This window comes from Brassica napus, chromosome C2 (assembly GCF_020379485.1).
Source record: "Brassica napus cultivar Da-Ae chromosome C2, Da-Ae, whole genome shotgun sequence".
Taxonomy (NCBI): Eukaryota; Viridiplantae; Streptophyta; class Magnoliopsida; order Brassicales; family Brassicaceae; genus Brassica; species Brassica napus.
In genome coordinates this window covers 17,548,128-17,608,789 of record NC_063445.1, presented here as the reverse complement: position 1 = coordinate 17,608,789, position 60,662 = coordinate 17,548,128, and the positions used below count along the sequence as shown (strand labels likewise).

Here is a 60,662-nt window from a genome sequence, read left to right as displayed (position 1 = left end):
CTACTGTTCGTCAACCTAATCTGACCAACATCTGGTTAATAATTTCGACACAATAATCATCTTACCATCACGATTATCCATGAAGGATACCCCGCGACAGGGGCCAGTGTTCTCATCGCATAACTAGTTTTGTTTCCTAAATCTATTTCGCAACAAATTCATGATAAATATTACACTTAATGCACATTAATACTATAAACTTTAAAATGAAAGGTAGAAAACCTCTTTCCATAAATTCGTGGGTATTATCCTCTATTAAATAATGTTTATTACATTTTTTAAAATTTTATTGTTAATGAAATCAATTAACAATATTTAAAAAATTTAAAATATATGTTGTATTTGGGAATAAAACTTAATAATGAGAACATATTTAAAAAAAATCCATTTTACTTAATAATCTAAATTTCTACCTAATTAAAATTTTTAAATAACCAATTTGACTAATCTATTTAATTGACGATATTGTTTTAGATATATATATATATATATATATATAACTAAAATGCTATTAGAAAATTATTTTTAAATTATGTATGATATTACATATGTTCAATTGAATTTTATCTTAAGTTATTTTTCTTTAGTAATGATTTGAAATATTAGATTTGGTAATAACATGTACATTTAAGTATTAGTATTAAAAAAAATTAAAAACACCTAAGATTTTTCATATGAGAAAATTGTAATAGGGAAAGTTTCAAAAGAATATTCTTCAAGTTTTGTATGTAAAGAAAAATATTTAGACAAGATAACAATGTTCTAAAAAAAGAAAAAAAAACATATAAAATAAAAATACTACATATAATCAAATGTTAAAGTAAATGAGTTAAAATAAAATTAATTTGATAATAATAGATATACAAGAAATGCAATTACTCATTCTAACAAATTACTCATTTTAATAAGTATAATATAAATATTTTACTAAAAATGCATGACAAATATTTATATATCGGGTTGAGAAATTAAAAATTAAAACTACGTATATAACGGGTTGGAAATTTAAATATAGTTATTATTTATGACCAAAAACCTATCAAAACATCTCAAATATTATTTTCGCATATATATTTTAGTTTATGTAAAACACACACAAAAACCAAAAATAAACTAAAAAAATATATTTTAATTATTAGGCATAATGTCATAATAAAAAATACATAATACGTGAAAAAATAAATAAATATTATATTATATATAGAAAACAAAAGTATATATCTGAAAAAATGAAAAGTGGTTTATCTTTTTTACTAAGAAACCAAATGTTATAAATAATTCTTTCCAACGCGTATCAAACTTGCCACAGGCCAACTCAATATCGGTTAAATAAAAATGATATCGGTTAAATAAAAACAAATATTCGCTTGATATTTACATTTACAGTTATATAAATCATTTTACTTTTACTATTAGTGGAATTATGTAACAGCAATATATGTATTATGTGATGTATTTTTGTCACCATTTTATTATAATTTATATAGATTATATAATGGTGTAAAAAATATTTAGTTACATTACGTAATCAGAAAAACACTCGCCCGGTCGGGCGGGTCCAGCTCTAGTTTTGTAATTAAGCTATCAGAAAATCTCAAAAAAAAAACCATCTTAGATAATATGTTAGAATAAGCTTGAAGATTACTTGAAAAGGAAATTATCCTTATCCTACCGATGGTAGTTATGGTTATGTAAAAGATTAGGAAACAGAAAATAGAAATATATTAAGTCTATAGAATCTATATAAGAAGATGTCAACATATGGCATAGCTTATGAATTGTGTGAGAGATTAAAAAAGATTAAGTTTTTGATTTAGTTATACTTGATCTTGTTCGGTTTTTTTAATTCTAGATTTGATATCAGAGCCAGATTGACGAAGATCCGCAAAAATACCAAAATACCCTTCGAAATATTAATGGTACCCATCAAGTTTACTTTACAACCATCTCGTATAACAACAACATCGCCTCTTTAATGATAAACAGAGAAAAAACATCGCTCAAATTAAGAAGATCTTGTTTTCATCGGCTTGTATTGAGAATCTATGCTTAGAAATTATGATATCTCTCTTTCATTCCTTAATATGTTCTCATCACCTTCCTCATAATTTTATGATTGTCTAGAATAACGTGGATTGTCTTGTGTATTTGTAAGAGCATCCTTATTGGTAAGACCAAAATTTGTGTCCTTAGATTATTTAATTAATTTTGTTATGTTAAGAGACAAAGTTAAGGACATTGGGAAAAATGTAGATTATTGGTAAGACTTTTAATTGTCTCTTAGTGAATTAATTATTTAATTTAATAGGAAATGAGATATATTAAACATATAACATTAAAATAGAAACATATTTTATTACACAAATTTGAAAACAAAAATTACAATAACAAAAAATTACAAAAAAAAAAACAACCCATTAAAAAAACATTCAAACATTAAAAATAAAAGCAAACTTCAATTCATAGAAACTTAGAAATTATACGTTAATTTTAATCCTCAAATTTATCTCATATATTTTCAATCAAATCTGTGTTTTAGTTGTCGATGAACTGGTTTTTCCCGAACTCTTGCGCGACGATCAATTGTATTGAAAAGACCAGTAGGCATCTGGACGGAAAATGTAAGTTCCACACCTTCTTCATGTTGAAACGAGTCAAGGTCATACTGAGTGTATGAATCTCGTTCATCTTCGACTATCATATTATGGAGTATGATACGTGCTCTCATAATATTTCCTATTTTGGATTTATCCCATAAATTAGATGGATTTCTAATAACGGCAAATCTAGCTTGCAGGACTCCAAAAGCACGCTCAACATCTTTTCGATGTCTTTCTTGAGTTTTTGCAAATAATTGATGTTTTGGACTCTGTGGTAGTCGGATAGATTGAATAAAAGTCGCCCATTCCGGATAATCCGTGAGATAGTATGCGAAATTGTACTCCATTCCGTTGACATAGAAGTTGACTTGCGGAGAAATTCCGTTATAATATCATCAAAAACAGGTGATCAACCATAGTCAAATCAGTAGTTATTGCACACTACACAACTAGTTTCACATTCAACTGGAACTAACAAGTTCATTAAATTAAAATGGGGATTTCGTTTCAAACAAACTACATGGCAACCAAATTCAGTTTACGGAAACTCTATCACATAGTAAGCTACTCTCATGGTTATCAAACAAACGTCTCACTATTCAGTTTTGGTTGAGAAGTAACTCCTATCATAGTTATCAATTTCATTTCAGCAATTAGGTGAAATACTTAATGCATTCTTTTCTATGTCCATGTAATCAATTTATGAGTTCCGAATAAGACATCCATGTCGATGTAATCAAGTTAACTTTATTTCTCAGAATTATTTATAATTACTTAATGTTAGGAGTTTCAAATCCATTAGTGAACGAGTCAATGATCATCTACTTATCAGATTAATGCTAAGAACACACAAACATCAACGTCTGTATCAATAAGAACTCATCATTTTAAATTCACCAAGAAATTACCAATCCTTTAAAATCACCACAGACTACGAGTTAAAATCACCTAGTTACAAAAAAATATCATTCAATCACATAAGACCAAGCATACAATCAATTGCCCACATGACAGGCAAGGAACGAAACGAAGATACAGTCGAGTTAGATCAGCAAATAAAAACTCTAATATCTCAGACTGACGGACATGCAATGAGGCAAACCCAGATACAGACGAGCTAAATCGACGAACTAAAGCTCTAAAATCTCAAAACGACAAACATGCAAGGAGCGAAACCCAGTTGCAGACGAGCTAGATCGACATATAAATACTCTAAACCTCAAAACGACGGACAGAGGATTGAGCAATACCTGGTTTTAGTTTCCAATCGGCGGAGAGATCGGTGGAGTGAGGGAGAACAGATCGGTGCGGAGTGAGCGATCGGCGGAGATCTCGGTCTGGGTGAAATCGGCGGAGAGATAGGCGGAGAGAAAGGCGGAGAGAAACGCGGAGAGATCGTCTTTTGGTTCGGCGGAGTTCGGCGGAGCCTAGAGGCGTTGAACCGTCGAGAGAGAGAAGAGAGAAGAGAGAAGAGATAATGATGTCGAGACGGTAAACTCGACGGTCTCTCCCCATTTCCTCTTTCCCCTACACGATGACACGTGCCCTTAACATACGTTGCCTTAAACCTCTTAGCTAACATACGTTTGCTTCCATTTAATTTAGTTTCGATTTAATTTTGATGATTAATTAGCTAAGGACGCGGCTTAGGACCACGATAATGATGCTCTAAGAAATCTAGAATAACGTGGATTGTCTTGTGTATTTGTAAGAAACGCTCAAAGACAATACATATATATAGAAAATCTTCCTCATATTTTTCTGATTTTTATATCAGATTATCTCTTGTCGATCCTAAATGATTGAAAGCTTCTATCACTTTTACTTCAAATATGTAATCGGGAGAGTGTCTATTACTAAATGGTTCAGGTGAATGTATACATGATCCATTTGTCTCAGAGTTTGTGTTTACGTTCTGTGGGTCCATTTTATTGTGGAGTGTGAAGACATGTAACAAGTGGTTGAATTCCCTTTTCTTGTAAGTGTTTCAAGATCTGAGAACTGAGAAACTCTACACCACCATCACAGTGAAATATGCGAGTCTTGCACTGAAAGTAATTTCCGACCAATCTTTAAGCAACAAAGTTTGAACACAAGTTGGAGTTTAATTTTAACTAGTAAAACAAAAAGTAGCAAGACATATTGTAAACCCACAAAAAAATAACATGAATCCTTGTAAATTCACTATAGGAGAAGGACCCAAAAATCACAGTGTCCTTTCCTAAAGACCAGATGCAGTAAAAAAAAAATCTTGAGCTATTCCTGAGCTGACACGCTTCACATACCAATTTAGTTAACTGGCTTATTTGAATAGGCTTGGTTCTACATAGCGGTGAAGAATCTGCATGTGAGGGTGTCCTAATCTTGTTTGTCATACTATCTCACTTTCATCATGCCGTCGGATGGAATAAAAGGCTTGAAGATTGTTGGGAAAGATAGCGGATAGTATTTTCTTTGAGAGGTTGAGATGGGATGTACACGGTTTATGTTTGAGATAGCGTTCGTATTTTAGGAAAGGGATTTGCTACTAAGGCTTTGTGTTGAGAGTGTTTTATGACTCTCTTAGAAAGAACTCTTTCTTAAAAACTACTCTCTCTTTATGATTGCTTTTGTTTGTTGTGGGATGATTACAAATGGTGCTAAGCACCCCTATTTATACAAGTGAAGGAGCACACTCCAACAAGTTCTAGATTTCTCTAAATTATTATTTATTTCAAAATATCTAACTCCATAACTTTCTCTCATTCTTCTACTCAATTCTTCTTCTATACTTCTCCATTTTTCTCTAGATGTTTCTTCTTTTTGGACTAAGGCTTGATTATGATTTGATAAGTTTTGGGTTTAAGGAGGGAAATCCAACAAAGATGAGTCTCCTCCAAACAGTACAAACATTTATTGATGTTTCCCAGTAATAGGAACACCATCACAATGACTTAGTAATTGATGGACAAACCAAACCATCAGTATGTGGTAAATTACCTAATGATGATGTGATACTTGTTGATTCAGTATGAAAAGATTATACACAGATAACAATGACTTAGCAATTGATGGACAAACCAAACCATCAGTATGTGGTAAATTACCTAATGATGATGTGATACTTGTTGATTCAGTATGAGTAATATGTAAGAAATTACCATCAGGCATCAGCCATCGTTACCATGTCGGATCCTTATATGGATGGGACTGTTGAAGAGTTTGGAAGTTCTTCATATTGGTAACTGTTATTGAACCTATACCAAAATCGTAAGGTAGGATATCATGTTTTCCCACAAATCTGAAAAACTACTGCATCATCGAACGGATAGAAGTTTATTTAGCTGGATGAGGAAGTGGTTTGTTGCGATCTTGGTTGTTGTTATGATAGGGACCTGAGGATCTTTCATTGTGGGTAGCGTTGAAAGTTAGACGCCGAGAAACACAAGAATCTATTTCCCTAACCAAATTTGGGAATCTGATAATATCTGAGGTGATTGTAAATCCCATTGGGTTACTTTTTCAGTTAATTCGAGTTAAAAAGCTAAATAAATCGGGTTTTCAGAATAAATATCAGATTTTTAGTTTTCTGATAAAAATTTGGCCAATTCTAATAATTTTAAATATTTCAGATAAAAAGTATTCTGGTAATTTTGGTTTTTCGTATTTCGGCTTATAAATAAAATCTTAAATTATTTGATATTTTACAACAAAATATCTCTATAATATTATTTGATAAGTCAGTTTCATATGTGTCGCGCTCACGTTAACTCTCACGATGGTTGATTACACGGATACCCTTAATGAATTAAAAATATTACATTTAAAATACTATTATTTATTTAGTTAGCTTCTTTTTAAAAAAATTCCCAAAAACATAAACATATAATAAAAAAAGAATTTTTTTATAAAGTTAAAAACAAACAAATTGAAAAACGAAAATATATGTATATATAATATGATTTCAGAAAAACAGAAAATTCACAAAAAAGTAATATTGCATTTAATAATATTTTAAAATAACATAAAATATACTTTTGAAGTAATAAAATACTTTCTTTATATACATATATATTTTCTTGGATGAAAAATATAAATTTGTATATAATGTGATTTCCTTAAAAATAATTTACACAGATAATCTTGATATTAAAAAAAATATTATTTATTTTAAAATATAATTTTAAACAATACAAAAAAAATCAAAGCAATAGAGATATTTTTATATATCTATCTATTTTCTTAAATAATTACACAAAATAATTAAGTAACATAAACTGAAATATGTTTAATTGACTAAAAATAGTTTATAATTAGTATTACTGAAATGTATATTTTTATTTTCATATATTTAGTTGACTATAATAACTTTCAATTACAGCAGAAAAATATCGATAAATTATATTTTATTTATACAATATTATTTTCAAATATAATCACAATTTTGTTTACATATTATTTTTAAGAGATATTAAAAACTAAAAATAAATTTTAAAAATAAAAATTGTTTGATCAAATAGTTACAAAATAGTTTAATTAATGAGGTAGATATATTATATTTTATCATTTTTAAAGTTATTTGTTTTCTTGATATTAAATTTGATTTTAAATTTATGTTTTTTATGTTTGTGAAACTTTAATAGAACCATAATAAAAATATCAAAGCAAATCTGAATTCTCATTTTAAGATTATTTAAAATAAATTTTAGTTTTCATTCAATAAATAAGAGGCATAAAGTTATTTAAAATTTATAAAATATTTTAATTATTGTAAATATTGATATGTGTTCATGAGCTTCCAAAAATGTATCAGCTACATATGCATGTAACTTCCTATTGATCATCGCTTTATTTTCTAATATTTTTTAAAAAAAAACATCAACACATAATTTGATAAATATTATGCACATTTAAACGATAAATAAAATTGATTTGATTTGACTTAATTATAATAAAGAACTCTTTCTTAAAAACTACTCTCTCTTTATGATTGCTTTTGTTTGTTGTGGGATGATTACAAATGGTGCTAAGCACCCCTATTTATACAAGTGAAGGAGCACACTCCAACAAGTTCTAGATTTCTCTAAATTATTATTTCAAAATATCTAACTCCATAACTTTCTCTCTTCTTCTACTTAATTCTTCTTCTATACTTCTCCACTTTTCTCTAGATGTTTCTTCTTCTTGGACTAAGTTTTGATTATGATTTGATTAGTTTTGGGCTTAAGGAGGGAAATCCAACAAATCTCCCCCTTCCCGATTTAGCCCGAAACAGTCGCCATGCCTGTGCCTTTGCAGCAATCTTCAAACTTCTTGATCGGTAATACTTTGGTCATAAAGTCTGACCAGTTTTAGTCGGTGTGTACCTTTGTGAGATGTATGAGTTTCTCTTCAAGAACTTCTCGGATCCAATGATGCCGAATGTCAATGTGCTTCGAGCGAGAGTGAAACGTTGGGTTCTTTGCTAAGTGAATAGCACTTTGGTTGTCACATAGCATGTTGCACTTTTCTTGCTTTACTCCCAACTCCAGCAAGAAATTCTTCATCCATAGCATCTCCTTGCACGCTTCCGTTGCTGCGATGTACTCCGCTTCCGTGGTGGATAAGGCTACACACTTTTGTAGCTTCGATTGCCAAGAAACAGCTCCCCCTGCAAAGGTAGTAACAAAGCCTGATGTTGATTTTCTTGAATCTTTATCACAAGCCCAGTCTGCATCGGTGTAGACGTTCAACTCAAGTTTTCCATTGCCAAAACATAGATACTTCTTCGTTGTGCCTCGTAGATAGCGTAGGATCCACTTAACTGCTTTCCAATGTTCTTTTCCTGGATTGGCGAGAAAGCGACTCACAACTCCTACGGCATAGGCAATATCGGGTCTGGTGCACACCATAGCATACATGAGACTGCCCACTGCTGATGCATATGGGGTAGTCTTCATTTCCTCTTTTTTCTTCTCACTTGTTGGCCTTTTCTTTGAACTTAGCTTGAAATGTCCACCAAGTGGAGTGCTCACAGGCTTTGCTTTGTGCATGTTGAATCTCTCCAACACCCTTTCAACATATCGTTCTTGGGACAACCATAGGAGCTTCTTTGGTCTATCCCGAGTGATCTTCATTCCAAGAATCTGTCTTGCTTGCCCCTGATCTTTCATCGCAAAACACCTTCCCAAATCTTTCTTCAATGCGGCTATCTTGTTGCGATCTTGGCCCACAATTAACATATCATCAACATAGAGCAATAATATGAGAAAGTCGCCGCTTTCATACCTCTTTATGAAAACGCAATGATCATTCTTGGTTTTCTTAAAGTTGTGATCCACCATGAAGGAGTCAAACTTCTTGTACCATTGTCTTGGGGCTTGCTTGAGGCCGTAAAGACTCTTCTTTAATCGGCACACCAAGTCTTCTTTTCCTGGAACCTTGAATCCTTCAGGTTGCTCCATATAGATCTCCTCCTCGAGTTCACCATGTAGAAAGGCCGTCTTGACATTGAGTTGTTCAATCTCCAAGTCTAGAACCGCTGCTAGACCAAGAACCACTCGGATAGAGGACATCTTCACCACTGGAGAGAATATTTCTTCAAAATCTATGCCTTTCTTCTGGTTGAATCCTTTCACAACCAATCGAGCTTTGTATCTTGGATTTGAGCTTCTCTCTTCATACTTCAACATGTACACCCACTTGTTCTTCAAAGCTCTCTTTCCTTTTGGTAGCTTCATCAGCTCATAAGCGTGATTATCATGCAAGGATTGCATTTCATCTTGCATAGCTTCAACCCACTCATCTCTATGAGTGTCTCCTATGGCCTCCTCATAGCTTTGAGGCTCCCCCTCATCTGTAAGATTAACGTACTCATCTCGATAATATCTTACAGATGGTCTTGTCTCTCTTTCAGACCTTCTTGGCTCATGTTCTTCCTCTGGCTCCACTTGAACTTCTTCTTCACCTTCATCACCATTCGGATCCATGATAGGATCCCCTTTGCCATCACCTCCAATCACTTGTTCATGATCTTAAGGCTTATGAGAATCTTCATTCCTTACAACCCTTAGATTTGGTTTCTTTGATTTTTTGATGTCTTCGATTGTTTGATCTTCGAAGAAAACAACATCTCTGCTCCGGATAATTTTTCTGTTAACGGGATCCCAAAGCCGATAGCCGAAATCATCTCTTGGTGACCCAAGATAGATGCACCCTTTAGTCTTGGAATCTAGCTTGGCTCGTTCATCCTTAGGTATATGAACAAACGCTCTGCAACCGAACACCTTCAAATGGTTGTAAGAGACCTTCTTACCCGACCAAACTTCCTCCGGGACATCGCCTTCCAAAGGAACTGATGGTGTAAGATTTATGACATCCACTGCAGTCTTTATGGCTTCTCCCCAAAATGGCTTGGGTAGTTTAGCATGAGAGAGCATGCACCGAACTCTTTCTGTGATCGTTCGATTCATTCTTTCTGCTAGCCCGTTCAGTTGTGGCGTCTTTGGTGGTGTCTTCTCCATCCTGATTCCATGAGCTTTGCAAAACGCTTCAAAGGGACCTCGGTACTCTCCACCATTTTCAGATCGAACACACTTGAGTTTTTGACCCGTACTTCACTCTGCTTGGGCTACAAATTCCTTGAAAGCATCAAGAACTTGATCTTTTGACTTCAAAAGGTATACCCATACCTTCCGTGAATGGTCATCAATAAAGGTGACGAAATATGATGCCCTTCCATTGGATTTCTCGGACATGGAGCATACGTCAGTATGCACAAGATCAAGAATATGCTTTCTTCTCATAGGCGTAGATGATCTTCGGAAAGTGACCCTATGTTGTTTTCCGGCTAAGCAATCATGACATGGTGAGAGAGAAATACCTTTCATATCAGGAAGTAGTTTCTTGCGAGAAAGTATATTTAAACCTTTCTCACTCATATGCCCGAGTCTTCGGTGCCATATATCGATGTCATCACTTGCGATATTTACTTCTTCCTTGCAAAGCTTGGCTTGTGTTACATATAAAGAGCCTTCTTTTCTTCCTCGAGCCATGATCAAACTCCCCTTGGTTAGCTTCCATTTGCCACTGCCAAAGTGGCTATCCAAACCGGTATCATCAAGCTTCCCGGTTGATATGAGATTGAGTCGCATGTCGGGAACATGTCTCACATCCTTGAGAACTATCTTACATCCAGTGTTTGATGTAAGAATAACATCTCCCTTTCCAACAATCTTGCTTCTTCGTTGATTTCCCATTTGAACATTACCAAAGTCACCACTTTGGTAGGTTGTGAAAAAACTTCCATGAGGGGTGACGTGAAAAAAAACACCATAATCAACGATCCATGAGCTATCATCAGAGCTAAGATTACATTCTCCAACGAGATATAATTCTTTGCTCTGGTCTTCCATAATGGTGGTAGTCTTGTCTTCATGCTTATTTGTAGGATTGAGCCGGTCTGGTTTGATATTACCGGCTTGTTTGTCTTTCTTGAAAAACCGACATTCCGACTTCATGTGACCCAGCTTGCCACAGTAATAGTAGGTGACTCTCGGACGTGACTTTGATCTTCCTCGAGATTGGTCTCGTCCTCTGCTTTTGTTGTGACCACAAGTCTCTTCTCTACCCTGTCTATCAACAATGTTAGCTTCTGAATAAGAACTCAAACCTCGCTCCTTCATGCGAACTTCTTCGTTTAGAAGGCTATCAGTGACGGTGTCCATGGTAATCTTTCCCTCCGGTGCTGAATTGCTTAGAGTAACAAGTAGTGTGTCCCAACTCTCCGGCAGTGAACTAAGGAGTAAAAGGGCTTGCATTTCGTCTTCAACCTTCATATCAACTTTGTTAAGCTGATTTACAATCCCGTTGAAATTGTTCAAGTGCTCCATCATGCTCTGGCCATCCTTGTACTCCAACTTTACCAACCGTCGAACAAGAAGAGCTTTGTTTCGAGGTGTTTTGTTTTGAATCATGGATTCAAGTTTTGTCCATAATTCAAAAGCATTTGTGTAGGTGGAGACATGTTCAAAGAGAGATCGGTCGATATACTTACGTATTACGGCAACCGCCTTTCTATTAAGAGTCTCCCATGCTTTATCATCCTTTCCTTCCGGCTTATCCTTCATGATGATGGGCTCATGCAAATCCTTACAATAAAGGTGATCTTCCATCATCGGTTTTCAATAAGAGAAGTTGTCCGTCGTGAGCTTGAACATGTCACCTTCAAAGGTAACGGTGGCCTCCATCTTCACTTTTTCAAAGATAACGGTAACCTTGCTCTGATACCAGCTGTTGGGAAAGATAGCGGATAGTATTTTCTTTGAGAGGTTGAGATGGAATGTAGACGGTTTATGTTTGAGATAGCCTTCGTATTTTAGAAAAGGGATTTGCTACTAAGGCTTTGTGTTGAGAGTGTTTTATGACTCTCTTAGAAAGAACTCTTTCTTAAAAACTACTATCTCTTTATGATTGCTTTTGTTTGTTGTGGGATGATTACAAATGGTGCTAAGCACCCCTATTTATACAAGTGAAGGAACACACTCCAAAAAGTTCTAGATTTCTCTAAATTATTATTTATTTCAAAATATCTAACTCCATAACTTTCTCTTTTCTTCTACTCAATTCTTCTTCTATACTTCTCCACTTTTCTCTAGTTGTTTCTTCTTTTTGGACTAAGGCTTGATTATGATTTGATTAGTTTTGAGCTTAAGGAGGGAAATTCAACAAAGATGAGTCTCCTCTAAACAGTACAAACATTTATTGATGTTTCCCAGTAATAGGAACACCATCACAATGACTTAGTAATTGATGGACAAACCAAACCATCAGTATGTGGTAAATTACCTAATGATGATGTGATACTTGTTGATTCAGTATGAAAAGATTATACACAGATAACAATGACTTAGCAATTGATGGACAAACCAAACCATCAGTATGTGGTAAATTACCTGATGATGATGTGATACTTGTTAATTCAGTATGAGTAATATGTAAGAAATTACCATCAGGCATCAGCCATCGTTACCATGTCGGATCCTTATTTGGATGGGACTGTTGAAGAGTTTGGAAGTTATTCATATTGGTAACTGTTATTGAACCTATACCAAAATCGTAAGGTAGGATATCATGTTTTCCCACAAATCTGAAAATTTACTGCATCATCGAACAGATAGAAGTTTATTTAGCTGGATGAGGAAGTGGTTTGTTGCGATCTTGGTTGTTGTTATGATAGGGACCTGAGGATCTTTCATTGTGGGTAGCGTTGAAAGTTAGACACCGAGAAACACAAGAATCTATTTCCCTATCCAAATTTGGGAATCTGATAATATCTGAGGTGATTGTAAATCCCATTGGGTTACTTTTTCAGTTAATTCGAGTTAAAAAGCTAAATAAATCGGGTTTTCAGAATAAATATCAGATTTTTAGTTTTCTGATAAAAATTTGGCCAATTCTGATAATTTTAAATATTTCGGATAAAAAGTATTCTGGTAATTTTGGTTTTTCGTATTTCGGCTTATAAATAAAATCTTAAATTATTTGATATTTTAAAACAAAATATCTCTATAATATTATTTGATAAGTCAGTTTCATATGTGTCGTGCTCACGTTAACTCTCATGATGGTTGATTACACTGATACCCTTAATGAATTAAAATATTACATTTAAAATACTATTATTTATTTAGTTACCAAAAACATAAACATATAATAAAAAAGAATTTTTTTATAATGTTAAAAACAAACAAATTGAAAAACGAAAATATATGTATATATAATATGATTTCAGAAAAACAGAAAATTCACAAAATAGTAATATTGAATTTAATAATATTTTAAAATAACATAAAATATACTTTTGAAGTAATAAAATACTTTCTTTATATACATATATATTTTCTTAGATGAAAAATATAAATTTGTATATAATGTGATTTCCTTAAAAATAATTTACACAGATAATCTTGATATTAGAAAAAAATATTATTTATTTTAAAATATAATTTTAAACAATACAAAAAAATTCAAAGCAATAGAAATATTTTTATATATCTATCTATTTTCTTAAATAATTACACAAAATAATTAAGTAACATAAACTGAAATGTGTTTAATTGACTAAAAATAGTTTATAATTAGTATTACTGAAATGTATATTTTTATTTTCATATATTTAGTTCACTATAATAACTTTCAATTACAGCAGAAAAATATCGATAAATTATATTTTATTTATACAATATTATTTTCAAATATAATCACAATTTTGTTTACATATTATTTTTAAGAGATATTAAAAACTAAAAATAAATTTTAAAAATAAAAATTGTTTGATCAAATAGTTACAAAATAGTTTAATTAATGAGGTAGATATATTATATTTTATCATTTTTAAAGTTATTTGTTTTCTTGATATTAAATTTGATTTTAAATTTATGTTTTTATGTTTGTGAAACTTTAATAGAACCATAATAAAAATACCAAAGCAAATCTGAATTCTCATTTTAAGATTATTTAAAATAAATTTTAGTTTTCATTCAATAAATAAGAGGCATAAAGTTATTTAAAATTTATAAAATATTTTAATTATTGTAAATATTGATATGTGTTCATAAGCTTCCAAAAATGTATTAGCTACATATGCATGTAACTTCCTATTGATCATCGCTTTATTTTCTAATATTTTTTTTAAAAAAACATCAACATATAATTTGATAAATATCATGCACATTTAAACGATATATAAAATTGATTTGATTTGACTTAATTATAATAAAAATAATTTACTTTATTTTGGATTTGAAGAAAATATATATAACTCAATATAATCACAACATGAGTGACTCAATCCAATTTATATCTAAAATCATAGATTTAACTACGAAAAGAATATATACTTTTATAAGGATAGTAATTTATTTTATAAATATAAATCATAGGACAACTAAAACCATATTAAAATTAAAATAAAATATTAACTGACTGTTATAATTTAGTTCTTTTGTAAAATTTATATATATGCATGAGACTTCATAATATTATCGTTTTATTAATTTATGTAATTTGGAATCATACACCTTAGTTTATTTTTTTTATTTCATTCTAAGCACAATATATCTTAAGTTATACATAATCTTCATAAAATATATTTACATATCTAAGACAACAACCACCTAAATGCAAATAAGAAATTAATAAAATTTTTGATATATTTAGAATAAAAAATATTACAGTTGAATTCAGAGATGAAATCCAATTTACCCAAATGATAACTAAATCGACTGTAAAATAACAATACTGATTAGATATAACATATATAAAATCATATGTATATATGTAATATTATTAATATAAATGATGCATAAAAATTATAAATTAATTTAATATTAAAAGTAAATAGAAATCAATTATTATAATATATTTATTTTAGAAATATTTATATTCGTTCATAAGCACGGAAAAATCACATAGTAGTTAATATTTATAAGTATACAAAGTATATTATGGAAAAGATTCCGGTTTAATTTCGTGTTTTTGGTTCTATAGATACATGCTCCACAAAAGTAATTGAAATGATCTAAATCCAAACAAAACCTCGTTTTCTGTTTGGTTCGGTTCTTCTCTTTCGGATAAATATACACATGCTTAATCTATTTTATCGTATGATCTACCAACTAAAATATTTTCACCACAATTCTTAATTTTATTTACACGAGTTACGTACAACTTCCAAAGGAATCGATGATAATAATTTGATGATATTTACATAAAATATAGTCAGAGTTTTGTTTCACGAAAAATCTATAAACGCCTCTTTTCGCCTTTAATCCTCGTTGCCTCTTAATTTTATTTTCTTCTTGACGTATATATTTACTCCAGTCTCTCATAATTAACCTAATTTTAGTCTATATATAATTACTATTTTCATACAATATTCTTGTTCGCAATATCTTTGATGTTTTTCAAGTGTTTGTTATTCTTACATCTGCAATATTTCTTTAATTACGTGTTAAACTTTATAATTAAAAACATTAAAGCATAATACGATAGCCATGAAAATTAAATCAGGAGGAGGTATCTTACCGAGGAGATTATGTACCCAATCAAACATCATTCGGAGAGGCCACAAAGAACAAACCCTAGTTCGAATGCGATTTGATCGACCATTGCCGAGGTTGTTAGACCCTTCTCCATCAACGTGACTATGGGAAACGCCTAAGTTAACCGCAAAGCGACAAATGGGACAAGTATTATGAATATTCAACCAAGACACAATGCAGCTTGGATGGTACAAATGCAAACATTTCAACTCTTTTCCTTCCTCTCCAACTTCAAACTCCTCCTTGCATATCGCACAAACCTTCTCTTTTGCCAAATTTTCTTCCGAGATCGTCACCGTATTTACAGCCTCAATGGCGGATGGAGAGGCCGGTGGTGGACCGACACGTTCGTTAGGCAAGACGTCAGCGAACTCATCATCGGTATTAACTAGTTCATGATTGTGCCGGTTGCTTCTTGTTGAGTTGACAAGATGGAGAGTGATCCAATCGGTATCGGTATCCCAATAAGGCCGGTTTAGCCTCATAATGTCAAGCTCATCGTGGAGATTGATCTCTCTAGAACAGAGAGGACATATAGGACCATATAGACCATAGTTTCGGAGCCTAATGGTGCGGCTGCAATGACGGCAATAGAAGTAATGGAACGTTCTTGTTCTTCTTGTTCCATTCACAATAATTCTTGGACGATACTCAGATGTCATGTTTTAACGTGAAATTTAGTCTTTTCAGGATTAGAGTTTAAACATATTCATTTATACTTACATACGTGCACAAGTTTTCAAAACGAGGTAAGAAGAAGCCTCGACGAGTGAGTTATTCTTTTTCTGTCGAGAGGAAGAATGGTATCGTGTGGCATCTGCTTATGTTAACTCAAGAATCTTTGGTGATTTGTCTTGTAGGAATCAAACATTAAAAAAAGATGCTTGGAGAATCAATTATATAAAGGGTTAAGGTTGAGCAAAGAGGGAGTTATTGGAACGGCTCATTATCGGTCAAGTTCAACTTAGTCCAAATATTACAACATACTCATTGCAAATTGAAAGTATCTCCTATGAATTTAAAATATATTAAACTAAAAATGAATATGATCATTAAAATATTAAAATTATAATAAATTGGTATCTGAGTTTCATCACAATATTAATATTCTTAGTTTTAATATTTTTTGAAAATTCATATGAGCTTTTGGAATATTTGGCTCGGAGATGCTCTTAAATTAAAACTGAACACAACTATGCATTTTTAATGGTTTTATTCATGGGGTTTTTGCTAAAACTAACCCACAACTTGATTTTAATCCCAAACCTATACCCAAACTTGAATCAAATGCAAAACTAACCTAAAAGCCTAGTGAAATTACAGCTCAAACCCTTGTGACCAAACAAAAAAACAGAAGCCATTTTTACGAATATAGCCCCAGTAAATCGTCTGAGTCGTCTGAGATGTTGGAAGTCGTCTGGACGACTGAAGTGTAAGTCGTCTGGTACCAGTTTATTTTAAAAATAATTTATAAATCTTGTAAAAAAATATTTTGATGCGTGAAAAATAAAAATCAAGTAATATAAACAGTTTTAAGTGATATAAATTAAGATATGATAAAATTGATTTGTTTTGAAGATAGATGAGTGGAAGTAGTGAATCATGAAATACTTTGGTTTAGGAGTTTGGCAAACATATGTTGTAGTATTGTATGTATTGTTAGGGTTAGATTTTGGAAAACTAAAATGTTTTTTTCAAAATTAGTTTTCACCTATATGTGTTTATTTCTGTGTATAGTAAACACTTTTCAAGTTTGATTTGGTTTTATGAAGTGCTTAATTAGATAAATAAGTTTAGGGGTTATGTTTAGGGTGTGGACGACTTATATTTCAGTCGTCTGTTGAATAATTTACCCGGACGACGTATATTTCAGTCGTCCACATCGTACCGAACCTTTAATTTTACCAATGTACGTTTTAACCTAACCGGATCATTTTACTCGGACGACTTACATTTCAGTCGTCTGGTGAAGAAATTAAAACAGACGACTTACATGTAAGTCGTTCAAATATTCCCGCCTAAATTTTTTTAAAAAAAATATTTTCCCGCTTAAATAATTTAAACCAGACGACTTACTTGTAAGTCGTCTGGAAAGTCTTCTATTTTAGTTTCCCGCTAAAAATATTTAATTTCCCACTAAAAATATTAAACTCTTCTAGACGACTTACATGTAAGTCGTCTGTTTTAATTTCTTCAACAGACGACTGAAATGTAAGTCGTCTAGGAAGTCGTCTGAGTCAAAAATATTTAACCTAATTGGATTTTTTGTCTCCCTATATAAAGAAAAATTTACACATTCTCTCTCCTCCTCTCAAATGGCTGCAACAAAAATGTAATGTTCATCATTCTAAAACTCTCCAACCTCTCTCTAATCTCTTTGAATTGAAAACACCAAAGTTTATATGAATTTTTCAGTTTTGTCTCATGTATTTCTTACTAATCTATCTCTTTTGCAGGTTTTTAATCAAATGGTACTCATCTTCCACTAATTTAAAGGTAGATCTATTAATTTTAGATATGTATTTTTGTGTGTTCTATAAATGTAGATTTATCTAATTTTCCACTCATTTTCTCTATTTTTAAGTCATTTGAACGTTTTTGGATATGCAGGTTTTTCAGATCTGGATTTGATATGTAGGTTTTTCAGATCTGGAAGACTTTTGAGACGACTTACTTGTTAGTCGTCTGGAAGTCGTCTGGACTTCTTGGAAGTCTTCTGACAAAGTCGTCTAGACTTCCAGGAAGTCGTCTGGACTTCCAGGAAGTCGTCTGGATTTTTTTGAGCGTTTTGGTAAGTTCTTATGTCTGATTTTTCTTCATTTGGTAACTTCTTGTTGTATAAAGTTCTTACTTTTTTCCCAAACTAAAACTCTCCAAATCCACTCTTATCTCTTTGACTTGAAAACACCAAACTTTATGTGAATTTTTCAGTTTTGTCTCTTGTATTTCTTACTAATCTATCTTTTTTGCAGGTTTTTAATTAGATGGTACTCATCTTTCACTAATTTAAAGGTAGATCTATTATTTTTAGATATGTATTTTTGTGTGTTCTGTAAAGGTAGATTTATCTAATCTTCCACTCATTTTTCTGTTTTTAAGCCATTTGAACGTTTTTGAATATGCAGGTTTTTCAGATCTGGATTTAATATGCAGGTTTTTCAGATCTGGAAGACTTCTGGGACGACTTACTTGTTAGTCGTCTGGAAGTCGTCTGGAAGTCGTCTGAAAGTCGTCTGGAAGTCGTCTGGAAGTCGTCTGGAAGTCGTCTGTAAGTCGTCCGGAAGTCGTCTGAAAGTCGTCTGGACTTCCTAAAAGTCGTCTGGACTTCCTGTAAAGTCGTCTGGAAGTCGTCTGAACTTCCTAAAAGTCTTCTGACAAAGTCGTCTGAACTTCCTGGAAGTCGTCTGGACTTCTTAGAAGTCGTCTGGACTTCTTAAAAGTCGTCTGGTCTTGTCTACTCAAGTGGAATCCAAGCTTGTCTTTGTAGAGGAATGATCTATAATAGTTTTGTTTGTGGTCTGTTTTGTGAATTGCATGTCTACTCTTTTAGTTGTGAATTTTTTGTAAAATCAGTAATAATGTTTTCCAAGATGTATTAAATGTGCTAACAATGTGTTTACACATTTACAAATCAATGAAATAATAGACTTCAGTAGCCTTTTTCTTATCTTTGGATCTCTCATATGCAATAATAAACTCCAATGGCCTTTTCTCATCTTAATAAACAAGAATGTTGGTAGCTTCATATTGATACAACATTTTAAGAAGCATTTAACCCTTCTTCCAACTCATAACAATAGTCATCATTATTGTCTATAACAATAATACTTAAGAGATAGAAACAAACAATAGTAACTAGTCAAAGCATATCATATTTTTTTATAAGTTTGCGTTGAAAAACTTAGTCAAATTTAGTAAAACTAAGGGAGAGAACATATTTTGTAAATATGAGTTTTACATATCTTGAAGTTACTTATCATTCTTAAAAATACAAGTTATTCAAAAACTAACGTAGAAGACTTAAAAACTAGCGGAGAAGACGCGGACGACTTCAATCTAATTTGTCCAGACGACTAAACTATACGTCGTCTGGTCAACGCAGAGGTTATTTTTGCAATTGACTTTGAAATCTGTTATTTCGGACGACTGAAAAATAAGTCGTCTACTATTGTTTGGTTAAAAAAAAACTCCAAAAAAGCTAGACGACTTACATTTCAGTCGTCATAGGTTAGTTTTGCATTTGACTGGATTATTTCAGAAGTTTGACTTTTCTGGACGACTTACATTTCAGTCGTCTAGTGAAAATTAAAATAATAATATTTTTTTTAAAGTAGACGACTTACAGTTAAGTCGTCATAGGTTAGTTTTGCAATTGAAAAAAAAACTTCAAGATTTAATTATATACAGACGACTTATAATTCAGTCGTCCACGAGACGACTGAAATGTAAGTCGTCCAGGATTTACGAGGTTTGACCAGAATCTCGGAAAAAAATCCTCGACGACTTACAAGTAAGTCGTCTGGTGGATGACTGAATTATAAGTCGTCTGTGTATAATTAAATCTTGAAGTTTTTTTTTTCAATTGCAAAACTAACCTATGACTACTTAATTGTAAGTCGTTTACTTTGAAAAAAATATTATTATTTTAATTTTCGACAGACGACTGAAATGTAAGTCGTCTGGGGAAGTCAAACTTCTGTAATTATCCAGTCAAAAGCAAAACTAACCTATGACGACTGAAATGTAAGTCGTCTAGGTTCTTTGGAAATTTTTTTGAAACCAAACAATAGTAAACGACTTAACTTTCAGTCATCTCAGGTTACAGATTTCAAAGTCAATTGCAAAAATAACCTTTGCGTTGACCAGACGACTTCCAGGTAAGTCGTCTACAGCCAGACGACTTCCAGTTAAGTCGTCTACAGCCAGACGACTTCCCAAGTAAGTCGTCTGACGAACAGATCTGGAAAAAAACTCGATGTCATACCTTAAATTGGTGAGATAAGTTCCTTAGCATACATAAGGCTTCTCCAAGCACACAGAATCAAAAACGAAAGTCACCCACCCAGAATCGTTAGCTTCTATGACTCTATGAACCATAAAAATTTTAGAATCAAAATCTTGGGTTTTTTAGCTCATTGTGGAGAGAAAGTGAGAGATATGTTGTGTTTAGTTCACAAGAATGGAAAAAGAAGAAGGGTAAATCGATTTTGGGAGCATTAAGAGCTTCAAATTGGTTGTTCATGGTGGTTGTGGTATTAATGACAATGGCAATCTTGTAATTACTTGAAGATGATGAGGGTGAGAGAGTAAAGATGTCATTTTCGGAAAAAAAAAGAAAAAAAAAATTGATGGCATTTTCGTAAATTATATGAACTTGTGGGGTGAATAGGGCAAAACCAATTTTCAAAAAAAAAGGAGGTTAGTTTTGTGTTTGACTTTAAGTTGTAGGTCAATTTTGCAAACCTAGTGTTTTAAACCTGGACAGAATAGACAGCTGGACATATGGTTAAACTGTGAACCAAAAATATATAAGGATTGGGTGGATAAAAATCGGGGTTGTTTGTATAACTCACTGTGATTAATTTAGTAAGTCAAAATTTTGATTTTATATATACTTTTTCATTTGGTTTGTACTTAACTTTTATTTTATAATTATTTATATTGAAAATTTTAATACTTACTTAAAATTTATCAAACATAATTAAAAAAAATTTAGATTTAGTTCTATTTTATTTATGACTGAACTCAACTGAATATGGTTGAACTCGATTAAACCCGATCAAACAATATCATCAGCCCATGATCCTAAAACTTTTTCGGTTCAGTTAGTGGTCCAGTATTAGAAACATTGCTCAAATATGGTTTATATACAAATGAGGTCTCTTGTCTTCTAAATTATACACATGCCTCAGAGCTCAAAATAATTAAAAACAATAAATATTTTACAATTTTATATTAGTCTCAAAACTATAATCCGAGATAGTTTTGATGTACTCTCATATCATAACTTACAACATTAAAGAAATCTTCATCACATATAACATACATAGAGAAATTAATACTCCATAATAGCTAGAAGCATAGAACAGATATAAAAAAGCAATTGTTGGTTTGTATTCGTATTCAAGGGACATTTGTACTTAATGTTGGGAGATTCTTGAGGGAGATGTCTTTGCTAGTAGTCTTATTTGTTTCAATATAATCCGAGGTCGGAGTGATACTCTTCATTTCTTTGTTTTTACCCCATAGCACAAGGTATAAGCCTCCCACGATAATCACTGTACCAATTATGCTGTAACGTCAACATGTAAAGATAAACCATTATATACATACATAAAAAATCCATCTCCACAAAGCAATAAAAATATACATGAGTTTTTGTACCTCCCCACGTGAAGTGTTTCGTTTAGAATAAATGATCCAACAAGAGCTACGACGACAAGTGCTACAGGGCTAAATACCGATACAAATAAGGGTCCTCTAGATTCGACGCACCATGCGTTGACTGCTATCACCATTCCGGACATCATAATTGACTGCACCAGACCACATGAAAGATATGCTTTAAGGCCAACTTAAAATCTTCTCTCATTGACTCGTATGAATGTGTTACGTCTACTAACATGGCCGTCTTCTTTAGAAAATTTTATGATGCTATGTTAAATAAAAGAAATAGTTTGCATATGACCTTCAATTAGTTTAACTGAACAAGACATATATATTCTATATTTATATTTACCGCATACGCAATCGTAAAGAGCCTGATATTCCATCCTAATTTCCATTCCTTCAAATCGCAATTCCAGCAAAGAGCAATAATAACAGCCACAACGCTCCCCGTCAGGTTCATTAGCGTTGCGTTCCAGTAAGCCCCTCCAAATTGTTTGCTTACTTTTACCTGTAAACCAAAAAACGTTATCATAAATTCAGACATTTGATATCATTTATAATGTGCATATCTAAATTTAGATGATAATAAGCCACGTCACCTCAAAATTGTCTAGTACTATCAAAAAGTATTATGCATGATAATATATTCCAAACTATATTCCGTAATATATTTATACCTTAATATTACACCACATGCATAGCGATATGGAGAAGAGAAATGAGAAATCTTGCCTGCAATAATAGCCAAAATGCATAGGACATGTTGCCACCAAAAACAAAAAGAGCCCCGAGGATAGAAATATGGTGGGAGGTAGCATCACGTGAGAAGTCATGTGATTTGTTCATTAGGTCAATGTGCGTTGACCACATATGAATATCTTTTCCTCTGTAGAATATAAAGATAAGAGCTCCACCAACACCAAAGAGTGTCCCAAAAACTTTAGCCTTCCCTTCTCTTGTTCCAAACCTTACACTCTCCATCCTATAGGACCCACCAAAAATTGAATAACGATCCATATATCAACAGACTTTTTTGTTTTTGTTTTGAGAATATTAACATGCAAAAATGGATTAAAATTGTTATTAATTATGTAGACTTGCCTAAGAAATGCAGCCAATACGAAAGTGATCAAGGGAGTGAGAACGGCAGCAGCAGAAGCGAATGTTGCTGACGTTAGAGCCAGACCCGTAATAGTGAAGATACTCGGTAACACCGCACTGTTCAATCATCATAAAATTATGATAAGTCTAATATATATATCAAAAAAAAACTTGGAACAATCTCTAAGACATGTAAAAAGTTAAGTATTCTTGTCATTTAAGACATCTACAGTGCCCAAGAAGGAACCACATCGAATTGAATTGATGAGAGAACTCGATCCCTAGACTTAATTCATATGATGAGTTTTCAATCCACTCGAAGAAACAATTGGACCACACGCTCTTGATTAGATCTAATATAGTTGTTTGTACATACTAATCTATATAACTATTTTAGGAACAAGTACTTATGTCACCATAAACTTAATTGCCCTTCTATGTTAATTCTTGGTATATGTTGGTTTTTAGTGCAAAACCACTGGTTGGTGATATTGATTTAATTGGTTGATCATACTGATTACGTCGAAACGTAATCGTCTAGAGTTTTTACGTCCTGGTACGTACGTGCATGTTGAATTCAAATGTAAAACCACCGGTTGGTAATATTGATAATATATGGTTTTTACTAAATGTAAACGTTTGCTTGAATAAGTAGTCTTCCCTATTATCCTACCTAGCTAATGGCTAGTTTTTTTTTCTTTTAAATAGTTGATTGCATATACATAGAATTGAGCATATGATTATATGAGTTATATAACAGTCAGACCCTATATGTTTGATAATTTATTTTGAAGAAAAAATGGTTGGGACTTGAGGAAACAAAAACAAAAACTGAAATTGTTGCAGTTTTGAGCACATGTAGAGCTTCGAAAACTTTTGTGTGTGTGTGAAAACTGACGTACCCCAGTAGCCCCGAGAGAAGTGCTAGTAAGAGAAGATTCCATGTAAACTCTGGCCTCTTCTCCCTAGCCGATCACATGGAGTTAAACAATGAGAATAATTGGTCAAAGTAATTGATATCAAAGCAGAATGAGAAAAACAACCTTTGAAAGATAAAAGAAAGGGGAAGCATGAAAAGTGTAGCGAAGAAGAGACGATAAGCCACGAGAACTCTTGGCTCCATACCATCTACTACCGCAAGCTTGAACAAAATATTCAGCACTGCTGTTGCTATTTGAACCACCACCATTGCCGTTATAGCCTTCATTTCTCTCCACATTTCACATATTTTCCTAACCATTTTTTGCTTTGTTTCTTCTACTTTCCCACCCAACAAGTGAGAGAGAGACAAGGGAAGAATAGAGAGAACACGTAGCAGAGTGAGATAGACACTCCTGAGCCCGTCAGTTTATTTATTACACCCAGATATTTATTTCTTTCTTTCTTTTCTTCCCCAATATTTATTGTCGCTATGGTCCACTAAATTTTAGTACCATAAATGAGTTGTGATATGAGTAGATGCTGATTTCAGGTAAAATATGTTTCCGGAATATTAATGTGGATTTATCATATCCCACCATATAACAGAGTTAGTGCCGGCCCTGGGCCAAGTCCACTAAAACATTCGCTTTGAGCTCCCAAAAGTTTTGAAAATTTTTACATGTAAATAGGTTTCCAATTTATAAAAATAATTTTTTTTAAGCCCCCAAATTTTTGAAGTCTTTACTAAATGGTCTTGGGCCTCCAAACTCTCAGGGCAGACCCTGAATAGAGTCTAACTTAAAATTCTTCTAAAGTATAATGTAGTCCAAAAGACACTATCAGTTAGCCATACATTACTGAAATATCTTCTCTGATCAGGAACGGCAGTGGATTTAGAAAACCAAAAGTTTCGAATAGTGAAAGCCATGTTTTGCATTTGATTCAAGTTTGAGACTATATTCATAAAAAAATGACTATAATGAGTTCTGTTTTTTTGTTTGGTCCCAAGGAGCTGGCTGACTGTAATTTCACAAAGCTTTTAGATTAGTTTTGCATTTGATTCAAGTTTGGGTATAGTTTTGTATTTAAAATCAAATTTTGAAATCTTCCATTCATTTTCTATGTTTTTAAACCATTTGAACATTTTTTGATATGCAGGTTTTTAAGATCTGGAATAGACTTTGAAAGATTTATGGGAAGTCTTCTAAAATATAATGCGTTAGAAGAAGTCTTCTGGAAGTCTTCTGGAAGTCTTCTAGCGCATTATATATTAGAAGACTTCCGAGAAGATTTCCCATAAGTTTTCCAAAATCTTCAAAAATATAATGTGCTAGAATTCTGACGAAGTCTTCTTCCATATCAAGTGAAATCCAAATTTGTCTTTGTACATGAATGATCTATAATAGTTTTGTTTGTGGTCTGTTTTGTGATTTGCATGTGTACTCCTCCTTTAGTTGTGATTTGTTTGTAAATTTGAAGAGATATTAATAAAAAAATTGGTAAATATAAAAATAATGATACTTAAGTCATTGATACAACATATTAAGAATCATTTTAACCATTCTACTCACTCATAGCAAAACACATCATTGATGTATATAACAATAATGATACTTAAGTCATTGATACAACATTTTAAGAAACAAGTATTTTACCCACTCATAGCAATAATCATCATTGGTGCATATTTAAGAGATGGAAACAAACAATAGTAACTAGTCAAAACATATCACAATTTTTACAAGTTTGTGTTGAAAAACTTAATCAAATTTAGCAAAACTAAGGCAGAAAATATATTTTAAAAATGAGTTTTACATATCTTAAAGTTACTTAATACTCTTAAAAATACAAGTTATTCAAAAACTAGCGTAAAAGACTTCCACAGAAGTTTTCTCGGATCAACTAGAAACTTTAATAAACATAAATGTTGGTAACCTCATAAATATCACAGATTAAGTTATAAATTTCATTTAGTAACTAAAATATTGATTAATAGACATGAATTAACAAGAAAATGTTAAAAATTCTTTATAGTTTTAGAGAAAATGAAAGTTTATTAAACATTGACGCAGACGACTTCCACGGAGGTCGTCTGGCAGACTTCTAGAAAATCGTCCATTTACGTTAGTTTTGCAATTGATTTTTAACCTAGATGACTTACATGGAATTCGTCCATCTATGTTTGTTAAAAAATACTCGAGACGACTTACATGTAAGTCGTATAGGAAAAACGAGTTAGTTTTGCATTTGACCGGATTGTGTCAGAAATTTGTTTTTTCCTGGACGACTTACGTGTAGAAAATTAAAAAATCAATATTTTGTTATATCTAGACGACTTCCATGTAAGTCGTCTCAGGTTAGTTTTGCAATTGAAAAATAATACAAAAAAATTATTTTTTTAGACGATTTACACGGAATCCGTCCGTTCGATGACTTACATAGAAGTCGTCCAAGATAATCAAGGTTTGACCAGAATCTCGTAATAAAATCATGGACAACTTCAATGTAAGTCGTCGGACGGACAACTTTCGTGTAAGTCGTCTAGAAAAAAATAATTTTTTTTGTTTTATTTTTTAATTGCAAAACTAACCTAAGATGACTTCCATGTAAGTCGTCTAGGTATAACAAAATATTGATTTTTTAATTTTTTACTGGACGACTTAAACGTAAGTCGTCCAGGAAAAGTCAAATTTCTGACACAATCCGGTCAAATGCAAAACTAACCCGTTTACCCTAGACGACTTACATGGAAATCGTCTCAAATTTTTTTTTTTAACAAACAAAGATGGACGATTTCCATGTAAGTTGTCTATAAAAACACATTTAAAAGTCAATTGCAAAACTAATGTAAGTAGTCTTGACGAACATATCTGAAAAAAAAAAACTGATTTCATAGTTTCAACCAGTGAAATAACTTGTTTGCACACATAAGTCTTCTCCAAGCACCAAGAATCTCAAACAAAAGTGACCCACCAAGAATCGTAAGCTTCAATGGCTCTATGAACCATAAAAATTTTAGAATCAAAATCTTGGATTCTTTGGATGAATATGGGGAGAAAGTGAAAGAGATGTTATTTTTAATTCATAAGAATTGAGAAAGAAATAGTGTAAATCAATTTTTAGGTGCATTAAGAGTTTCAAATTGGTTGTTTATGGTGGTTGGTGTATTGATGGTGTTGCAGTCCCCACAACTGAGGTTCCCATCATCCGCAAAGGTCCTACCACAAGGTCCGGTTCAAGGGTTTTAAGAGCTGGATTTGCCAAAGTTGTCCATGAGTTGCTTGCACAGGAACAAACCGGATTCAAGCAACTATTGATCCAGGAGTTGGCCGACTTAAAGCTTGAAGACACCAGCGAACCATTAGAGGTTCCAGACTCCATTCATTCAAGTCAGTTCTCTTCCATTGACCAGAATGAAGCCGGCTTGACCATTTCCACCTTCATCCTCAATCCATCCAACCAACTTGCTCCCGGTTCAGAGATATAGCCGCCATCAGAAGGAGTAGTATGCTGTTGTACTCTTTTTCCTTATCGGGTTTTGTCCCACTGGGTTTTAACGAGGCAACATGCGAGCATACTATGAATTCTGATCCGGACTTTCTCAAACCGACAACCAGATGTCTGGTTTATTTTAATTTATTTTAATTTATTTGGTTAAGACTTTGGGCTATTGTTTCAGCCTTAATTTTCGGCCAGCATGTTTAAGGCCTTTTTATCTTTGAGTCTCATAAGGGATAAACCCTATATAACTCCTTGTAGTTGGCGATTTTTGCCTCAAGTCTTTGATAAATAATTTTGCCTTTGCAAACCGAAAACCCTAAGTCTTTTTCTGTGAGAAACAAGAGAGAGCAGCCGAGTCTTATCAAGCTTCAACCACCAAGCTTCTGGCGATTCTTCACCTCCATTCCATCCATCAATTTGCCTTGAGAGAGATACACATCTAGTAAGCCAAATCCCATAGCTATCCACCGCCCTCCACTGTTCTTGTTGAGAGAGATACACATCCAGCAACAAGGATCCATCCTCCATATTTCTATCCTTCTCTAGTTTTGTTTTAGTTGCATCATATAGTTCTAGATTTTCCATTTAATATTAAAAAAAACCCATAAAAAGTCATATTTGCTTCTGTTCTTCATTCATCATTTAGTTTTTTCTTCTGCTATCATTTTGATTCATAAAAACTCATAAAAATAACTCTCTTTCGTTTCAGGAACCAGATCGGCCATCTCCCTCTCCATCGCGTCCGTCTAGCCGCTCCCGAGGCCATTCGTTCGTCATGTCCAGTCCGAGCTCTTGAACCTCAGTCAAGCCATCCGTGTAGTCTGAATCCCAGCCTGCAACAGATGGCAATGGCAATATTGTGAATACTCGAGGAAGATGAGGGTGATAGAGTAAAATATGCATTTTCGAAAAGTAAAAAAAAAAGTGATGGCATTTTCGTGAATAATCCGAACTTTGGGAGTGAAAGAGGCAAGTCAAAGTTCCAAAAAAACATGGATTCGTTTTGTGTTTGACTTCAAGTTTTGAGTCATATTTGCAAAAAAACCTTTAAACTTAAAGGATAATTATGTAAAAATGTATTTCTATTTTACATTAAAAAATTTTATTTGTATAAAAATATTTATTTTAATTAGAAAAGTTCAATGATTATTTTAAATTAGAAAATATGATTTTATAATACGATATGATTTTTTCGATAAATACCAAAGCAATATCTATTTTACCGAAAAATAGATGGACTGAAATATTTTTTTGCTATTATAGAGGCAAAATAGTAATAAATTATAAATGTTCTTAGAACTATGGATGGAGAAATACAGAGATTAGAAAACTAGGTGGGTCTGTATTTTCGTGTTTATATTATTATACTCTCTATGTTCCTAAATACATGATGTTTAGGTTTTTTTTTTTTTGATCAAACCACACTTTCATTAAAAAAAACTTAACAGAGTTTAACTCCACCAAGGGAGGATACATCAAAGCTACTAAGAGCCAAAAAAAACTGAAACGTTGATTAAACAGATGATAGAATGACGATACACCTCATTACAAAAGAGCATAAGAAATCGAACTACGATCCCATAACCTTCTTGAATAAAAGCATACCGTGTAACTTGAGAAGTTACAAACACTGCAACATATTGATATTTTGCATATTTGCATTGTTTTAAGTCCTCATTTTGCACATAATGATCATATAGATTAGGAATTTAGCATCTTTAGAATCCATATTGCATTCATATGTCCTAATCAGGTAGTGGAGTGTCATATGGAGTAATTGGAAGTGTTTAGAAGCATTATGGCTCAAGAAGAGATGGAAAATGATGTTAGTTCGAGTTCAAGCGAGCACAACTCGGGTTGAGCCAATGCGGGTTCTCTTACCCGCATCGAGGCATCGAGAGGAACCAACGAAGAGCTCCAACGCGGCTTGGATCACGCGGACACCGCTACCCGCATGCACCGGGAGAAACGAAGCATCGACGATCTCACGCGGGTTCGGTGACGCGGGGTCACATACCCGCGTAGGAAGAGGAGAAGCTGACGTTCTGACGCGGGATGAAGCCACGCGGAGACGCCTACCCGCTCGTATGAAGAAAGAAGCTCGACGACCATCCGACGCGGGTGGTGTGCCGCGGGGTATGGCCAGTCGCTTCAACCCGAGTCGATATTTATCCTTAGTCGAATTTTAATGTTTTTAAGGGCTTTTTAGACTTTTTAATGGAAACCATTAGGTTTACCGAAGACATATAAATACTTTTGTAATCCCAAGAGAGGATCTTATCTTGTTTTTTTCTATCTAATAACAAAGAACTTTTAGGTGAAAGATCTTACCTTGATCATTTCTTCTTGTGATTTTGCTTGATTAATCTGATCATTAATCATGATTAGCACCAAATCATCATTGATTCTTGGGCTCATCATGAAGAGTAGTGAGTAGTCATTTTTGGATTCATGGGTGGGGGAGACTAAGGGTGATTAAGCTAGATCTAAGGTGTTTTAGTATATATCCATCTTGTTCATTGCTAATAGAGTACTTTTTATGCAATTTTAGAGTTGGCATCTCTAAAGTTGAGCTCTAGGCATTTCACACCTGAAAGGTGTTTGATGAAATGTCTGAATGAAATGTCTGAACCAACTCTCCTAAGCTTTTAACATTATTTACCAAAGAGATTTGTTGTTAAAGGTGTTAAGATGGCTAATAGACTTGAGATTAATGATTACTCAGATAACATTCAACCAAAGAGATTTGATGCTTGAGTTATCTTAGAAAATGAGCATTCATCTAGAGATAGAATTTGTTTAGGATGGTGTCTAGGTCTAAGGTAGAGAGATTGGTTGAAAGTTAACATCTTTAGATTGAAACTTGATCACCCAAGGTCAATTCCTTTAGCCCATGAATTCTCTTATCTCATAAGAAAGAAAGCTTTTGTCCTTTATTGTATTTTAGTAGCATTCTGGTTCAAAAATCATCTCATCAATTAATAGCACTTAGATTAAGCATGGTCTTGCATTCCCTTTGATTTAGAATCACTTAGAACTGGTTTGACATCCTTTATTCTACATTGATTTGATCTTGGACCCTTGAAAAGTCATGCATCAAATTGGCGCCGTTGCCAAATTCTAAGTTGATTGTGACATTGGGATTTAGTCATTTGCTTGAGATTAAGTCAATTTTTGTTTAATTGTGTTATTGCTTTTCTTTCTTTTTCTCCCTTTGCATTTCAGGTGTATGAACACAAGGAGCAGAGGTCCAACAAACTTAGTTCCAAGGGTTGAAGACATTAGAACACTTGAGAGGGAGATTGCAAGACAGAGAAGAGAAGTAGAGCAACAAGCTCACTTGCAAAGGTTGGAATTTGATATGGAGAATCTGCCTCAAGATGGTGATGCCCAAGGAGGCATTGATCCAAGAGTTGATCACCTTCGACCACAGCGCCAGCCACAACATCCACCACGCCAAGCTCGCGCCATTGGAGCCTATGATCAACCTCACATTAATGGTCATAGGTTGGGAATCAGAGCACCACCAGTGGAGAACAACAACTTCGAGATCAAGTCAGGACTGCTCAACACCATAGAGAACAACAAGTATCATGGTCTTGCTGCTGAAGACCCTTTTGATCACTTGTACAAGTTTGATAAGTATTGTGGCTTATCCAAGATAAATGGTGTTTCTGAAGATGCTTTCAAGTTGAAGTTGTTCCCTTTCTCTTTGGGAGACAAGGCACACCAATGTGAGAAGACTCTTCCAAGTGACATTGTCACCACTTGGGAAGAGTGTAAGAGAGCTTTCCTAGACAAGTTTTTCTCTACTTCAAGGACAGCTAAGATCAGGAACGAAATCTCTGGGTTTCAACAGAAAGGTCTAGAGAGCTTCAGTGAAGCATGGGAGAGGTTCAAGGGCTATTGGTCTCAATGCCCTCATCATGGTTTCAGCAAGGAGAGTTTGCTTAGCACCTTCTACAGAGGAGCTCTACCACAGTGCAGAAACAGGCTTGACACTGCCAGCAATGGTTTCTTTTTGGGGAGAACCGAGGAAGAGGCAGAGGAACTGGTAGGGAACATGGCTAAGAGTGACTCGGTCTACAGTGAGGAGCATGATAGAGTCAACAGAAGTGATGATCAGCAAACAAAGAAAGAGATCAAATCCTTGCAAGAGAAGATGGACTTGCTTCTTTCCAACCAAGCTAAGAAAGAGCAGATGAACTTTGTGGGTGGTCCTATTCAAGAGGTTCCTCCCAAGATCAAAGAGGTTGATGGTTTGGAAGGCCAAGAAGAACTGTGCTTCATCAACAACAATAGTTCTTGGTACAGGAAAGAGCCTAACTTTCAGTACAACAACTACCAGCAAAGGTCTTACTCTAACAACCAGCAAGGAGGATACCAGCAGAAGAAAAACACTCAGTAAGGGAGCTATCAACCTAGACAAAACACCCCTCCTGGTTTCAACAATAACAACAATCAATCTACTCAGGCTCAAGGAAGTTCTTCCCAAGCTCCAACTTCAGATACAAGTGTGGATGCAATGTTCAAGAAACTTTTGGATTTTCAGGCAAAGAATGAGAAGACAATGGTTTATGAGTTCAAGAACATTGACTCTAAGATTGATGGAAGCTACAATGAGCTCAACAACAAGATCCGACATTTGGAGAACCAGTTTGCTTCAATGAATTCTCAACCAAGTCGCCAACAAGGGGCATTACCTGGAAAGCCAGAGCAAAATCCTAAGGAAACAATGAAAACAATCACCCTACGGAGTGGTAAACAGTTACCTCCAAGAATTCTCACCAAGGATGGTGAAAAGCAAGGTGGGGAGGTGGCTATCAACATTGATGATGAAGTGGTGATTGTAGATTAGAAGGTTGATAAAGAAATTCTAAAAAAGATTGTTGAAGCTAAGGGTTAAGGAAAGGTTGGAGAAGAGAAGAGGACAGTGAAATATGGTGAAACTGCTACTCCAACAAAGGAATCTTTTTTTGTTCCTCCTCCCTATGAGCCAAAGCTACCTTTCCCTGGGAGATTCAAAAGACAACTATTGGAGAAGTACAAGGCACTCTTTGAGAAGCAAATGAGTGAAGTTCAGGTCACAATGCCCATCATTGATGCTTTTATGTTGGTTCCTCAATACAGCAAATTCTTGAAAGATGTTGTGGCTGCAAAGAAGAGAGAGATGGAGGGCATGATGATCCTTACCCACGAGTGCAGTGCCATTATCCAGAGGTTAGATGTTCCAAGGAAGCTAGTGGATCCAGGATGTTTCACCTTACCTTGTGCTCTAGGACCCATGGTGTTTGAGCGGTATCTGTGTGATCTTGGGGCTAGTGTCAGCTTGATGCCTTTGTCTATTGCAAAGAAGCTTGGATTTACTCAATACAAGAAGTGTAAACTCTCTTTGGTGTTGGCTGATAGATCAGTGAAGATTCCTGTTGGTATTTTAGAAGACCTTCCCCTGATGGTTGGTAACTTTGAGATCCCTACTGATTTTGTTGTGTTGGAGATGTGGGAGGAAGCCCAAGACCCTTTGATCCTTGGAAGACCATTCTTAGCCACAGCATGAGCTATCGTGAATGTTAGACAAGGAAAGATTGATCTTCATCTTGGACAAGGGAACATCCTCCACTTTGACATCAATGAAGTGATGAAGAAGCCAACCATCCAGAACCAAGATATCTACATTGATGAAATGGATGCTCTAGCTGATGAGCTTCTAGAAGAGTTAGCACTTGGAAACTCTCTACAACATGCTTTAACAATTGAGAGAGAAGTCCAAGTGATTGAGAACAAGGAAAGTGATGCATATGTGAAGATGCTGGACTCTCACAAGGGGATTAGTGGTGAAGAACAGAATGAGGAGCTTTCATGTGAGATTCACCATATTTCCTCAGCTACTCAACAAGAGAACCTCCAAGAGGATGATTGGAGTGAACTAAAGGCACCAAAAGTGGAGCTTAAACCTCTTCCCCATGGTGTAAGGTATGCTTTCCTTGGCCCTAATGAAACTTACCCTGTCATAGTGAGTAGTGAGCTTAGTGAAGATGAATTGTCTAAACTTTTGAATGAACTTAAAAAGTATAGAAAGGCAATAGGCTACTCACTAAATGATATTAAAGGGATATCACCTTCTTTATGCATGCATAGGATACATCTAGAGGATGAGTCTATGACTTCTATAGAGCATCAAAGAAGGTTGAATCCCAACTTGAAAGATGTTGTTAAGAAAGAGATTCTAAAACTCCTAGATGCAGGAGTAATTTATCCTATTTCGGATAGCAAATGAGTGTGTCCTGTGCATGTTATCCCAAAAAAAGGGAGGAATTATTGTGGTCAAAAATGATAAGGATGAACTAATACCAACAAGAACAATAACATGACATAGGATGTGCATAGATTATCGAAAACTTAACTCAGCATCTAGAAAAGATCATTTTCCATTACCATTCATTGATCAAATACTAGAGAGACTTGCAAATCATCCCTATTATTGTTTTCTTGATTCAGGGTTCTTCCAAATCCCCATACATCCAAATGATCAAGAGAAAACGACTTTCACATGCCCCTATGGTACCTTTGCTTATCGAAAGATGTCATTTGGGCTATGTAATGCTCCAACCACTTTCCAAAGATGCATGATGTCTATTTTCTCTGATCTTATAGAGGATGTTGTGGAGGTATTTATGGATGACTTCTCTGTCTATGGATCTTCGTTTTCTGCTTGTTTGTCCAATCTTAGCAGGGTCCTCAAGAGATGTGAAGAGACCAACCTTGTGCTGAACTGGGAGAAGTGTCACTTCATGGTTAAAGAAGGGATTGTGCTTGGACACAAGATTTCAGAAAGGGGAATTGAGGTAGACAAGACCAAGATCGAAGTGATGGTTGGATTAGCTCCACCAAAGATGGTTAAAGACATTAGAAGCTTCCTTGGTCATGCAAGATTCATCCAACACTTCTCAATGACAGCAAGACCAATGACTAAGCTTTTATGCAAGGAAGTTGCATTCAACTTTGATTGGGAATGTCTAGAAGCATTCAAGAAGTTGAAAGACAAGCTGGTTAGTGCCCCCATTGTGTAGCCACCAGATTGGGATCTACCCTTTGAGATCATGTGTGACGCTGGTGACTATGCTGTGGGAGCTGTTCTTGGTCAAAAGAAGGACAAGAAGACTCATGTGATCTACTATGCGAGTAAAACTCTTGATGAAGCCCAAATGAAGTATGCTACAACTGAGAAGGAGCTGCTAGCCATTGTCTACGCCTTTGAGAAGTTCAGAAGCTACTTGGTTGGGTCAAAAGTCATAGTCTACACTGATCATGCTGCATTGAGACATCTCATGGCCAAGAAGGATGCTAAGCCAAGACTGTTGAGGTGGATCTTGCTGCTACAAGAGTTTGACCTTGAGATCAGAGACAAGCCAGGAGTTGAGAATGGTGTAGCGGATCACTTGTCTAGACTGAAGATTGATAGTGGGATCCCTATTGATGAAGGGCTTCCAGAAGAACAGATCATGGCAATTGGAGTAGTCGTAGCAGTTTGTGAAACTGGAAGGAAGCTTGAAAAGGTGAAGGCAACTGAAGAGAAAGGTCCTTGGTATCATGATTTGGTGAACTATTTAGCTTGTGGAAGAGAGCCAATGAGTCTTGACGGATATGCCAAGAAGAAGTTCTACAAAGATGTGAAGAGATACTATTGGGATGAGCCTTACCTCTACATCCTTTGTAGAGATCAACTCTATAAAAGAGCAGTAGCTGAAGAAGAAGTCGAAGGGACTCTCACACACTGTCATGGATCATCCTATGGAGGTCATTTCGCTACTTTCAAGACTGTCTCAAAGGTGTTACAAGCTGGGTTTTGGTGGCCTCATATGTTCAAGGACACTCAAGACTTTGTCTCTAGGTGTGATTCATGCCAAAGAAGAGGGAACATCACCAAAAGGAATGAGATGCCTCAAAACCCAATTCTTGAAGTGGAGGTGTTTGATGTGTGGGGTATTGATTTCATGGGACCATTCCCATCATCTTTTGGTAACAAATACATCCTTGTAGCTGTTGACTATCTCTCCAAGTGGGTAGAAGCTGTAGCAAGTCCCACCAATGATTCTAGAGTGGTGATCAAGATGTTCAAAAGCACCATCTTTCCAAGGTTTGGAGTTCCAAGAGTTGTCATCAGTGATGGAGGCTCCCACTTCATCAACAAACTGTTTGAAAGTCTTCTCAAGAAGAATGGTGTGAAGCATAAGGTTGCAACTCCCTACCATCCTCAGACAAGTGGTCAAGTTGAGATCTCCAACAGAGAAATCAAGTCTATTTTAGAGAAAACTGTGGGGACTACAAGGAAAGACTGGTCTATCAAGCTAGATGATGCACTTTGGGCTTATAGGACAGCTTACAAGACCCTTTTAGGAACCACACCTTTTAACCTTGTGTATGGAAAGGCTTGTCACCTACCAGTTGAGCTTGAATACAAGGCATTATGGGCTGTAAAGTTACTGAACTTTGACATCAAGAGTGCCAAGGAGAAGAGACTTCTCCAACTAAATGAGCTTGATGAAATTAGACTTGAGGCTTTTGAGAATTCAAAGATTTACAAGGAGAAAACCAAAGCTTTTCATGACAAGAAGATCTTGAAGAGAGAATTCAGTGCTGGAGATCAAGTGCTTCTCTACAACTCTAGACTGAAGTTGTTTCCCGGGAAGCTCAAGTCAAGATGGTCCGGTCCTTTCAAGATAAAGGAAGTTAGGCCATATGGGGCAATTGTGTTATGGGATAGGAATGGTGGAGACTTTACAGTCAATGGACAAAGAGTTAAGCTCTACATGGAAACCACAATGGAGGAGAAAAGAATCTCGGTTTCACTCTCCGACCTCATCACTGCCTAGCCAAAGGGAAGCAAAATCAAGCTAGAGACTTTGAACAAGCTCACTTGGGAGAAAGTCCCATGTCTATTCTTGTATATACTTTCTTTAAAAAAAAAAAAAAAAAAAAAAAAAAAAATTGAAACGCGGGATAGGTGGCGCGGGTTCCTTCTCCCGCTCGTACGAATTTGGTCGGAGATGACGTTCTGACGCGGGTTAGTCCACGCGGGTTGCCTTACCCGCGTCGCTTCGTCGATGTCTTGACGCGGGGTGGAGTCACGCGGGTTGCTCTACCCGCTCGCACGACGAACACGATCGATGGCTTGACGCGGGGTGGAGTCACGCGGGTTGCTCTACCCGCTCGCACGATGAACACGATCGATGACATTGTCACACGGGGAGCGCAATGCGGGTTTCGGTGTTTCCTTCTACCCGCGTCACTCGGGTCTAACCCGCTCAGGTATGGTTTCTAACCCTAAACCCGACCCGTTTCACCCCTAAATTACCCTACCCCGCGTCTCTCTCTTCCGTTTCCCTCATCTCACTTTCACAAAACATCAAAACCTCCCTCACCAAATCACCCATATCTCACTCAATTCTTCACCAAATCAATCCATTCTTCTTCCTAAATCAAAGCTTTCGCCCCTGTAGTCTATTTTTCTTGTTTCACATCTACATTTCCTTTCATCCAAAACAAGGTATTGTATCCTAAAGTTCAATTTCATAGGTCTCATGAACCTTAGAAATTTGAACTTGAAATTTGAACTTGAAATTTGATCCTTCTCTTGCTTGATACTTGTGAAATAGACTAGGAAAAGCTTATATTTTTTTTTGAAATTGCTTTATTCACATATGATTTTGGTTTGGTTTGGTTAGTTAGAGTGGTTGAGAACTTAATTAGAGAACTTACTAATTAAAGAACTCATTTGATGCTTAAAATTTTGCTTAAAAGCCTTATTCTTTGCTTATGATCATACCTTGTGTGCAATGTGATAGTTTTGTTAGAACTTAATCATTATGAATTGAATTCCAATTTGCATTGCCAAGTTTCCTTCTCCCATTTGCTTATCATTTTCCAAAGTTTGCAATTTTTAGATACAAATTGGGAGAAAGGACCAACATAAGATGGAAGCTGAGAAGCAAGAGCTTACAAGGCAAGAGACTGCTAGACATGGGAAGTCTCTATCCTCAGTATCCACGCCGGGAGAAACTTCTAGGCAGAAAGTATTGGCAGCAAAGAAGAGAGAAGGCAAGCAAGTCGCCACTGATGAGAGTGTGGATGCTGGTGGTAGAAGGTCAGCCCATTCCAAAAAGTCAAAGGAACCGAAGGGCAAGGGGGTAGCTCTTCCCCAAGAGGAGGAGAATGAATACATCACTGAAGAAGACCAAGCTCCGCACAAGAGAACCAAAGTGTCTAAAGGGAAGAAGATCGACACTGAGAGGGATAGAACCAAGACACCAACTGAAGATGAGCTAGATGGGCATTTGAAGAATGGTGTATTGTGGCCTCCAACTCGATTTGCAGATATCAAGATCATGGAAGAGTTGGAGATAGGTGACGACATCAAGCAAATGTTGGAGCACATGAACATGCAAAGCTTCTTCACTATGGCATATCCTACCTATGAAGATGAGTCTTGTCAGTTCTTGTCATCATTGGTTGCCACTTTTCACACCACCAAACATGTGAGGCAAGGATGGGGAAAGATCAAGTTCAAGGTCCATGGGAAGGTTTACAACATGACCTTCAAGGAGATTGGACAAGCTCTTGGTCTTCAGGATTTGGAGGAATCTTCCATTCCTATCATATATGATGCCCCTAGGGAGGAAAGCATGGCTAGAATGGTTTGGAAGGTGTTGGCGGGGAAGACTCGCAAGCCAAGCCGTGACAAGAATGCTTCCATTCGCCACCCTTCAGTGCGCTATCTCCACCGGTTAATTGTCCACACCATCTTTCCAAGAAAGGAACCAGGCACTGTTAATGATGAGGAGCTACAACTTCTTCACCAAACCGTTCAGCATTATGCTCATCCTTCTCAGTTGCCTTTTGTCGATGCTGATTTCTACAAGAACTTTGGAATGGTGGGATTCTTTGTGAAGCGCCTCGTCCACTACAAGGAATGGGCTTGGACAACAAGTGACTCAGAGCCTCAGGTTGGCATTGGTGGTTTGACAACCCCATTTCTTCAGTTCAAGGATATATCCTTAGAAGATGATCCAACTGGTCCCGCCTTCTTAGACGGAAGCTACTTGAAGAAAGCTCAGTACTTCAGTGGAAGGTTTAATGGAACTTGCGTCTATTCTTACATACAGTCTACACGAGAGGTTGAAGTGCTTCTCTCAAACACCGCCCTGACAAGCTTGACTAGGCCTGGAGCTATTAGCTTTGATATTGGGAGTGAGCACTTCCTTGGTCCCCATGGTCCTTTAGGCCCCATGAGATCCCCCAAGAGGAAGAAGACAGCAGATAAATGTGGTGTCTTCCAGGAAGAAACTTCCGATCTAAACTTCGAGCTCCTCTATGGTCCTCCTCGTTACCACTTTGAGCAGCATCCGGGAGCTCTTCCCCATGGACCCTACACCAAGCTCATGAGCATATCAGCAACCTCCAACGATGGAACAAGGCTCAGGACAGTACAATCTTCAAGCTCAAAGACAAGTGTAAGGCGTTGAGTAAGACCGTGAAGAGGCAAGCAGAAGCTTCAGCTCAGTTCATGAAGAAGGTAACTGATATACTGACTAGAGGACCTGTAGCGGGATGTTCATCATCAGACTTTGACTTCCTTACCCCCCAGCCTCAGCCCTCAATTGGTCCTTTAGCACTCAGACTTCCCACCACCAAGAAATAGCTGCTCCGCCAAAAGAGAAACCCACCAGCTCAACCGTCCGATTTAGGAAACAAATCTTCATCCCTTGCCTCTACAGATGAGGAAGCTGACACCAAGGATGAGGCATCAGCCTCTTACCACGCTTCATAGAGAGTACTCGACCACTTCCCATTGTATATACTAGTTTTTCTTTGCATTTATCTCTCTTTTGGATATCTCCTTCAACTTCCTAACACAGAGACTGTGTAAACTAAGTTTGGGGGAGGTATCAAGTATTTGATCATGTTTTCTTTGATGATTTGAGTCTCATGCATTGCATTGTATATACATATATGCATAGAAAAACCAAAAAATTTGAAAATTTTGAAAAATACAAAAAGAAACATGTAGTTGCATCACTTGCACTTTTAGGATTAAGTCAAGAGCATATATGTTGCATTCACTTGCATTGGGAACAATGATTTAAAATTCCTTGCAAAGAACCCTTGTGTAGCACTCAAAATGACATCCTAGTTAAACATATCAAGTAGCTTAAGCATCTCTTGAAAACCTTGCACGCTTCGAGCCTTGAAAACTCTTCTTGAAACTTGTTTGCTTGCTTGATGTTGGCATTGTTCTTGAGATCAGCTCTAACCCGAACTTGGCTTTAATGAACTTAATTTCTCTTGCACATGGGCATTTGCATACTTGATCATGGATCTCATACACATTTGAGTTATCTTATTCCTTTATATACCAATCTTTGTTAACCCAAATGGCATTCCATACCTTACAACCCTAGCCATTCTTTGAGACCAAACATTTAATTGCATGAGTGAGGCCTCTTTTGATAGTTTGTCATGTGCAAAATATTGAGAGTTTTGGAGGTGACATAAGTTTATTCTCATCTCTTGCTAGCACAATGAGTTAGCATTTGGGGATGGTGAGAGGGGTTTGTTTGTTCTAAACTTCAATATCTTGGGTTTGGGGAGCAAAAAAGATGAGAGAGAAGTATAAATAGAAAAGAAAACTCTAGGGATAAAAAAAATATGAAGCTCTTGGTTTTGTAACAGAACTTTCCCCCTAATAATAAAAAAAAAAAAAAAAAAATCAAAGAGAAGTTGGGGAAGGGAATGAAAAAGAGTTAGAGTTTATAAAAAGTGAATTAAAATCCCTAGTAGTTGAGTCAAAAAAAAAAAGAGAATTGTTCATTGGGTGAGTGATGTAAGGGGTTTACTTTGATTTTGAGATGATGATAAAAAGGGGGTAAAACTTGTGATTACTTATAACAAAAGGGGGTAGTACGATGAGAATGAATCTATGTATGCATGGGTTGCTTCTAATCTTAGATGAATTTTGCATAATGATCAAGCTCCTTGTTTTTGAGTGATAGCCACCTTGAAATGATGACATTTGAACCCTTCTCTCTTCATTCATATTAGACCATACTTACCTAGCCAAATGATTGAGATCATGTGCCCATTTGTGAGAACTCACCATGTGTGTGTGTGTGTGAATCAATGTGAGAGCTGGTTTAAAGAACTTGTTGGTTGATGAGTATTGCAACTTGTGTACAGGCATAAGGAGTATTGATAGGCCTAGAGAAGCTAGAGTATAATAAGGAAGTTGCTCATGCTATTTGCTATGTTTTCTTAGGATGTTAAGTTGAGTACTAGGGAGTGTTACTTTTGGCTATGAGTTCCCACCTTCAAACCTCTTTCCCTTATGAATTCTTGCAAAGTCACTTGAGGACAAGTAAAGAACAAGTTTGGGGGAGTTGATATCTTGCATATTTGCATTGTTTTAAGTCCCCATTTTGCACATAATGATCATATAGATTAGGAATTTAGCATCTTTAGAATCTATATTGCATTCATATGTCCTAATCAGGTAGTGGAGTGTCCTATGGAGTAATTGGAAGTGTTTAGAAGCATTATGGCTCAAGAAGAGATGGAAAATGATGTTAGTTCGAGTTCAAGCGAGCACAACTCGGGTTGAGCCAACGCGGGTTCTCTTACCCGCGTCGAGGCATCGAGAGGAACCAACGAAGAGCTCCAACGCGGCTTGGATCACGCGGACACCGCTACCCGCACGCACCGGGAGAAACGAAGCATCGACGATCTCACGCGGGTTCGGTGACGCGGGGTCGCATACCCGCGTAGGAAGATGAGAAGCTGGTGTTCTGACGCGGGATGAAGCCACGCAGAGAAGCCTACCCGCTCGTATGAAGAAAGAAGCTCGACGACCATCCGATGCGGGTGGTGTGACGCGGGGTATGCCCAGTCGCTTTAACCCGAGTCGATATTTATCCTTAGTCGAATTTTAATGTTTTTAAGGGCTTTTTAGACTTTTTAATGGAAACTATTAGGTTTACCAAAGACATATAAATACTTTTGTAATCCCAAGAGAGGATCTTATCTTGTTTTTTCTATCTAATAACAAAGAACTTTTAGGTGAAAGATCTTACCTTGATCATTTCTTCTTGTGATTTTGCTTGATTAATCTGATCATTAATCATGATTAGCACTAAATCATCATTGATTCTTGGGCTCATCATGAAGAGTAGTGAGTAGTCATTTTTGGATTCATGGGTGAGGGAGACTAAGGGTGATTAAGCTAGATCTAAGGTGTTTTAGTATAGATTCATCTTGTTCCTTGCTAGTAGAGTACTTTTTATGCAATTTTAGAGTTGGCCTCTCTAAAGTTGAGTTCTAGGCATTTCACACTTGAAAGGTGTTTGATGAAATGTTTGAACCAACTCTCCTAAGCTTTTAACATTCTTTACCAAAGAGATTTGTTGTTAAAGGTGTTAAGATGGCTAGTAGACTTGAGATTAATGATTACTCAGATAACATTCAACCAAAGAGATTTGATGCTTGAGTTATCTTAGTAAATGAGCATTCATCTAGAGATAGAGTTTGTTTAGGATGGTGTCTAGGTCTAAGGTAGAGAGATTGGTTGAAAGTTAACATCTTTAGATTGAAACTTGATCACCCAAGGTCAATTCCTTTAGCCCATGAGTTCTCTTATCTCATAAGAAAGAAAACTTTGTCCTTTATTGCATTTCAGTATCATTCTGGTTCAAAAATCATCTCATCAATTGATAGCACTTAGATTAAGCATGGTCTTGCATTCCCTTTGCTTTAGAATCACTTAGAACTGGTTTGACATCCTTTATTCTACATTGATTTGTTCTTGGATCCTTGAAAAGTCCTGCATCACATATGCAGAGAAGCGCATCAGCCATACTAGCGACGCTTGAGCATCCAGTTCACTCCATAAAGGAGGAAATATTGGGAAAAATAACACCCTCACGAAGGAAGCTACCGGGTAATGAAAACCCTCCATACTCATATTCAACTGGAGAAGCTAAATAGTGAGTGTCATTTCAAACTGCCACCAAGAAAGAAAACACAAACTCACTGCACCAAAAGCCAGATTAAATACCATGGAGAAACCGCATACTGCGGGAAATCGCACGAAGGCGACAGAAAAACCACGAGCTGGCACAACATCAGAACCAAATGAAACAAAGGTCACTGGAACATTGCAATTCAAGACCATAATCCATATATTCGGTGACACCCAGACAACAATAATCTCATACCAATCTACATGAGAACCAACTGAGATTGAAGAGTAGAGACGAACCAAAGTGAATGGTGTGTCAAGGTGCAGAAGAACAAAGAGACGGCATGAAGCATCGGGAGGATCTGGTGGTTCCGGCGAAAAGAGAGCTCTGAACGGCACCGGAGAAGGCGAACACGGCGGCAGATCAGGTGGTTCCGGCGGAGAGAGAGCTTCAGACAGTACTAGAAAAGACGACCACAGCGGCGGAGAAAGGGCTTCGAATGACATCAGAGAAGGCAGACGCGGCGGCGGATCTGGAGGTGGACGGAATCGCAACCGAGGAAATAGCGGATGGAGTGACGATGGAAAAGACACAATCACCATCATAGTCATGGGAGAGGAGAGCTGCTTCAAGAGGAGGGTGGAGGACCGATAGAGCTGGGATTGAAGAGATTCATCCGGCGCACCTCGGGGTGCGTGTCTGAGAGAAAAGTTTTAGGGCTACATGATGTTTAGTTAAAAACACACATATTAAGAAAAATTGATGTTTGTCTAGAAAACAACATTAAAACTATAAATTAATGATATTTAACCAATTACAAAATAGATTAGTAAATATGATTGGTTGCACAGTTTTTAATAAATTAAAAGTTACCTAGAAAATTTAACACATTTTATATATTGAAATATTAAAATTCTTTAAAACATCATACGTTTAGGAACAGATGGAATATATTTTATTTACGGTTTATTTTAAGTGAGGAATAGTTTTTTTTTTTTTGTCAGCAACATAAATAGATTCGTGTAGATTCTGCAAACCACACTGGTAACTCAGACGACAAACGACGATTGTTTCTTTGTACTACGTGCGAGACAGTCCGTTTTCAAATTCTGCGTCTATCTGAGCCGTTGAAACTTCTCTTCGAAAAAAGTTTATCATATGAAAAGAATATAATAACCAAATGAATAGTTTTGTGGCCATCGTGTTGTCGAACTACTCTTTTTCTTTCTTTGACTCTTGCAAATTTATATGATGAACGCAGACTCCAAAAGTTAGTTAGATTTAAATAAAATTATATTTTTGCTTAGAGAAACATAAATGTGGGAATATTTTTCAATTTCTTGAAAAAATTAGTAGACCTCCACACGTATGAACAGTTTTACTCCACCTTATGCAGAGAGCAGACGTGTAAGTGGGTGATTTTGCTAAATAATTACTAATTCGTAGCAAAATAGTCTACCTTTATATACAAACCGAAATGAGTAACGAATCCAGCAACGTGTTTAGATGCTATTGACACGTGCGGCGCATGCTTTCAGCTTTGTGGTTCTCCATAACGTACGTACGCCAAAAAAAGTGTACAAAAAGCTTGTAGTCCATATGAAGTGCTACAAATTGTTGAGAGTGCATGTATTAGTACGAAAGATAGATGAACTTCTGAAAATATGCTTTTACCTTGGCCGTCGATTTTGTATCCAGCTTTAAGGAATCTCATCTTTATTTCTATTCACGAACACAATTCTAATAATGTACGTCAATTTTGTGCTATACCATCAGTATACACCATTACTTTAAAGTTACAGATGAGTTATATTTTTTTGTTCTCTGACAGTTTTACACTCTTGAGATTTTTCTAAAGGCAAATCTCCAAAATAGCACCTTTCTAAGTTTATATCACAAAAATAGTACTCAAAAACTAAAATGACCAAAATAGCACATTTCTAAGTTTATCCTTTGAAAATTTTAATTTTTTTATTTTTCAAAATTTGAAATCTTATCCCCAAAACCTCATTTCTCAACTCTAAACCCTAAACCCTAAACTCTAAACCCTAAACTCTAAACCCTAAACCCTAAACTCTAAAACCTAAACCCTAAACCCTAAACCCTAAATCATAAATCCCACCATTTAACTCTAAACCCTAAGTTTGTGATTTTTGATAAAACATTAAGTGCTATTTTTGTGACTTTTGACTTTGAGTGCTAGTTTGGGAACAAAAACTTGATTTAGTGCTATTTTTGTCTTTTTCTCTTTTTCTTATTCCTTTTTTTTATTGTAGATCATAAACCAAATTTTAGTAGTGTCATGTAGAAAATCGAATATTCTTTTCATCTAAAGCATTTTTAATAATCAAATTAAGAAAATCTTCAGTGATAGTCATGGATGGTGAAATTCGATATGTAACATTGATCCACAAGGCGAATCTTCACCAAACACCACTTGGTTACTTTGGGGTCTTCTTTAGTGGAATAAACTTTATATCTAGCTCCAAGACTTGTATTTCTCTTTGCAAATTTGAAATATATAACCATACGAATCTGAGCAGTTTCAGAAAGTTAATTAGCTAAGAATCGTACGTTTACATGAAGATAGAGATCGATGCGTCATTAACTATGTTATACAAATTATTCTTCAAATTAAAATAGATTTATATTTTTTTGAGACAAAATTAAAATAAAGATTAGCGGCCATGACTTTAGAACTTTCGGGTAAACATAGTAATATAGAATAATTAACAAAAAAACTCAGAATATGTTGAGGTCATTTGGGTGTGGAAGAAACAGATGGTAGAGAATAATATAGGATTTTAGGAACTCCAAGAGGCTTAGGCCACGAGCTTTTAGTTGATAGATGATCACAACGAACTAATTTTGTGGTACTTGAGAACATAACATTACCAGAAATTTGGATTTTTTTTTTAATATATATTTAATTATAAGTCACTTTAGACCTTCTTGAGACGTTTTTCATTGCCATAATTTCCTTATTTTTGTGTGAGGTTTCTCTTTCTCTATTTGGAGTCCGAGCATAGAAATGTAATTAATTAAGTGAGAAAGCAAGTGTATCAGATATATATGCAGGCCTGGTTCTTGGCTCATAGTGTTCTGGTAAAAGTAAAACTATCATTTTTAGTACTCGCCTAATCATCAATTATATCTATCAAATGTTCTTTATTACTATTACAAATGAGGATTAACTATCATATGCAATATATTGATTAATAATTTAACATACATCAATTTCACGACGTATCTCTCTACTTGACGGTTTTACATGTTTATCTTTGATAGACATACTCTTTGCAATACACGAGCATAACGAACAACCTGCAACACTTTGAATCTTTCAATCAATTTTTCATCCTATAATTTTTAAGAAATTATATCTTTTGAGAATCAAAACCCAAACTTAATGTAAAATCTTTTGACCACTACTCCACTAGGCCAAAAGGCTTTCGCAAAGTATCATATTTAGAATTAATATTATATGTGCATACACTAGTAAGAAAAAGGATTGAACCACGTTTTTTCGTGGTTATGACTCAAGTTTCGTGGCTATATTTAAGATTTGCCACTAAATGCCATGAAACAAAAAATGTGGCTATAAGATCATAGCAAAAAAGGACCTATAGAAAACCGTAACAAAAGTTACGAGTTTGCCGCGAACATTTCGTGGCTATTTTAGCCACGTTTTAGTCTTGAAATATTCATGGCTAAGAATAGTCACGAAATTTGTTACGAATTATTCGTGAAAAAATTGTACCTATTTTTAACCACATTTAATTTCGTCAAAGTAGCTAGTTTTACTATGATTTTCACACGAGTTTTTACGTTTTTTGTTTTGTGGCTTTTTCGAAATTTTCTACAAAAAATCGTAGCTATTTCGTGACTATAACAAAATTTTACTAGTGATACGAAAACATGGTCTTCTATAATATACACACGACGAAGTACTGTTTGTGAGGGCCTAATAATGTGTTTTGCCACCCACGTTATATGAGCGAGTCAGTGTCGAATGCATATAATTTGCATTCATAAGCATGTAACTTTTTCAGTGCAATTTTATTTTCTATTAGACGTTCAAGATTAGATTTGTTGGATAATTCTAAGACTTGTGAAGTAAGTTAACTTATTAATAAGTGTTTAATAAGTTAAATACACAAAAATGAGAAATTTAGAATATAAAATGAATTTACTATTTTCATTAGGTTTGTATTTCCATATTTCACATGTAAAAGAAAATTGTGTTTCATATATATATATATAGGTCTCATGATATTTATTTCATAAGATTTAAGAGAAACATTAAAAGTTTCAGTTTTGCAAAGTTTCTAAGCAATAAGAAAAATTGTTCTTATAATTTTTTGTGTTTCTAGAGATTTGAGTTGGTATCAGAGCCAGGTTGAAGCCTCGATCTTGGCGATAGAGAAGAGATCATGTAAGCAAGATGGCGGACGTGACTAGATCTGCGCCTCATACAAAGGACTTTGGATCCACATCCATCCAATGTACGATGTTGTCATCGGCAAACTATATGGTTTGGTCGATCATGATGAAGGTTTTTCTGCGTGTTCATGAAGTGTGGGATACAATCAAACCTGGTTCAGATTCAAAAGAAGAAAAATGTTGCAACTGCTCTTTTGTTTCAATTTGTTCCCAAAACTTTGATTCTCCTGGTAGGAGAACAAACCGCATCGAAAGACTTTGGAATTCCATCAAGTCACGACACCTTGAAGCTAATCGTGTAAGGGAGGCGAGACTTGAGACGTTGATGACGGAGTTTGACAGGTTGAAGATGGATGATAATGATACCGTCGATGACTTTGCGAATAAGATATTGGGGTTATCATCCAAGGAAGCCTTGTTGGGAGAAAACATAGACGTGTCCAAGTTGGTGAGGAAATTCTCGAATGGACTTCTGAGATACAAGTACATCCAGATCATAGTGTCCCTTTAGCAAGTCCTAGAATTAAATCCAAAAGGTTTTGAGGATATATTTTGAAGGCTAAAGACGTATGAGGAGCGTGTACGGGAAAAACTCAAAAAGAAGACCAAGGGAAGCTTATGTTTTCAAATAACGACCAGCAAATTCATAGAAACTATGAGAATTTACGTAGTCGAGGTAGAGGACAGAATGGAAGAGACAAAGGTTGAGGTCAGTTCAATAACCAAAACCATGTGTCACACACTGAAGTTAAAAACTCAAAAAAAAATCCTTCAAAGGTGATATGTTAGAGATGTGACAAGACGGATCACTATGCAACTTTCTATCCCGAGAAACTAATAAAGAATCAAAAAAACAACCAAAACGAGACACAAGAGGCCGACACCTCTATGTACATGAAGTGGTGCTGTTAAATGAAGGCAAAGTGATTCCAAAGAATATTGATATCGAAAAAGGGAAAGCAAGTGTTTGATATTTGGATAATGGAGTGAGCAATCACATGACGAGGAATAATGAGTTCTTTTCGAGTTTGGATCAAAACGCCCAAGGAAAGGTGAAGTTTGGTAATGGTTTGTGAGTTGACATGGTAGGAAAATGTGTAGTTACTTCACTGTGCAAATCTGGAGAGAGGAAGACTCTCAAAGACATATATTACATACCCAACCTAAAGCACTACATATTGAGTGTTGGAAAAGCAACATAAAACGGATGTGATGTTAACATGAAAGACACCTATTAAACACTCACAAACTTGTATGAAAGGTTACTAGTATGAGTTACAAGATCCCCAAACCATCTCTACAAAATCCCTATGGATATTAGCTACCCGAAGTGTTTACATGCATGTCAGATATGAAGATGCTACATGGAGGTGGCATGCTCGAATAGGACATATAAGCTATGGAGTTATGAACAACATGGTAAAGAAGGAAATAGTCGTAGGAATACCGAGTGTAACACACGTAGAAAGCATGTGTGACTCATGTCTAGCAGGGAAGCATATTAGACACTCATTCCCAACTAAGGTCGTGTTTCGTGTGACAAAGTCATTGGAGTTATTGCACGGAGATTTGTACAGACTCTATGATCCGGTTGCTGGAAAGGTAATGGTGAGTAAAAATGTGATTTTTGATTGGAAAAAAGCTTGGGATTGGACATCTACAACAACCAAAGAAGATTGTGAACCGAGTATTCTTAAACTTCTACATGAGGGTGAGATAGAAGAAGGTAATAATCAAGGTTATGATCATGAACAGGAAGCTATGAACCATGAAGAAGAAGATTGCAATGCAAACTAAGACGGTGGTGGTCAACCGTTGGTGTATAGACACTACCGCACCATAACAAAACCAAAGTATCTCGACGATTATGTGTTACTTGTAGATCAAGAAAGTGAAATGTTGTTGCTCACGGTGGATGGCGAGCTAGAGAACTATCTTGAAGCCGAACACATAAGAGAATGGGTTGAAGATATGGTAGCCAAGATGGAACTACTACAAGAAACAAGACGTTGAAGCTTGTAAAGAGATCAGCTGGAGTTAAACCGATAGGGTTAAAGTGGATCTACAAGATAAAAAGAAAGGTGCATGGTACGGTGAACAAGTATAAGGTGAGACTTTTGGCAAAAAGACTATGTACAAAGACAAGCAATATTCCGATGAAGTGTTTGCACTAGTAGCACGTCTTGAAACTATATGGCCCTTTGCAACAACGAACGTATGAGAGATTTTTCATTTGGACATAAAAACCATTTTGTTGAATGGAAATCTAAAGGAACTAGTGTATGTGACATAACGTATAGGTTTTGAAAAGAAAAGAGAAAAATATTGAATTTATGTATTACACAAGGTTTTGTATGGATTATTCCAAGCACCTAGAACATGTTTAATAAGTTAAATACACAAAAAATTATAATAGAAAATGAAGTTTACTATTTAGATTATCTTTGTATTTCTATATTTCACGTGTAGAAGTGAATTGTCTTTCACTATAAATATAGGTCTCATGGAGATTTGTTCTATAATATCTAAAAAAAACATTGAAAGCTTTATGAGAAGTTTCTAAAGCAATAAGAAAAATTGTTTTTATAATTAGTTGTGTTTCTAGATATTTGAAGAGTAATAAAAGGCGTAAGATTTAATTTTGAGAAGTTTCTGAAGTAATAATAAAAATTGTTTTATTATTTGTGTTTCTAGATATTTGAAGAGTAACAAAAGGCATAACAAGATTTTGGTTCCGAAAACTGGTGATTAGTAACTGTTTAAATCAAAGGAAAACATAATCTGCTGCTACTGATGTTATGTTGTTTGCCAATAATTTGAACTAAGCACAGTAGTTTATTTAAAACGACTGCTTTATTAGAACTAAACCTAAAAGCATTACGACACTAAACAAGTCAATAGAAAATCATAGAGCTACTAGCAATAGCAATGATGTAAACAAAAGCATTTTTCAAACCGTTTTCACTTGTAACGCAAGAAAATGTCTGAACTGGGAACTGTAAGCACAATACTGACCCATTCAACAATTCACCAAACTTCGTTATCCCTAATGCGTATTTCAAGCCCAATCACCGAGTTTTTTTACTAGTGCTTGTAACTGAAAACTTTTATACATTTTAGGCTAAAAATATATGAAAAAAGATCAGTCAATTACTCTGTTACATTCACAGATACTAAACATGAGAAAAAAGAGGAGCATGCAACAAAGTTAATATATCAGTTTCATTAAACAAAAACACACTTGGCATGGTAAAAATTGCAAACACAGATATATAAGTTAACAAGAGCATGCTACAAATTAGAGAAAACTGAAGCCAACTTGTTGTCTGTCTTAGGTTGAAACATCTTTAGGATCTTGTTCATTATCACCTTGGAGATTTCTGTATTTGTAGAACCAAGAGCAGACGAGAAAATATCCGAAATTCAAGACTCCTGCAACGACTAAAACCCAGTAAACATTGTCAACTCTTCCGCTGTTAATGTCATTTGGTAACCACTTGGTAGTCCTCTGGAGGAGACTGATCAGAGCTGTGCTCAGATAGAAAGAGATTCCAATCACCAGCGAGGTCAGTGAAGTCGCGGTGTTCCTCAGAGACTCCGGGAATTCTCCATAGAACAGTTCAATGTTACCTGGAAACTGGAAGGCCTCACCTATCCCCACTATAACGAGAGGAGGAAACAGCCATAGCACTGACATGGGATGCCCGTTTTCAACTGTTTTCAGCCTCTTTGCTTCCACAACCGCAGAGACTGCCATGCTTAGGATGGTAAGAACCTGTCCTATCCCGACCTTTTGAAGCGGAGTTAGCCGCTTACCGGTTAGCTTCTGATACATGGGGTAGACAAGCCAGTTGTTGATTATTATAAAGGTGGATGCGGAGGTCATTATAATGACTTGGAGGGACCCGGCCGGGACTTTGAAGTGTGGACCAAGCGCACGGTCCGTGACTAGAGCTTGGAGTACCATCAAGCTTGTTTGCATCACCATTGGAGTACTAACAAAGATTATGGCCACCCACAGAGGAAGAAGTCGGAGAATGGCTTTGAAATCTTCTACTTCCTGAACAGAGCACATCCTCCAGATGTTGTTAACTGAGCCGTCGCCGTCTTCGGTTTTCAAGGCTGCACGGTTCAAGAACCCATAGCTCTTGGAGGGTATTATTGCAGGAGAAGTCTTGGCGAGTCCCTGGTGATAGTCTTGTTCTTTTGATGAAATCACAGCCTTTCTTTTCACTGTAGCGGCGACTACAACGCTGATGAGGCTTTTGAAAGGGCTTCCCATGGGTTTCTCATGCTTGTAGAGTTTTTTCCCGCTGACGAAAACAACGAAACTTACGAAATTTGCAGCAGCGCAGAGGCCAAACCCGAGTTTCCAGCTAGCATTGTCCTGTGTGTAGACAATCGCTGTCGCTCCGGTAATGGCCCCAGCGTATAGTGTGAGGAAGTACCAGTTGAAGAAGCTTCCTTGATCCTTAGGTTTGTCGTATTGGTTTGCACCTGCAGATGCCAGGGTGAACCGTGTCCCACCTGCTCCAGTGGTTACTAGAACTAAGGCTATATACAAGATCCCAAGCTGGAGTGCCGTTGGAGACTGGCATAGGATTGATCCGGTTGCACACGGTATAGGTTTCAACAAGTCCAAAGATGCGATCAGAGTCAGGAGAAGAATCCCCTATAATGTTTTAAAACTGTTAGATCTTTGTGTATAAGAAAAATAAGAACAAGCAAAAGAATCAGTCATGAGTTGTTGGACTTACAGTAAGCGAGATGAAAGTAGAGGCGGAGATGACGAGAATGTTTCCAAAAAAAGAATCAGCTAAAATGGCTGCTACAAGAGGCAACATGCTGAGGCATCCATTGACAATGTTCGAAATCTGAGCAGCAGCGATGCTCTTGATGTTGAATTCCGCGATCAAGAACACAATCAAGTTTAGTACCCATCCGAAAGATGTTATGGACATACCTAACAATGTAGCTGCACCACATATCAATATGTATAAGTCTCGCCTTCAAAGGAACATAGACAACAACAACAATAAAAAACAAACAGACAAACCCATCATGAATGGAAAAGTTATCCAGCCACCGGGCTTGCTGCTCGGATCTCGAGCGCACTGCGCTTCTGTATCACCCGAAACTGGACCAGCCATGGAAGAAAACAAGTGGAAGCACAAGTAACTTTGAAATTTTGTTTGTGTGTTATGATGCATATAAAAAGCCGTATAAATAAGCAAATGCACAATAATTATGTTCTTTAGTCCCAAAACTACCTAATCATGTTTTGACATTCCATCTACTTATGTCCTATTCTGAAAACAGGTTGGTGAAAAAACACCAAAAGGATTTGGTCAGATCTTTAATGGCATGATCAGAATCCACTTCGAATAATTTTGCATAATTTAATCAAATATACTTACGAGCACACGATGCTCACAACCACCTATAGTGTGTCTAGTCCCTTAGTGTTACTTCGAGTAATCTTTATAAAATAATCAAATATACTTACGAATACACAAGGCTCACGACCACATATAGTGTTCAAGATCTTCTGTGTCTCAAAAGAGACTGACCCAGCCATTACAGAATAAACGCGTTTGAGAAGTAAAAAATTATTAAAAAACTATATATATAAGGAAGTTGAGAATAACTTTTCCCATTGAAACGATTTCTTAGCTGTTGTCCAGATAATAGCTGCTAACCCATTTTTTCATATTTATTCTCGTTGTCGTTTTCAAACATTTGGTTGGTAACTCTAAAAGGAGTGTGATTCTTAGAGATATGTAACCGAATTCAGTTGACATTATACTGTTGATAAAAATCAGCTTATTTGTTTTGTTGACCCTCAAAAGTTTTGTCCGTTTAAGGGGGTGATCGGTAGTTGTTGTAGATGCTGTCGACAACCATATTAATTTCTACAGCACCAAATTCAGAGCAATGAAGCTTTAAATTTTTGTTTGAAACCACAGCTCTTGAAATAACTTATACTTGTACAAGTGTTCTGCAGAGCCAAATATCCAAAGCAATTTTTTAGTGCTTTCCATAAAATTTTACAGCAATAAAATTTAAAACCACAGCAAAAAGTCTACAGATTTTTTTCTAAGCAAAAATTTTAAAGCTACATTCATTATAAGTTTCACAAATCTGTCATTTTTGGCTAAAAATTGCATTGAATGGAATTTCCTTGTAATTCCACACCAAACTTTGGAGGTAATTGCTACTTGGTCCAATACTTATTTTAGAAAAACATTTTCATAGTGAATATACATAATCTGCAATTTTGGATACAAGGAAATAAGGGACAACACCACATTAATATATAGTATATATAAAATAAACACTTTCTCCGTTGGCCGAAAACCGAGACTAGTACTAGTTGTGTCCATGGTGCTATAACATCTCCTTCCCCGAAGAAAAAGGATCATATTTTTCTTCGGACTAGACCTTTGAAAAAGTCAAAACTGTAGTTGAACACAACATTACATATTAGCTTTAACATGTAATATCATAATGTTATTATCCATTTAATTGATTCAACTTACCTATTGCCATCAGGGTGAAGCTCATACATTTGATAATCATCTCCAATAGCCAGCAGATATCCCGAAGATGTCAAACCCTAGAGACTCCTCTAGAATTAGAATTAAAGCACAATGACTACAATTTTTATATAAAAAATCCATAAGACTCTTCTTTACCTGGATAGTCACAACGTTGTGAACAACTTGGTCCTCGATTTTATCTTCAACGATCACTCTTTGCCCGCTGCACATGTGAGAGAATACACGGCAACGTATTCAGAAATTTGGATACAGCCACAAGTGAATAAAACTATGTGTGTGTATGTATCAAGTATCAACAAAACAAAAACATCAATTATTGGTAAGTAATATGTCTTGTTCTTATCTTTAAGAGCTTTTTAGTTTATTGCAGGGAAAATACAACATTGACTATTGAAATAAATTTTAAGGTGTTTTTTAGCCAAGCAAAGGTGCTAACGGACGAGAGCTTTAGCCATTTAGTTCAGAAAGTGACAAATGGAATACACCAAAACAAAAAATCAGTTTTCAAATTCAGATAACACAGACCTTTCATTGACAAGCAAAAGGAAAATACAAATTACCTGTGAAGCCATGTCCTGTAGTAAAGCTCCTCGAGAGATTTAAAACCTGTAAAATGAAGTGCAATGACATAGAATGACTACACGTGGCTTAAGACTTGATAATAAGATTAATCAAAAACTGACTACTGAATCTTTACGCAGTTTCCGAGATCAGAGGTTTTAACATTACCTTGGTCAATAAATAGATCAAAGAATTTTTCGAATTTATGAAAGAAGGCAGCTAAAATTTCTTCTCTTTTAAGTAGAACTGATGCAGGAGATATGTCTTTTAGTACAGCATTTAAGCATGTGGTCGGTTGATCGTTGTCCACATTCAATCCCACACCTGCAAAAAAGAGGATCAGTTTAGCAATTTTCTAGGAACAAAGGCAACCCAACTTGTAAAGAAGAGTAATGCTGCGTATTTACCAACACTAACGTGAAATATACTAGATCTGTAGGTAGAGGTACACAAAATGCCTCCGACTTTAAGGCCATTCAAGTAAAGATCATTGGGCCACTTTATTTTAACGTCTATATACGGCAAACCCTGAAATTGATTTAGCGAAAACAAAAAAAAGTCAGAGATCTTTTTTGAATCTGATGCAAAGAAGGGAGGAGGAAGCAAGCAAGAGATAGATACCTTGTTGTCACAAACATGTTTCACAGCCTCAGTTACAGCAAGAGATACAACATACTGAATCAAAGGAACGATTCGACCATTTTCCATTTCTACCGTAAAAGAATACATAAGACAACCCTTTGGAGATTCCCACACATTCTTTGTTCTGCCTGTTGCATGTTCGTTCGTAAATTACACATTCCATTTTTTTTTTAATTTATTCTTACTAGACAGCTAAATTAACAAACTCTTACCTCTACCCTTGAACTGAATATCTGAGACACAAACTGAACCAACCGGAAGCTCAGAAAAGTTACTGAAAGAAACAAAAAAAAATAAAACAGATTTGAACACGCAGAAAACATAAACTTTTTTAAAGAAAACAGATGTTGAAATGATGCTTACTGAGAAACAACATCGTGAGTGGAAGACAAGCGGGGAGACCAAATGAGAAACCGACCAAACCGAGCAGTTGAAAGCGAGTTCATGAAGAGTGAAGGATTGAATGAATCATCACCTCTAACCAAATTCTTCATCTCGGAATCTAAAAAGAGTGAAACTTTAGTAGTATCATCTGGGAGCTTAAGCACGTTCTCCTTCTTCAAACGCTTTGCTGTATCATTCTCAACAGAGGACTTCCCACACAAAACCAAGCTACACGAATCTAGATCACCATCCATTGCTATATTCAAAACAAAATTGTATTAGAAAATTAACTACATCTACAGATAGACCAAATCATAGCGATACAATCCAATTTCAAACCGAAAAGGAGAATTAATAGTTTGGGATAGAATGGTTCGAACCTGTGGCAGCGACGGAGAAAGATGGACGGCAAGACCTTAAAGAGACGAGACGCAACAAGTTCGCCACTTGCATATAAACGTAGAATAGAAAGAAAGAAGCAGCTTTCGGACGGAGAAAACAATGACTACCGAAATTGAGAACTGTAGATGACGACGACTACCAAGGCCCTTTAACCGGTTTTATACGATCTGGTTAAATATTCCGGTTAGAGTTGACTCAAAAGTCAAAATCTGAAGATATACTTGTGCATCCAATTGGGCATCAATAATTTTCTCTCCGTTTCAAAAATATATATTTTTAAGTTTTTCACACTTATTAAAAAAATTATTAAAATTTAGTTATCAATGCATTATTTTCCGTTATCAACTATTTTCCATGACTTTTAACCAGTAAAATCTTTATAAACACCATTATGTTTTTTTAAGTTTACAATTTGCAATTAATTTATCTATATGTTTTTTAAACAAGTTTTTTTTCTAAAATATACTCCTTCTGTTTTATGATGTAAGTAGTTTTGGATAAAATCATAAAAATTAAGAAAATTTTTATGTTTTAAAAAATATTGTATAATAAATAGGTTAGATATAACTTAACAAATCAAAACTAAATCCATTTAATTTGATTGGTCACACTATATTCAATAAATGTAAAAATTACCTAAAAATATGAAAACTACTTACATTTTGAAACAAAAGAATTTACCTAAAACTACTTACAATATGAAACAGATGAAGTATATCTTTTTTGAAACGGAGGGAGTATCACTACGATAAAGTAAAGACAGTTATGCCCTTAAGCTTTTGTCAATGTAACCAACCATCTCTAGTTATTTTGCATTTAACTTCTGTATTCTTACAAGGGCCCGCGTTTCTATAAATAAGAAACACATATAGAAGAAATCGTATACACCTTGTGAAAGTTAATGAAGAACAAAGTGAAGAACAAGAGAGAGAGTAAGAAGAGAAATCAAGAGTAAGAGAGATAGAGTAAAGAAGGATTTTTTTCCTTAACCATAATGTGCAACATGTTACAGAAATTTAAAGGCAAGATGCCTTGGTACAACAATGAATAAAATATGAAACTCATAAACTAAGAAAATAATAAAGAATGGAAATCTGATCGATAGATAGTGACAAGTCCTCAACGGTCTTGGAGCATTCCTTGTCTTCTTCCATCCTTAAGTAGATCATGTGACTAATACTATAAATAATTCACCCAACTTGTCTCCTTACTCTCCAACTGTTAGGTGCTTCTTGTGAGTTTAAATTCACCAGCTCCACTATGTTCCTGAAAAATTTCTCAAGTCCAGTCTTGTTTCTCAAGTCCATCCTCTTATCTCTTTCATATCCTTCGTCAATACTCCCCATCAAGCTTAACCATACAGCATGGTTGAGCTTGGAAACCATGAACACATCCCTGATTAAAACCTTTGTGTGAAAACCCAGTGGGACAAAAACACACAAAGGAAAAAGAGTAGATGTTTCATGGCTAAGGAGATCATGATCTGGACAAGTCTATGAGTCCCAATCTTGGATGAATGAACTCACATACTTTGGTGCTTGCTCCTTTGGTAAAGATATCAGCTAGCTGGTCTTCACTCCTAGTGTAGCAAGGTAGAATGATCTTCTGCTCCACAGCTTGTCTCACCTTGTGACAATCCACTTCAATATGCTTCGTCCTCTCATGAAACACTGAGTTTGAAGCTATATGAATGGCTGCCTGGTTATCACAATGCATGGTGATTGGTGTTGTTGTTTCCATGCCTAAGTCTCTCAGCAGGTTCTTGATCCAGATGAGTTCACTAGTCAGCTTCCTCATTGCTTTATATTCTGCCTCAGCACTTGAACAAGACACCACTTTCTGCTTCTTGCTCTTCCAAGTAACTAGATTTCCTCCAATGAAGGTGCAATATCCTGTAGTAGACTTCATGTCCACTCTATCACCAGCCCAATCTGCGTCACAATATCCCACAATCTTTGTGCTCTTGTTGCATCCCATCCAAACACCTTGACTAGGAGCCTCCCTTAGGTACCTCATGATCACTTCCACCATGTTCCAATGATGAACCTTAGGTGCTTGCATATGCTGGCTAACTTGATTCACAGCAAAGCAGATGTCTGGTCTTGTAATTGTGAGATAGATCAGCTTCCCAACCATCCTTCTATAGAGCTTGAAGTCGCCAAATGGAGTATCTTCAAACTCCCCCTCACGCAAGACCTTGTAACCTTCTTCAAGTGGTGTCTTAGCTACTCTTGCTCCAAGTTCACCTATCCATAGAAAGTACTTTAGCTCACCTAAATCTTTAATATCAAAGGTAGACTTAAGAAAAACTTTAGTAGAGATGATACCTTCCTTGTCACTTCCTGTTATGATGATATCATCTACATAGATAAAAATCACCACAATTCCTTGCTTGCTTGTGAGTGTAAAGAGTGTGTGATCAGCTTCTGACTTTACAAACCCTTTTCCATTGAGGGTTGTACTCAGCTTGTGATACCAGGCTCTTGGAGACTGTTTTAATCCATAGATTGCTTTCTTCAGCCTTAGGACATTTCCTGGCTTGACCATTCTTCCATACCAGGTGGTGGTCTCATATACACCTCATCCTCAAGCTCTCCCTGTAGAAATGCATTCTTGACATCCATCTGCCATAGATCCAATTCCAAGTTTACAGCCAAAGAGAGCAGAATTCTTATGGTTTGGAGCTTAGCTACTGGTACAAAGGTGTCTAGATAGTCTTCTCCATAGACTTGGGTGTATCCTCTTGAAACTAGTCTTGTTTCCTTCCTTTCTGGCTTTCCATTAGCCAAGTACTTGACAGTGTAGATGAGGCGACTTGTTACTGCTCTCTTGCCTTTGGGAAGTTCAGTTTCATACCAAGTATCATTCTTGACCATGGCATTGACTTCATCTCCAACTGATTCTCTCCATTCTTCATCAGCCATAGCCTCCTCGTATGTTTTTGGAACATACTCTTGGTCCAGGTTACTAATGAAAGCTACATGCTCTTGAGGATAGCTTGCAAAGGAGCAGGTTGCTTGGATAGGATGAGCCACTGCATTGCTGTTGAAGTATACTCTGGTGTCGACCCACTTGGATGGTTTCTTCACTCTAGTACTCCTCCTCAATGGTTGAATCTGCTCTTCTACCACTGCGTCTTCATACTGATCAGATTCAGCTCCATCTTGATCATGAACTGATGCTGAATCATCTTCTGGTGTTTCTGGTGTTGATTCATGCTCATTGTCCCCCTCAGGATCAGGATGGACTGGCTCAACAATTGGTACTGCTTCTTCATTGGTTACAGCCACTGGTGTTGATGGAGAGGTTCTAGGCGCCTCACTGCTCCGAGGCTTATTGATTCCTAAACTTTCCAGGATGATCTTCAGGTTGTTTGCTCTATCAGATGGTCCATGTGAGAGATCCCTAAGGTTTTTCCAGCTCTTCTCATCATAGTACCCCTTTGATTCCACAAACTTGACATCCCTTGAGACCATTACCCTTCTTGAGTCTGGCAGGTAACACTTGTATCCTTTCTATGTATGAGAGTATCCTATGAACATAGCTTTCATACTCTTGGGATCAAGCTTGGTCCTTTCCTCACCTGATAGCAATACATAGCACACACACCCAAACACACGCAAGTGATCAATAGGAGGCTTAGTTTTGTTCCATACCTGAAATGGAGAGACATCTTTGAGGACTCTAGTTGGGATTCTATTGATGAGATAGCATGCAGAAACCACAGCATCTCCCCAAAATCTCTTTGGAACATTGGTGTGGAACATTGGTGTGGAACATCATGCTTCTTGCAACGTCCATAAGATGGCGATTTTTTCTCTCAGCCACTCCATTTTATTGTGGTGTGTATGGACAGCTTGTCTGATGAATAATTCCATGTTTTGCTAAGTGTTGTTTGAAGGCATTGCTAGTGTATTCTCCCCCATTATCAGACCTAAAAATTTTGATCTTGGAATTGAAATGTTTAGTTACATAGTTTTGGAAGTTAATAAAAGCTTCTAAAACTCTATATTTACTTTGAATCAATGTGAGCCATTGATTTCTCATCTATGAATGTCACAAAATATTTATGGTTTTCTCTAGAAACACAAGGTGCAGTCCAAACATCAGAGTGAACTAGATCAAAACAATTCTCATAAATAGTCAGAGATGAAGGAAAAACATATTTATGATGTTTACCAAGAATACAAGTCTCACAAGTTTCATTTTAAGAGATAGATTAGGTAACATCAGTTGCAAAGCATGAAAATGAGGGTGGCCTAATCTAGCATGCCATAACACATCATTAGCTAAAATAGAACCAGAATTAAATGCATAAGTAGAATCTGATCTAAGCTTGGTATCTTCAAGGAAATACAGCTCTCCCTTGCTCACACCTTTGCCTAGCATCTTACTTGTTTCAATATCCTGAAAGCACACATCATTAGGACTAAAAATAATATTACAATTTAAATCATTAGTGGCTCTTTTCACAGATAAAAGATTAGAGGCAAAGGTAGGCATATAAAAAACTTGAGATTCTTTATCAAACAGATTCAGATTTCCTACTCCTTTAATTGGAATTCTATCACCATTTGCAATCACAACACTTCCTAGAGCTGGTTTAATATCACTAATCAGTCTAGCATCCCTAATCATGTGATGAGAAGCTCCTGAATCAATGATCATTGGCCTAGCAGTGTGTGATTCATTGTGAATAGAATTTAAAGCATTAATACTTTGGTTTCCAGAATTTGCATTGAGAGCCTTGATCAAGGCCTCAATGTCTGACTTCCTGATGAATGCATCCTCATGAGATGGCTGAGGCATGGCGTGAGAGGTGGAGGCACCAGTGTGGGTTGTAGAAACCAAGGCTCTCCCATCATCTCCCATGTGCATGTAGCTTGGTGTTGGATGCTCCTGAGCTCTTGCTTTATGGGCTCTAGCCTGGCTGTATTTGTTGGTTGAGGCTGGCCTGAGATGAGGATGGAGGATCCAACAGTTGGTTTTGGAGTGTCCTTGCTTCTTGCAATATTCACAAGTCACTGTTTTGTCTCCTCCTCCCCTTGGCTTGAAGTAAGCTTTGTTAGCTGATGCACTTTCCATATT

General features: G+C 35.8%; 4 protein-coding genes and 1 non-coding gene across 6 annotated transcripts; all 5 read right to left on the bottom strand.

Annotated features, from left to right (window-relative positions):
• Window positions 1-15,243: 15,243 nt before the first annotated feature.
• Window positions 15,244-16,738, bottom strand: LOC106365058 (E3 ubiquitin-protein ligase ATL59). 2 transcript variants are annotated; one of them, XM_048747818.1, is made up of 2 exons: window positions 15,645-16,738; window positions 15,244-15,557 (listed from the first exon to the last, which is right to left on the bottom strand). In XM_048747818.1, exons 1-2 carry the CDS (start codon window positions 16,321-16,323, stop codon window positions 15,541-15,543), a joined length of 696 nt encoding a protein of 231 aa, XP_048603775.1. In that variant the 5' UTR covers window positions 16,324-16,738; the 3' UTR covers window positions 15,244-15,540. The 2 variants fall into 2 exon arrangements, with proteins under 2 accessions (XP_048603775.1, XP_013659966.1); XM_013804512.3 differs by having other exon boundaries at window positions 15,244-15,546; window positions 15,645-16,735.
• A 4,834-nt stretch (window positions 16,739-21,572) lies between these two features.
• LOC106365057 (WAT1-related protein At1g68170-like) lies at window positions 21,573-24,571 on the bottom strand. The gene is made up of 7 exons (XM_013804510.3): window positions 24,196-24,571; window positions 24,055-24,117; window positions 23,153-23,269; window positions 22,784-23,033; window positions 22,401-22,559; window positions 22,046-22,197; window positions 21,573-21,953 (listed from the first exon to the last, which is right to left on the bottom strand). The coding sequence occupies exons 1-7, from the start codon at window positions 24,390-24,392 to the stop codon at window positions 21,785-21,787; spliced, it is 1,107 nt and encodes a 368-aa protein (XP_013659964.1). The 5' UTR covers window positions 24,393-24,571; the 3' UTR covers window positions 21,573-21,784.
• Window positions 24,572-31,400: 6,829 nt separating this feature from the next.
• LOC125582870 lies at window positions 31,401-31,507 on the bottom strand. Its single transcript, XR_007320311.1, has one exon. It is a non-coding gene; the product is annotated as a small nucleolar RNA R71 (small nucleolar RNA).
• An 18,648-nt stretch (window positions 31,508-50,155) lies between these two features.
• Window positions 50,156-52,352, bottom strand: LOC106368387 (protein NRT1/ PTR FAMILY 2.3-like). The gene is made up of 3 exons (XM_013808336.3): window positions 52,082-52,352; window positions 51,783-52,000; window positions 50,156-51,697 (listed from the first exon to the last, which is right to left on the bottom strand). Exons 1-3 carry the CDS (start codon window positions 52,233-52,235, stop codon window positions 50,357-50,359), a joined length of 1,713 nt encoding a protein of 570 aa, XP_013663790.2. The 5' UTR covers window positions 52,236-52,352; the 3' UTR covers window positions 50,156-50,356.
• Window positions 52,353-53,255: 903 nt separating this feature from the next.
• On the bottom strand, window positions 53,256-55,712 carry LOC106368386 (biotin--protein ligase 2). The gene is made up of 10 exons (XM_013808335.3): window positions 55,553-55,712; window positions 55,152-55,428; window positions 55,001-55,062; window positions 54,768-54,916; window positions 54,554-54,674; window positions 54,315-54,470; window positions 54,146-54,191; window positions 53,721-53,787; window positions 53,565-53,641; window positions 53,256-53,483 (listed from the first exon to the last, which is right to left on the bottom strand). The coding sequence occupies exons 1-10, from the start codon at window positions 55,623-55,625 to the stop codon at window positions 53,444-53,446; spliced, it is 1,068 nt and encodes a 355-aa protein (XP_013663789.1). The 5' UTR covers window positions 55,626-55,712; the 3' UTR covers window positions 53,256-53,443.
• Between the last annotated feature and the right edge of the window lie 4,950 nt (window positions 55,713-60,662).

Coding starts and splice junctions, on each gene's coding strand:
- LOC106365058 (XM_013804512.3), bottom strand. CDS start 16,323: ATGACATCTGAGTATCGTCCAAGAATTATTGTGAATGGAACAAGAAGA. Junction 15,547..15,644: donor TTGGGTACATAATCTCCTCG/GTAAGATACCTC, acceptor GAAATATTGCAG/ATGTAAGAATAACAAACACT.
- LOC106365057 (XM_013804510.3), bottom strand. CDS start 24,392: ATGGTTAGGAAAATATGTGAAATGTGGAGAGAAATGAAGGCTATAACG. Junction 23,270..24,054: donor CTTCTCTCGGGGCTACTGGG/GTACGTCAGTTT, acceptor ATGATTGAACAG/TGCGGTGTTACCGAGTATCT. Junction 22,560..22,783: donor CATTTTGGCTATTATTGCAG/GCAAGATTTCTC, acceptor TTTGGTTTACAG/GTAAAAGTAAGCAAACAATT.
- LOC106368387 (XM_013808336.3), bottom strand. CDS start 52,235: ATGCATCATAACACACAAACAAAATTTCAAAGTTACTTGTGCTTCCAC. Junction 52,001..52,081: donor AACTTTTCCATTCATGATGG/GTTTGTCTGTTT, acceptor TATGTGGTGCAG/CTACATTGTTAGGTATGTCC. Junction 51,698..51,782: donor CTACTTTCATCTCGCTTACT/GTAAGTCCAACA, acceptor AAAACATTATAG/GGGATTCTTCTCCTGACTCT.
- LOC106368386 (XM_013808335.3), bottom strand. CDS start 55,625: ATGCAAGTGGCGAACTTGTTGCGTCTCGTCTCTTTAAGGTCTTGCCGT. Junction 54,917..55,000: donor TATTCAGTTCAAGGGTAGAG/GTAAGAGTTTGT, acceptor AACATGCAACAG/GCAGAACAAAGAATGTGTGG. Junction 54,471..54,553: donor TATATTTCACGTTAGTGTTG/GTAAATACGCAG, acceptor TCTTTTTTGCAG/GTGTGGGATTGAATGTGGAC.